General features: G+C 41.9%; 1 protein-coding gene across 13 annotated transcripts; it reads right to left on the bottom strand.

Moving 5' to 3' along the window:
* Positions 1–41,488: 41,488 nt before the first annotated feature.
* LOC140512560 (kinetochore protein Nuf2-like) lies at positions 41,489–67,352 on the bottom strand. 13 transcript variants are annotated; one of them, XR_011969822.1, is made up of 5 exons: positions 67,262–67,352; positions 65,818–66,404; positions 65,174–65,401; positions 61,984–64,994; positions 55,881–59,733 (listed from the first exon to the last, which is right to left on the bottom strand). XR_011969822.1 is itself a non-coding variant. In XM_072621722.1 (4 exons), the coding sequence occupies exons 2-4, from the start codon at positions 52,243–52,245 to the stop codon at positions 43,842–43,844; spliced, it is 225 nt and encodes a 74-aa protein (XP_072477823.1). In that variant the 5' UTR covers positions 52,246–52,254; positions 65,174–66,551; the 3' UTR covers positions 41,489–43,841. The 13 variants fall into 13 exon arrangements, 2 of the variants coding, with proteins under 2 accessions (XP_072477823.1, XP_072477824.1); XR_011969827.1 differs by lacking the exons at positions 55,881–59,733; positions 61,984–64,994; positions 67,262–67,352 and adding exons at positions 41,489–43,907; positions 44,963–45,414; positions 52,181–52,254 and having other exon boundaries at positions 65,174–66,551; XM_072621722.1 differs by lacking the exons at positions 55,881–59,733; positions 61,984–64,994; positions 67,262–67,352 and adding exons at positions 41,489–43,907; positions 45,321–45,414; positions 52,181–52,254 and having other exon boundaries at positions 65,174–66,551.
* Positions 67,353–72,089: the final 4,737 nt, after the last annotated feature.

The following is a 72,089-nucleotide window of genomic DNA, read 5'->3' as shown; positions in this document are numbered from 1 at the left end:
AGTCCAGTAACCCTGGATGCCTCACAATCTCTCAGTCCCCATAGTGAATATGCTACCACAACTTGAATATTTCACCTTTGCAATATCTCTTCCACAAGTCCCGATCTCTCCTATGATAGCTGGTCAAGGGCCAATCACCTCACATGGATTATTGCAATCCTTTGCAGGAAGATCTGCAGTCTCTGAAGTCTGCTCATGTCTCTCTCCACTCCAATCTAACCTCCATTCAACCATTACAGTGTTTTCCTAAAAGAAATGGTCTTGTATTTTCACATAAACCTCCCCCTAGTTACCCACTTAATAATCTCCACTGGCTCCTTTTCACCTCCAGGATACAGTACAAAATGGTGTATGACCTTCAAAGCCCTTCATAACCTAGGACCCTCCAACTTTGCTGGTGTTCTCACCTTACTTCTCAATTCATACTCTTCTATCTAGTGACACTGGTCTCCTGGCTGTTTCACCACCCAGACCTTCCACCTCCAAATTCCAGGCATTTTCTCTTGTTGCCCCACCATCGCTGGAAGACTGTCCTCCCTCTACTCTACCTTACCCACCTCCCTGGCTTCCTTTGAAGTCCCAGCCAAAATCTCATCTGTTACTGGAAGCCTTTCCCAGTCTCTTCACTCTAGAGCCTTCCCTCTTTTGATGATGTCTTACTTACCTGTATAGAGATTGTTAGTACATATTTCTTTGCTTCTTGTCTCCATTACTTTGGAAGCAGGGTCTGTCATTTGCCTCTACATCCCCAGAGTTTAGCACAGGACTAGAACATGGGATTATTTTAGTAAATGTCTATTGACTGACAGACTCAGGGCAGGCACTGGGATGAATGGTGGGGATACAAAGAAGGGAAAGAAAGAGCCTGCACTCAAAAACCTTCCAGTCCATTGGGGAAAACAACATAGTGTGTAAGGTACAGAGACCCTTATCAATGAATCAGAGACTCAGTGATATGAGCAAAAAGAATAGTTCCTTTACTGACTTTCTCAAGAAAGGGTTCCTTCAGGGTGTTGGAATCTAAGAGAGCTGGATGTGTTCAGCTCAGCAGATTATAGGTCTTAACAACAATATTCTCCTCACTAACCGCCTTCCTCAGGGCTCATTGGTGCAAGTTCTGAGGGTAAAATTCACAGCCATCTACACTAGCAACAGAGAACAAAGACAGTTTCACCAGCTTGCCTGGAGACAAGGACAGGAAGGAAGTTGGGGGGTAGAGGTGTTATTCCTCCTTGTTATGTGCCTATAAACAAGGTGGGAGGGGGAAGCCTGGGAAAGCACAGAATATATTGAAAGATTTCTTTACAAGTCAAGAGGACAAGAAACAATAAACCCTTTCAGGAACCTTGCTTCACTCCTGAGAGATCCTCAGAAATTATGTCTCACAGTACTAATCACTCTTTACAGATGAGCTCTCAGGTAATGGAGAGCCACTTCATGCAGTGGGGAAGGTGAGGGCAATGGTGCCCGTGAAGTCTTGGAAAGTAAATGTTTGAAGGGTTTGAGGAGGCTGCTGCCTTTACAGGCATTTGTCTCTTGCAGTTGTTTATTACAGCTGATATCCGAACTGGTGGAAGTGACAGGCCAGATGCGGCATTCATTTTCATGCCTTTAAGTAAAGGATTATTTTTTCAGTTCTGATGAAGCTTCACTACTTCCTCTTCTCCTGGGACAGAGGGATATTTCACCTGCATGCCAAAAAGGGGAAGCTGCCACAGCCTCCTCTTTGGCTCTTTTTGGCATGTAACAGCCACGGTAACAGGGCATATTGGGAAGTGACTGTTGGTGTATTTAAGGACTGGAGGCATGCCCTGTCCCCTCCCAGCTCAGGCTATCATAAAGCCCTCTATGAGGCAGCTCCAGATGTGAGGCATAGGAGGTTGGGGATGCTGAAGGAAGGGGCAGGAGAAAGACCAAAGCCAGGCTGAAGGGGCGGAGATAAAGCGAAAGGGGTGGGGTTGATTTCCAGAGACACTTGGTGAGTATGGGGCTGAGTTGGAAGGTCAATTTTTTCAGCACTCCAACTTTAAGTGCTGCCTATGTGCCAGTCACCCTGGTAAGCACTGGGTATAGAAAAAGTCAAAAGACAATCCTTCGTATCCCTGCGTTGACTGCACAATCACCTGCCTGTAGACACACTTAAGAAATCTTTAGTAAATGAATGACTATAATGAGGCAGAAAACATAAAATAATTTCTGCAAAGCAAGGTATATACAAGAGATTAGACAGGGGAGGTGCTGCAAACAAAACTGGTTCTGGAAAGCTTCCTGTAGATGGTGGGATTGTATCCAGGGAGGTCAGACATCAGGGTGGAGGAGCGAGAGCTTTTTGCAGGCATTGGGGAAAGCCAGAGTGAATGTCCACAGATTAGAGATGGAGGATCTTCTTTGTGGAAGTGGCAGAAAGTCAGTGTCACCTGTTGGAAGAAAACTTGCTGAGGAGTTAGGTAGGAGAAAACTGGAAAAGGTGAAGGGGACCAGGTTACGAAGGACTTTGCCCAAAAAGGCATTTTGTATTGAATTCTGGCAGCAATAGGAGACCCCTGGACCTTATTAAGTAGAGACAGGGGTGATACAATCAGACTTAAGCTTTAGAAAAATCACTTTAGTGGCTGAATGGAGGATGGATTGAGGCAGACATGAATTTCCTTCTGTCCCCCCAATCCACAGAAGGTTATTGTTGTAGCCCTGGGTGTGAGAGTCTGCAACAGGGGATGACAGAGTCAGAGGAGAGACGGGCACATGTGGGAGAGATTTTGTGAAGGTGTAATTGACAGGCCTTGGCAATAGCTTGTTGCCAAGGGGATGAGACATAGTGAGGAGTCCAGGCTGACTCCTAGGTCATGATCCTGAGGAATTGAGAGGGTGGAACTGCCCTGTGCAGTCTTGGGGGAGGTATGTGGTGGTAAGGGTCTAGGGGGAAAGATAATGAGGTCATAGTTGGATATTTTGAGTTCTATAAGTCTGGTTTGAGATTTCTGAAAAGTCCATAGAGATAAAAGACTGGAGATTGGCAGAAAGATTGGGACAGCCATAGGACCATTTGGGAATCACCATAGAGATAATCTATGGGAGTTGATGAGATCACCAAACAAAGTGGTGTAGAGGGAGAAGAGGAGGGCCCAGGAGATAACTGTGAGGGAAACCTATGTTTAGAGGAGGATTCAGGAAAGGAAGGGGAGTAGGAGAAGTCAGAGAGGTGGGAGGAGATCCTCAAAACTCTAGAGAGGAGAAGGTATCAAGGAAGAGAGAATGATCCTGGGTGGCAGAAGCTGCAAAGAGTTCAAGGAGACTGAGGATTATTAAAAAGCCATTGGGAGTCTGGCAGAGTTGGGTGAGAGAGAAGCACAGGATCTGAGTCAGCAGCATCAGTAGCTACTTCTGGGCCTGTCAGCCCACAGACTGAATATTTGAAAGTTCCCTATTTGACCTTTCAGAGCCCAACATGGCAGAATACATTTTAAGTGCTGTCACCATGCCTTGTTGATCTTGAAAAATCCAGAGAATATTGGTCTAAGATATATCCATGAGAAGTGGAACCAGCAGAATGGATACGCCAGTCTTTTCGCTGGGGAGGCTGGGGACATTGATGGGAAGGGTCCTTCTTACTGTGGCTGAAAGGGACCAGTGTAGAACATGAGACATCCCAGAAAGCCTCACTTCATAATATCTCATAGCACAATAGAATTCCATTACATTCATAAACCACAACTTGTTCAGCCATTCCCCATTTGATGGTTATCCCCTCCATTTCTGGACCTGGGCCAACACAAAGAGAGCTACTATAAATAATGTTTTACATGTGGGACCTTTTCCTATTTTTATGGTTTCTTTAAGATAGAGTCCTAGAAAAGATATTGCTGGGCCACAGAGTAAGATAATTTTTGTAGCCCTTTAGTCATAGTTCCAAATTGCTCTCCAGTATGATTGGATCAGCTCACAGCTCCACCAACAATGAATAGGTGTTCCAGCTCTCCACATCTTCTTCAACATTTATCATCTTCCTGTTTTGTCATGGCAGCCAAGCTGATACATATGATGTGGTACTTCAGAGTTGTTTTCATTTGCATATCTCTAAGCAATAGTGATTTAGAGGACTTTTTCTTATGAATACAGATAGTGTTAATTTCTTCCTCTGAAAACTGCCTGTTAACATTCTTTGACCATTTGTCAAATGGGGAATGACTTGTATTCTTGGACATTTGACTCAGTTCTCCATATATTTTAGAAATGATGCCTTGATCACAGACACTAGTTAGAAAAATTCTTTCCCATTTCTCTACTTCCCTTCTACTTTTGGTTGCTTTTGGTTGGTTTGGGCAAAAGCTTTTCAATTTATTGTAATCAGAATTATACATTTTGCACTTTAAAGCCCAATAGCAAGAAATGGAGAGAGAAATTCCATTTAAAGTTGCTGTAGATATTATAAAATATTTGGGAGGTGACCTGCCAAAATAAACCTAGGAGCTATGGCAACATAATCAGAGATCACGTTTCCCACAAATACAATCAGATCTAACCCACTGGAAAAACATCAGTTTCTCAAGGGTAGCCTAAGCTAATGCAATCAAAATGACAATTCAACCTCAATTAATTTATTATTTAGTGCCATCCCAATGAAAAACCAAATGTTATTTTGAAGAACTAGAAAAAATAGCAAAATTCATCTGGTAATATAAAAGGTCCATAATATCAAGCTATGTAATGAAAAGAAATATTAGCCAGGCTGGCCTACCATTGCAGATCTTAAATTGTGTTATCAAGCAGCAATCATCAAAATGACTTGGTTCTATCTATGAAATGGAATGGTAGATCAGTGAAATAGGTTAGGATCACAAGACACAGTAGTCAGTGAATAGAGCAATCAACTGTTTGGTAAACCCAAAGGCCCCATCTTCTGCGATAAGAACTCACTTTTTGACAAAAGCTGCTAGAAAAATGGGAAAATAACAATGAAAACTTGGAGAACAACATGTGACACTATATACCAAAATAAAGTGCAAATGGTTATCTGATTTAGGTATAAAGGCTGATTGATGGTATAAACAAATTAGGGGAGGAAGAAATAGTTTATCTGTCAGATTTATGGAGAATGCATGACTTTATGACCAAACAAGAGATAGAGAACACTATGAAGTGCAAGATGGATCATTTTGTTTCCTTTTAAATGGCAAGGTTTTTATACAAAGCTAAATCATCCAAGGTTAGGAGGGAAGTAGAAAACAGGAAATAAATTTGACAGCTAGTGTCTGTGATCAGGGACTGATTTCTAAAATAAATAGAGAACTGAGTCAAATAAGCAAGAATACAATTCATTCTCCAACTGAATACTGATCAAAGATATGAATAGATAATTGTCAGAGAAAGAAATGAAAGCTATCTATATTCATAAGGATAATGCTCTAAATCACTTTTGTGTAAAATGAGGCAAATAAAAACAACTCTGAGGTACCACATCATGCCTATGAGATTGACTAACATGAGAAAACAGAAAAATGATCGTTGGAATAGATGCGAGGAATTTGGAAAACTAATTCGTTGTTGGTGGAACTGTGAGTTGATCTAACCATTCTGGAAAGCACTTTGGACCTATGACCAAAGATCTACAAAAATGTTCCAGCCTTTAACCCAGCAATAACACTCCAAACCTGTATGTTAAAGAGATTATAAAATGGGAATAGGACCCATACACATAAAAATATTTTTCACAACTCTTTTTGTGGTCTCCAAACTGGAAATTCAGGGGATGACCATCAAGTAGGGTTATTGCTGAACAAGTTGTGATATATGAATGTAATCCAATACTATTTTGATATGACAAATGACAATCAGACAGAATTTTAAAAATCCTTGAAAGCCTTCTATGAGCTGAAGCTGGTTGAAGTGAGCAGAAACAGGAGGACATTGTTCACAGAAACAGCCTCAGTGTATGATGACTGATTTTGATAGACATAGCCCTTCTCAGCAACTCCAGGATGTTAGACATGTCCAAAGGACTTATGATGGTGAATCCCATCCACATACAGAGAAAACAACTACAGAGTCATAATGAAGATCAAAGAAGACTGTTTTCGTTTTTTATTTCATTTTATTTTCTTTCTCATGGTTTCTCCCATTCGCTATAATTCTGTCATGCAACATGACTGAAGTGAAAATGTTTTGCAAAGGAAAGATGGTAGATCCCATATCAAATTGTATGCAGTGTTGGTAAGGGAGAAGGAGAAAATTTTAAATTTATGGAAGTGAACTTTGAAAATTAAAAATAAAAAGCAGAACACCAGGAATTGCTTAAGAATACTATACTGTTTTCTCCATGAGAGTAATTATGCTTCCATCACATACCGAGTAAAGATGAGCATGTCTGGACTGATCAGGGCCACTTCATAACATAATTTTCAGGCCACTTATTCTGCAGAATGGTCATCTGAGGGCCCCATTCAGGGATTATTCCCTTCCACCCCTAAAGATTACAAGCACAGAAATCTCCCGCTATTTATTGCAATTGTTTTTCTAGGTATTTTTTTTAAAATAAAACTCAAGCAAACCAACATTTCACAAAATGTTAGCCTTCTGAGCCATCCTTCTGAGGAAATTTAGTTTTGGTAGAGTAATATGGGGAGCGGAAGTGTGGCATATCTAGGGTTGATGATTTGTAAATGAATGTATTCTATGTTTCCAGAACCCTGAGCAAAGAGAAGGCAAGCAGAAGTCTACAATGTGGTGGTGTCTTAATGTTTTCCATTCATCTGCATCAACAACAATGACTCCTGAGCAGGAAAGTGATGGAAAGGCAAGATTTCATTTTTTTTTAAAATTACCTAACATGTTCATAAAGTCAAACCTGCTGTGATTATATTTTTCTTCAAGGCCACACTGGTTTCATTTGACTGGGGTGACTCTCACCTGATGTCAGCTTTAGGTTTAAACCTCAGGTTTTCATAACCAACAGAGAAGGGAGATCCTTGTTATCCCATCTCTGACCATTCTGCCAGGTTAGATGGATTCAGAAATACAAACTAGGAGCTAGCCAAATTATAGTGCCCTACACTACCCATTGCCAATCTCTGTCCATATGCCCCTTTCCTTTCCCTCTCTTCTTCTTATGTGCTCCCTTATCCTCCTAATTACCATCTTTTTCCTCTACTTGGGTGGGACCCAAGGTCCTTCAGGACCTCCTGGTGACAGGTGCCCGCACTGCCATTTAGGAATTTTGGCACTTCACCAGAGAGAGAAGGGCTGGTCCCACTGAAAGAGAAGCAATGTGCCTTTGCAAACAGCTGAAAAAGAAAGGTGAAGGAAACAAAATAAAACCCTATCATATAGGCACTTTTGTTTTGTAAAGGTAAATTAATTAAAATAATCATTTTTCTAAAAGCCTTACCAGTACAAGTCAGCTTCCCTAAATACTCTGTATACCAGATTTACTAGCAGCAAGCTTAAACATGGCAATGAGCCAGTAGAACAAGAAAGACAATCCAACTAATTATGAAATTGTAAAATGGTATTTTGCAACAATTAAATCCTTATAATTTTACTATTTATAGACAATCAACTCTATATGATGTATGCTTTTGAACAAAAAATAAAAGGTTCAAAAGATATATTTTCTTCTCCGGAGGAAAACAAAGCTTATTCCGATGTAGGATCATTGTTTCACTACTGGCTGGGTGTTGACAGGGTGCTTCTGATCTTTTCAGTCAAAGCTGGAATTTTTGAGTTCCCTAGAAGCAGCAGATGGACAGGTAATGGAGAGGTCCATTAAGTGGCATTCCATGCATGAGTCCATGAAGCATTCTTTCATGTATTTTGATAGTGTGCTCTTGCATTTGGTGTTGAAGGCTATCCATTTGTTGCCTTTTAAGAAAAGGAAACAGGTCAAAGGAATAAATACTGTGTAAAATGAACTCCAGGAACAGCAGAAAGAGCTGTAATAAGTTTCTACCACAACATATAAAATATTAGTTTCCAAAGCAAACAGAAAGTCCTCGTTAACAACTGGATGTCCCTGAATATAAACTTGATTTCTCAACCTTATACTGTATATTAACATCAATTTGAGCAAGATCATAGAGTTAAACACTTAAGAAAACCTAAAGTTAGATGAAAATGAAATTATAGTTCAAGATTTTTTATCTGTTGAAAAGAGGAACATATGAGAGAAATAGACATAACCCCACAACACCCTTATCCCTTCATCAACAACCAAGAGAAACAAAATCAGCAGAGACTAAATATCTCCACTAAGCATAATCTATCAACATATTATGTTTTAAAATCATAGAAATCTTCAAAGAAAACACTCATTCCCTAAGGGATCAAAGGTGATCTATCAACAGACGATTGACAACACATACATCAAAAATCATCTCCTCAAAACCCCCCAGAAACTACAAGATGTGAGGACCTAGGCATCCACACATACCAACCCCACCTTGGACACAAACACACCTAAAGCAAATAACCTTAGGGCTTGTCAGCTAGCTTCTCCCTACAGACCTGCTGGGATAGAAAACTGACCACCTCTTGAGAATGCCCTTTGTGTCAGCTGAAATTGTTGTTACTTTGCTAATTCCGCTCTTTGGGATTCTGTCACATGGGACTCAGCTCTATTCCATGCAGCTGGCTTTCAAATACTTTCCACTTTACCAATGAGAGTCATACTGCCTTATGAATATGCACTTAATGGGAAAAGGTACAGAGAGATGATTGCCTTCCTAGGTCTGGGTGTGTTCATTTCATCTTACTAGATTTGACCTAATAACTTTACCATGTGAGATCTTTTGGCATCTGACTGTTAGAAGTGTTAACTGTCTTGGAAAAACATGCCATCTATGCCTAAGTCACTGATGTATGACTACAACTTCAGTCTGGTCTTTCATCTTGTAAATCCATATGAACGTATTACTTTCTAGCCACTTTCTTCACTCATTTTGGAAAGGACAGCATGGGAAGCTTGGTCAAATGATTGGCTGCAATCTAGATAAAGGATAACTCCAGCATTCCCCTTCCTGAGCAGCCAAATGACCCTGAGAAGAAGGGAGAAGTAACACACTGGGTGTGACTTTGGGAAAGCTAACACCAGCCGCTGACACTTCCTGCTTTTCTAGCAGTTTTCTAGCCACCCCATAAATAACATACTCTGTAATTTCTCAGCCACAGAGGTCACCCTCCTTATTCTCCATGTGCAGACTTCATTCTCTTCCCTTTTTAGAAGATCAGGACACTAACCCTCCTTTGGTCCTCTCCTGTGCTCCATGATTTTCCCAAACTCCTAGTTTGTGGCCTCACCAGAGACATCTGTCTTATTTTTCCCATCTTGAGAGCTCAACTGTGCCTGGTGCCCTGAAGTCACCAAAGGCAGTCAGGTACCTTTCTTAACTCAGGCATCAACTTGTTGAACAGCTCTTTCAGTGTAAAATGGATTCTCCTTCGTAAAGAAAACAAAAGTGCAGTAGGAGGGGCTGCCTCTTTGCTCTCAGGTAGATCATCCAGCTGGAGCCCTAGTCCCGAACCCTGTTTAATCTTCCTCTATTTCCACAAGGAGATAAAATCTTATAAGAAGTTTAAATTGAAGTGAAAATTTAAATTTAAGAATTTAAGTTGAAATTTAAAAGTGAGAGCCTTTTCTTCTGTTCATCCTCCCTCACAATCAAAGATATGCCAATTAAAAGAATTTAAAGGCATCTCCCAAACGGGTCAAAACAAGGACTATTGACCAAATGATGTAGGGTTGTGATGTTCTGTGTTGTCCAGTTCTTCTTGACTCCATCCTGCATTTCATATGGCTTAAAATGGTCCTGGGCTACAGAGGAAGAAAGCAGTCTCAGTGTGAAGGCAAGCAGGTGAGGGAGAGGCTGACCCAGTTGTCTCTGTGTCTGGCTACTGATTAACAAAGCCTCTCCCCTGGTGGCAGAGCCCAGCTGGTCTTCTATAGTGTCTTAGCTCTGCTCAGTCTTTCCTTCCTTCATGCTATTCCCCTTCCCTTGAAAGCCCTTGTTTGCAGTCTCTGCAGAGCAGAATCCAAAGCTCCTCTGAGATTGGTCCAATTCAGTCTCCCTTTCTTTGAATCCCTCTAAAACCTAAATATGCCTGTCTTTCTCTATTATATGTGTCATATTCTAGAGTAGATTGTAAGACTCTCCTAAATTGTATCTCGTGTTCTCAATACTGCTTGAACACACAGTATGTATCAATAAAGGATGGATGACTGGAAAACCCAAAAGCATTTGGAGGTATCCCACTCTGGCCAGGGCTGCCCCACAAGGGGAGGCCTCCTGAAAAACGTCGGAGCAGGCCTGTGCAACCTGCGACCCTCGGGCCCTGGGGCTGGAGGCAGTGGGCCCAAGGACTTCCTGTCCATACAAAGGATGCTTTCCTCTACATTTGCCAGTGGCCAAGCCTGAAATCCTCTGGTGGGTACCACAGGCCCATGGGCCACAGGTTGGGAAGGCCTGGGTTAGAGGCTCACTCTGTGTTGGGGATCTGTTCAGGAGGAAATTTGTTGAGGTGTGAGTTGGCAGACAGTGTCCATAGGTGATCCTGTGCAAGTCAGAACCTTTTGTCATCTTGTGAGATGAAGCAACATGGCACAGAGTCACAGGGAAGGAAGAAAGTTTTAGGTTGGCAGATCCACTTGTTGGGTATATGGCATAAGTGACATGAAAGCATGTTTCAAACATATTTTCTTTACTCTAATAATTGATAAACAAAAAGGTCGTGCCTCAACTGGTGGAAAGAGATGTGCAAAGTGTGGAGCCTCTCCTTGCTCACAATGAGCTGTGAATTGAGCAGCTCTTCTAGAAGGGAGGTAGAGACAGGGCAGTCTGGAAGTTGAATGGGAGTCACAGGGGAGGATTTGGTCTCTCCCTGCAGTTCCTTCCTCTGAAAAAAAAAAAGGTGCTATTCGTGTTATTGGTGCCTACCTTTTCGAGGCAGACAGAGAGAGACTGCAGAGGAGAGGGAATGAGACAGGGAAAATAATGTTACAACTGTGCAAACCCAAGCTTTCTAAATGTGTATAATGTTACCCAGTTATTGACAGGAGGGCCCCCAAACTCAGCAAGTACAATACCGGTGTTTTGATGCCCCCCAAGTTGTAGCTAATATTTTCTATTGCATTTTCATGTTTGTAAAGCACTATACATGTGGGAACTGATGGGGATTAATTTGTCAAACTCATGATCATCTATATTCCCTCCCTTAGATATGAAGCAGTAGATGAGAATTTTCCATGAAGCACTTTTGGCACCATAAGCAACTGTAACTTATCCAATGAGTCATCAGGTTTCACCTTTATTTTACTGGTACATTTATTTCAGATGGATCAATTACAGCATTTCTCCTCAAATTTATGAGAGTATTCTAAAGACATAGCAGGAAGAGCCCATACAGAGTGAGTGTTGGGCATGCCATGGCCCAATATGATGACTGGGGCCTCTGGCCTCTCACCAGAGATATTCAGGAGCAGCTTTCTGGGTTGGGTTACACTCACAATAGTTCTCCTGAGCAGAATCAATTCCAGAACCTGCCACTTGTTGGGGCCCTAAAGATCTTTCCATCAAAAAGCTTCTTCTTCTTGGGACATTAACTAACTACAAACTGGCAGCTACAGAGGGAACATGATTCTGCTGTCCAAGGCTCTGCAGCCTGGCCACGTGAGCTGTCTTGGGGAGAGCGTTCTGCTCCACGAGGGAGCTCAGGTGAGGGGGCATTACCTTGCTTGTCTCACCTTGCTGCAGCTCAGCCTGAGCTCCAGCATCAACTGGGACACTTACCAGTGGTGTTTTTCCTCCTGTGTCCTAAGGATAGACACAAGAATATCAAGCAAAAATAACACATCTATGCTGATCTGCAACTGTTTTTGGCCATAAAACAATCTATGTCCAGTCTAGAAGTGATGGCACCTGTCGTTGTATACTGCATCTTTGTTAATATCATGTATACAAGACGCACAGTGATGTTCCAGAGCACTAGGGATTTATGAGCACACAGAGTCCAATAAACACTTAAGAACAGATGTCCGATACCTACATGTTTTTGATGAGCCTACCTGATGATCCTCATGTGGTGCTGTCTGCAGTAGTCACAGACACCAGATCTGTTTTAAGTGTGATTTACTACACCCTTTCTAGTTACCCTCAAGTGTGCCACCAAGGCATTTTTATGCTGGCATAAATGGTGCATATCCCTCACATCAGGTAAAAGCTCCTTTTGGAAGTTGCCCTAGAAAGGGAGTCAAACTGAACCTGAGCTGTTCCTCCTGATCCTACCCAACCCCCAGTGCTGCATAGAGATCAAGTCCAAGGGCAAACATGGTCATACCAGGAATGTCGGCATTGATAATGGCCCAGACATGAAAAGACATTATGCCTATGTCTCTGGCTTCTGGACCTTAGGAGATACTGAGAAGTATTGATAATAATACCATGAATGACTACATTTATTCAGCACCTACTATGTGCCAGGAACTGTGCAGAGTACTTTATAACGATCATCTCATATGATTGTCACAACAACTTTGTTGGAATAGATGCTTTCAATATCCCATGTTAAGAGTTGAGAAAGCTGAGGCAGATAGAGGGTGAAGGCTTAACCGACTAAGTGCCTGAAGCCAGATTTGAACTCTGGTATTGGACCTCAGACAAGTTTCAGTGGGGCAAGACTCAGTCAAGCAGCCTGTGTGTGTCTGCCTGGAGCTTCTTAGTCAGCTGCTCCTTGGCCTGTAGGTCATTCTTAAGTTCATCCAATTCCAAGGTGGCAGCTTTGAAATGAAGGTTGACGTGAACAGTTTTGACCTTGGTTGCTGCCACCTGTGGAAAGGGGAGGCAAGAGTCAGGCCAAGAACCATATTAAGTTGCATTTTCTGTGAAATAAACAGGCAAATAAGCAGACCTTTATACTTCTGGTGTAGACAAAAGGGCTTTCAATAGTACTCCTTGAAAGATGTTGAGAAAGGCTTTGGCACTACCATCTCTGTGATATGCATTTCCAGATCTGGCAATGGCCAAGTCCACATAGCCCGTGGTGAGGGCTGTTCTGAGATTCAGAGGCAGCAGGAGCAGCCAAATGCACCCACCTTCACCTGAACACACACCTACTTGTTCCTTGAGGATTTGAACATTGGCCTTCTCAGTCTTCAGTGCTCTCAGAAACACCTGAATCAGCTGGTTGATTTTACGGTCTTCCTGTATTTTTTCCTTCAGAACCATCTTGACCTAGACAACAGAAAGGCAGTGGGGTGGCACATTGTCCTGTCAAGTGCCTAGGAAACCAGAGTCGGTGTAAAAACTAGAAACGGTTTTGGGTGACAGCACTGCCACAGCAGGAGACCTTAGAGTGCGGGCTGTATGCTCTTGTAGGCACTAGCTCCAAGCAGGACCCTGGGCACTGCAATGTGCCACTTAAAAGCAAGCCACAGTATTTTGAGTTTCTGTGAAGAGACTAAGATGCTTTCCCAGAGAAACTACATAAAAATGGACTACACAGCTTGCAAAATGTGCAGATTTTAGTGGTGTTTCTTCACCTTCTCAAGCAGGCATGGTCTCTAGTGGGCCCCCTGATAAGTGCAGTATGGGAGATGGGGGGCAGAGTCAAAATGGCAGAATAGAAAGAAGAAGCTGTGGATGCTCCCCACATAGCCCATAAAATACCTTTAAAAATGACTAAACAAATTCTAGAGCATCAGAAACCAAAAAGCAACAGAGAATTGCAGCCCAAGACACCCTGGAAGGCCATCAAGAAAGGTTTATCACACTAGGTGCAGAGTGGCACACAGCCCAGTGTGGACGGCATGGTGTGGCAGAGACAAGATCTGGAATAGCCTTCAGGGAGCCACCAACTGTACCATTTTCCAGATTTCTTAATCCACAAATGCCAAAGATAGTTTCAAAGGTCAGTGAGAAAGCTCCTTCACCAAGGCGAAGGGAATGTGGAATGCTTTACAAAGTAGAATAAACCTAATAGAAAAGGAGGTTCAAAAGCCCACTGAAGAAAATAGTTGTATAATTATTAGAATGGAGCAGATGGAAATGAATGACTTTATGGGAAACCAAGAAATTACAAAACAAATCCAAAAAATTTAAAAAAAAATAGTAGATTATTTGAAATATCTCTTTGGAAAAACAATTGACCTGGAAAATAGACCCCGGAGAAACAATTTAAACTTTATGGGACTAACTGAACCTAGACCTCATCTTTCATGAAATTTTCGAGGAAAACTGCCCTGATATTCTAGAACCAGAGGGGAAAAGAGAAATTGAGAGAAATCACCTATCAACTCCGGAAAAAGGTCAAAAAAGAGAAATTCCTAGGAATGTTGTAGCCAAATTTCAGAGTTCCTAGGTCAAGGAAAAAGTATTGCAAGCAGCTAGAAAGAAACAATTTGAGTATTGTGGAAATATAGTCAGGATAAAAAACTTTCAGACCAACAGTGTTTAAAACACAAACCAAAAACAGAGAAATACTTGAGTGATGACTATCATGTCATATGAGTACACATCTCATGCCTAATTTTCTGGTTTTCTCACACTAGATCTGTGGTCTTGTCAGTGTAGAGAATTGCCAGCATATGAGCTAGGTCCACCTCACCGGGAATGTCTATTACAAAAGTTTCTGGGGAATACAGCAGTGAAGTCACTTCCTGAAGGGCACACAACCAGGAAGTATCTGAGGTAGGATTTCAACTTAAGAAAAAAATGTTTGGTGGAAGAACAAGAAAAAGTATCCTTCAGAAACGTTCATTTTTCTGTGTTTGTGTCACCAAATAGGAGAAATAGCATACACTTGTATAAGAAAAATGAAGGTATAAAGGTTGAATGGTAATTTTAAATTGTGTCCACATCAAGTGTGTAGCAGAATTGACAAAAGATAGAGGATTTCTACATAAAGATAGCAAGAAGTTCCTCTGTTAAAGATGACTTGGATGAGCATGCAGATCAGAAATCTGCCTCAGATGGTGTCTCCCCCAACCCCCAGACTGCTCTATGAGATAAGACTTCTAAATGTGCAATTAATTTTTTTTTCTTTTGAGTCTCTATATCTGTCCTTACCAAAGGGACTGCCTCCTTTTATTTATGAACGCATTGATCAACTTCTTCTCTTTCCCTCTTTCTATAATTTTTCAGAATAATCTATGCTTGCTTAAAGGGGAGATGGAAGAGAAGAATATGTATGGGAAAGAGTGAGGAAACATTCATCAGAATGGAGGTAGATGTGGAAACAAGATTTGAATAAATAAAAGAGGATGGATTTGGAGGAATGAGTAGAATTTTTCTTTCCACAAAAATTATGTAATACATGAAATGAAACCAAAGGGATCCATACAGGCAAGAGTGTTTTGACTTGCAAGAAAGGCAGGAAAATAAACTAATCATGGAAGACACTATCAACAGTACTAGATTATTTTCTAGCAGAGGAAGAGGGAAATGTGAGTGATATTATAGAAAAATTTGTTTCCCTAAGTTCAGAATAGCAATTAGTAGAATGGGAGACATAAGGAAGGAGTTATGGTAACAGGCAAAGCAAAGGTCCAACTGGTTTGGAACTTGTTTTGACATTAGAAGGCAGCTAAGTAGAATAAATGTGAAATGAAGCTTGGAATTTTCATGAGTAAGAAGCTTACAAATATTGACTTCTCCTCCTCTAGGAAAGCTAAAGGTTCATTTCCATGGTCATACCATACTTGTAGTAGAAGGGGGAATATGGTATTGGAAATTGTACAGCCTGTATTACTCAGTCAATAGAGTCATAGGGGAGGGTCTTTGTAGTCAGGTAAAGGCTTTTAAGGCTTACTTTTGTTTCTGGAGGGTGTTATCTTCACCCCTCCAAAGGGTGAGTGAGTTATTTCTCACGTTCATGCCTCAGAAGCAGGTGTTTGGCTGAGGTCAGAAGTCTTTCATTATCCCTGGGCCCAAATCTCAGCTACCCTTATTAGCCTAGCTCTCCATTGTCTTACCTCCAGGGAACCTTCAGCTACTTCCCTTCCTTCATGCTAGCAAAATGCTATTCTATTAGTTTCTGCTGTCTTGACCCCAACTCACCCAAATTACTCCCTTCAAGACCCTCCATAAATCCATCCTCCACTCACCTCAGACTACTTACCCATGCCTAGATCCCTACCACAGTCTTTATGAATATAAGATCCAACTTGCCTCATGAGAGTGCTCAGATTCCATCTGGGCCTTATCAGCAGGGCTCACGCTCTAACTAGTCCACGTGTAAGTCACAAATGCAGAGATTCCTAAGGAGAGAATGGCTGGCAAAGAAGGCTTGGTTCAATTTATCTGGGAAGGACAGGGGGTTGCTATTTCAGGTTCTGAGCTCCCCTAAACCTCAACATAATGACTTGCCCAAGGTCACATAACAAGGACAAGTTCAGTGCAGGATTTGAACCTGGCTATTGTTGCTTCTACAGTGAAAAGTTTCTACCAGCATTTACATGCTGCTTTAAGGTTTACACAGCATTTTCTGGAGCTCATCTCCTGCTTTCCTCCCCATCTTCCTGGCACTTAGATGCTGTCACTGTTTTTGAACACATTTTTCTTTAATATACTAGGAAATGATGGGTGAGACAGCTCACGGGCCCCTGCCATGCTGGAAGCAGGAGATGGGCCCTCCCACCTGGGAGCATGCCTTGCTGCTTCTCGGCTAGCTGAAGAGAACCAGGTGGGCCTGGACTGAAGAGGGCCCAGGGACTTGGGTGAGGGCCTTTGCTGTGACCCCCAAGGCAAGGAGACAAGAAAGGCTGGAGCGTCCTTGTGATTCTGAGGGCTGAGCCATGGGCAAGCTGCTAGACTAAGGTCACTAGGCTGGGGAAAAGGGAAGGTAGGTCGCTAGGGCCTCCATGGTCTCACCTGGTCAGATCTCATCCGTTTTTCCCATGTCCTATCCCTTCTAAGGCATGATGATGATCTCTATACCCCCCACTTGAATCAAACTTGTTGACACCATCAGAGGAACCCAGGCAGGGTTCTGCAGTCACAATATCCTCATCAGGAACACCACCATCACTAGACAAAGGTGTTGGAGGAGGTGGGAAGAAGGTCATCTTTGGAAATGGGGACTCGGGGATGATTCCCTCGCCAGACCTCTCTTAATCAGGATGCTTTTCTTTTCATTCCTTATTTATCCTGTACATAGCTGGCTTTGTATATGGTTACTTGCATATAGTCTCCTCCATTAGAATGTGAGCTCCTTTCAGGACAGTCAATGTCTTTGGCCTCTTTTTGTTTTCCCAGTGCATCACCTATTGCAAGCTGGGTCATCTCCAGTCATCCTGATGAACATTTAGTCACTGGACTCAAAAGGCTCAGCAGGAGAAAGTGAAGTTGATGAGGTTGTACAGCCTTCCTTCACTCAAAACAAAGTCAACTGCAAGTCATGTCATCATTTCTCTGATGACAAGGTCCTCATCAAAAACTAAGGACAAACACAGACCTGTGAGTAAACCTAGATGCCTGAATGGGAATGCAGCTAGCTGAATCTCTCAGCTCATCTTCTTGCTTTTGTCGACTCCTACCTTCTCCTCTCCAAAGGAAGGTAAATTTCGATGGCCAGAGGGCCACCAGTTAATGTGGGGTTAATAGGCCATATTTCTTACTTTGTTTTTTCTTTCTTTCCTTCTTTCTTCATTTCTCTCCCTCTCTCTCCCTCTCTCTCTCTTTCTTCCCTCCTTTCTTTCTGTCTCTCTGTCTGCTTTAATTCTCTTTCCTTCCTTCCTTCCTTCCTTCCTTCCTTCCTTCCTTCCTTCCTTCCTTCCTTCCTTCCTTCCTTCCTTCCTTCCTTCCTACCTTTTCTGTCTCTGTCTTTGCCTCTGCCTCTCTCTCTGTCTCTCTCTCTCCATCTCTCTCTCTCCATCTCTGTCCATCTCTCTCTCTCTCTCTCTCTCTCTCTCTCTCTCTCTCTCTCTCTCTCTCTCTCTCTCTCTCTCTCTCTCTCTTTTCCCAAACCTTAAACCAAGTACACTCATACATGGCACACCAATATGTCCCCGCCGAAACTCCACTTAATATTTTTCTGAACCTTCCTGGTTTAAGAGTAATTATCGGTAGTCACTGTTGCTGTTTCCTTCCAGTGGAATTTGTTCACAATTTTTTTTTCTTTTGCTCATTACAGTGGTCATTCCTTGATTATTTCTTAAAGAAAGCTATTCATTCAATGTTTCATAACCTCTCTCTAAGAGAGTGCCTGAATAGAACTTAGTAGAAAAAGACCAACATCTCCCATTGCATCATGGCCCATCCTCAGTCATCATGATTAATATCTGGTCACTAGATTCAGAAGGCTTAGGAGGAAAAAGTGAGGCTTGTGACCTTCCATAGCCCTCCCTCATTCAAAACAATGTCTAGTGCAAGTCATGTCATCATTTCTCTGATGTCCTTCAGAGGTCTCAGAGTCCAAGTCCTTCCCAAACAAAGGATGAACACAACAGGTAGAGTTACGTTAGGAGCCCTGGTTGTGTGGAAGAAGGTGCAGTAAGACTGCCAAAGCTAGTTAAGGGGATTCTTTTTTAAGGGGGCTTGATCTATGGCTGGGCAAGGTGGGAGAGTACCAACTCTTGGGAGCATCTTTAGAGCTAAGTAGATTAATGTTTGGTAGAATTCATTTGTCAATCCAAGTGATCCTGAGAGTTTCTCTTCGGGACCTCATGTAAAGCTCTTTCAATTTCTTTAGTAAGATGGGACTAAGTGTTTGATTTTCTCTCCTGTTGATCTGGACAAATTACACTTTTTGTAAATATTCATGTCTTTCTCTAAAACTCTTCCATATATTGGCATATTAAGCATGATATCTCCTTTAAATTGCTTCAATTTTGCATTAATTAGTGATAAAGATATCTTCACATTTTGTTATTTACATATTTGTCTTCAAATATATCCATCTCCCACTTAGAGACTTCCTTTAGAATAAAAGATTTTATAATGTGTAGCACAACTAGCCAATACATCAAAAAGTTTTTACATTAAATGCAATATTACATACTGATAGTCCCTCAGCATTCCAATGGTGTGAGGGAAATAAATTTTGATCTCTTCTAAATGGATAAGGTCATTAAAATTTCATAGCATTCAGTTAAATTTGTATAGTTGTTCTTGACATTCCTATTGTTAAATGATTGTGCACTTTGTTGAAATGGTTCTTCATATGCCAATAACTATAGGATCCTGTGTCTTCCCATGTAAAGGAGGATGATCAAAGAGCTTATGAACGATGAGCTGGGGCATTTAGCCACATCCTAGCCTAATTCCTCAGGCTTCTCAAAGAGGTTGAAGGCAAAGTCCTGGGTAGCTTGGTCCTTCAGTTAGGCTGAATAGAGAAGAAATGCAGCTTCCATCAGGCCAGTGGCTTATTCATGTGCTTGGAAAGTGCATGTGTTCTCTCTGAGTGCTTGCAGAAGTGTCTGTGTTCTCTGGGAGGGTGCTGGACACTGTTTGACCTTCTGGTGGCCCTTCTGTAAACACCAAGAAAGGGCTTGTGTCCCCTCCACCATCTGTTGAGATGGTGCTGGGAGCAGGGAAGAACAAGGCAGCTGAACCTGCCTCTGGTCCTGCCTGAGTATCCCATGCCACTAGTGTGGCCTTTCAAGGCTCACTAGATCCTTGGCTGACTGTGGGCTCCACTGGAGTCAAAGAGCATGGGAGGTTTATAGGAGAAACCAGGATCACTCCAGAGAATCTCTTAGGTGAAACTGATGTTTTTATGGGAACATCTACTGGTCTTCTGGATGTCTCAGACCTGAGCCCACTTATGATCATGGCCACAATGAGAAGTGTACCCCAAATGGGAGAGGAGCCTGCAGGGATGTCCATCATAACTGTCTTTCTTGCAGTCTCTGAAACAGAATCTCTTACTGTGGAGGTCATCATGGGGACGCTGGTAGACTATTGATTTGCTGGTAACATCAGACTCACTAACCCATGAACTGTGCTCCTGGAGGAGAATGCTACAAGCAGAGGAGTTGGTTAGTTATGTGGGCAGGTTTGGTGCTATTGTCACAGGGGTATCCATTTTCTCTCAGTGGGATAATACCCAGTCTCCTGAGCTGCACTTTCCTGTCCCATGCACATCATGGGGACTTCTTCCCATAGAGCACTCTCATCAGCCCTGCTCAGGCCTTGAACCTATGCTGTGGCCATTTCTTCTCGAGCCTCCTTACTGCCCTGAGGCTCACACCAAAGACTAGTCTGGCAGGATTCAAGCTTAGTCTCTAGAAACTCAGCCCTGGCCTACCAAGGTCTCCATAGGTGTGTCACTCTCCTCATATATTTTTTCATCGAATTGAAGTTCATGCTTCATTTCACTCTCTCCTTTCCTGTACACAGGTACACTTTCATCCCCCAGATCCTCTCCAGATCTGGAAATGTGACCAAATCCTCTCTCTCATTCTTCTCTAATGTCATGTGTCCATGTACTCCACTTGCTCCCCAGGTACCATTCCTTCATGATGCATAACTCAGTTGCCTCTCACTGGCTACCACTCCTTTCTTTGCCTTGTCTCTCCCATTAGATGCAAATTCCTTGAAGGCTGGCTGCCTGAGGAGCTCAATTTCACACTGTTTCCCTATCTTTGCTGATATAAGCTGTGACCTTTGACAATGCAGAGATAAGGTTCCCAATAAGGCCAGTGTCCACTGCTAGGGCAGTTTGACCATCCAGGGTAGAAATGCTTTTGACTTTCAAGACCTTGGGTAGTTTTCTGTGGTGCTGCAACAGTGACTTCAGTAAGCATTTTGAAAAGAAAAGTAGCAGCACTGGTGCCTGTTTCAAGCAATTGCTCACTTGGCCCAGTGGATAGTGCTTGGTCAGAGTGTGTCCACAGGACTAGTGCCATGTGTTATGGGGTTTTCTGAAGGGCAAAACAAGGTGGGATGGGTCCTTCTGGGTTCTGTCCATGAGATGGCACCTTTGGAATCCTGGCCCTCCTCCAGCCCTGAGATCAGAGTGGAATCTGATAGAGTAACTGTGTTAGTGACCTCGATTGCAGTACAAGACGATGGATATTTTGTGTCAATCTCCCATGGGGCTTTGGTGATGATAAATGAACTTTAAATTCCAGAGATGATGGTCTGGGACACAGCAGACACACTTGAACCTCATCTCATATGGACAGGAGTCCCTGCAGTCCCCACTCCTACCCATTGCCAAGTAGAGGAAGGGCTTATATCTCTGGCAGTCAGAATGACCTCAGCACTTTTTGGAGTCTCTTCGGCAATTGTAGGAGGAGGTATGGCTGAGCTCAATTCAGCTGCTGTGTGGAGCCCTGGAGGAGTTGAGGTGATATTTATTACCGTCCTGCATGTAATCATGCTATCTGTGGTCAGAGGAAGCTCTGAGCTCCCTTCTGTCTGCTTGTGAAACAATATGAACATCAGTTGTCACAGAAATTGAGCCAGCTTTGGTGACCGATGAACTTCCACGATTAGTGTTTGAGAACAGTTGATCATCAGTAGAAGTGGTAGTCTATGGTTCAATTGTGCTTTTCTCTGACACTCTACTTGGTATTTCAGGGCTGAGAGTGACCACAGGACAGAAAGGGCCAATATCTGGCATTTTGGGGATAAAGGTGAGACTTGTGGTATCAGGCCTTGGGGCAGTTGAGCTAATGTTCACTATGGAGGGAAGAACTTCAGTTGAGTTTAGAAGAGTTGAAGAATCATGTGTCCTTGGCCAGGCAGGGGTGGTATCTGTCTCAGTGATGGTGAGATCACTGGCTTCAGCTTTAGCAGATGAGGGGGAAATTGTGCTTTGCCCAGGGAAAACCATGCAACTGCTGCTGGTGGTAAGAAGCAGGGTTGAGTTCACTTAAGCTTCTGTGCTGTGCCCTGTAGGAGCCATAGAGATATCCCCAGTCATCTTCTCCAGTCAGGCCTGGAGATTTTCAACTGCAGTCACGAGTGGAAGTGAGCAAGCAGTGGTACCTAATCTCCTTGGTACTTCTCCCATAAGAGCAAGTGAGGACGTAGGAGATTCAGGTAAAGGAGTGATCAGAGAAGCACCTGTCCTACTTTCTCCCACTGTACCCAGAAGCTCTTGGTTGGGAGTGGTCTCCAGATAAAGAGAGACCATGTCTATGACACTGCTGCTGCTGATGACACTTGGGTTTTCAGTTCTAGGAATATTCAAGCTCATGCCCTTGGACTTGTAAGTATCCTCAGAGAAGGTGACTGGAGACAAAGGAGAGAAGGTCTGGGACAAAGTAGACATAATATCTACCAATACTGGTGAGATCAGGGGCTTCAGCAGACGTCAAGGTCCGGGGAAACTCTGTTTTTATTCCAGGCAGAGCCGCAGTAAAGTGGGTGATGGAGACAGCAGGTGCTGGTGAAGTGAAAACCAAGGATGAGTCTGTATCTCCTTCAAGACTGACCCTGGAAGTACTTGGAATGTGGGAAGGTGTCCTGTAGCCAGCTGGCTCTGGACTAGGCCCTCAAATAGGACTTGAGATGGAGTAAGCTGTGTTCTCAAACAGAAGAAACATTCCTGGGATGAGTGTGCCAGACTGTGACGCTGCTGAGGTTCATGATCTGATGGTCTCCCTCACTGATGTGCTGATAGAGGCCAAACTACCATGTCAGTTTTCACTGTCACCTAGTTCTGAAGTCAGTCATTGGTGCAGCAGAGGGAGTGCCTCCCTCAGGGGGTGTGGACTCTCTGAGCTGTTCTGGAGACCATTCATCTGGGCTTCTCTGACCTTCAGTCATCACCAAGCTTCCTCATGTTTCCCACAGAATGTTAGGAGACAGCCCTGTAGTGGCTGAGTCCTGCACTTAGATAGCTCAAAGAAGAGGTGAAGGTCTTGTCAAGTCCTCCTTGGCTTGTAGAGTACATGTGCCCTCTGGTAGTGATTCCAGGCATATTGGGGAAAGTGCTGGACAAAATTTGTACCTCAGTTTGCCCTTCTGTAGACTGCAAGGAAATACTTGTTTCCACTCCAGCAGATGTGGAAATTATTTTGGGAAGAGTAGAGGACAGGGGAGCTGAGCCTGGATCTGTTACTGGCTAGGCATATTGCTTCTCCAGGGTGCTTTGTCTCAGAGGAAGGTCTAGGCTTGGCCTCATTTCTGTAGCCCTCATGGTTGTAGGAGTTGAGAAGGGAGACAAAGTGGGGCTGAGACTGTAGTATGAAAAGAATCAACTGGAGTGGACCATGGAGTCAGGTTGGTGCTGGGACTCTCTCTGGAGACATGTCTGATACACGTAGGTCTGCAGGGAATGTAGAAGAAATAGTTCCCTTTGAGATGATTTTAAGGGACCACAGAAAACTGCCCTCAATAGCACATAGACATGAAAGGGAATACAAGAAATATGCAAAATGCCCCAGCAGTACCTCATTCAAAGGCTGTTATTACAACATGCTTCAGGACACAAAGGAATGTGGCAGATGTAGCTGCCAAGACTTGTAGTCTAGTTACAACCCCCCACTCCCCATCAATATCCTGTTCTTAGACTACAAAGATGAATTCCTACCTTTTTTCAAAACTGGAAGACAAGTATCTAGGAAGCACAAGACAAAGACAAGAAGCACTTTCTTACCCACAGGCCTTACAGTAGACTCGGGTGTCAGTGGGCCACTAGGCAGTACCTCCAAGCCTCCGGATGCTGTATGATACGGAATATGTGTGGCAGGTAGTACACTAACTTCACTAACTGTAGCAACAAATAAGTGCACATATCACAGTCATCGAGTACAAAGTACAATATATCATCTCCACAGGTTCTGATTGTAAACTCCAAAATATGTGCTTTCTTCATCCTTCCCATAGCAGTGTTCCTCTATTGTTCCAATCTCTCATGTATATTCAATCTCTGCTTTTCTACTGGCTGTTTCCCTACTAACCCATCTGCAAAATATGAAGGCCCACAAAAAAGAAAAAGAAAAAACACCTTCAGTTTGTCATTCTTTCCCAGATAGTATTCTTCCTTCATTCTTAGTTCTTCCTTTTTCTCTTCCAGGTCCTTGAGATAGCTATTTACAAAAGGTGTTTCCATGTCCCTTCCTCTCACTTCCTTTTTATCTCTACAGTCTGGTTGTCAGTTTCATCAGTAAAATGAAATTGTCCTCTCTAATGTTCCTATAAAACTCTTCACTGCAAAAAGAAATGACCTTTTCTCAATTCTCGTTCTTCTCTATCTCTCGGCAGCTTTTCATTCCATTCTCTTATTTTCATTGATACTGTCTTCCCTTTAGATTTTTATGACAATACTCTCCTGCTTCTCTGCCTGAATCCTATCTCAGTCTCTTTTGATAGATTCTCACCCAAGTTATCAATACTAATTTTGGGTGTAGCCCATTAGGGCTGTGACTTGGGCCCTCTTTTTTCCTTTTCTAGGAGATTTTGTGATTTTTGTAAGCACCTGGGAATTTATCCTGAGAATGGATGATTTTCACACATACTCATCTACCCTTAGCCTCTCTAGTGACCTCGAATTTTATTACCCCTGTTGGACAACATCCTGTCAGAAATCTTGAATTGGGTGTCTTGTACACATCTGAAATGCAACATGTCCAAAACTCTACTCATTGTCTTTCCCCCAAAACCTTCATTTCATCTCAACTTTCCAATTTCAGGCTATCACCATCTTCCCTATCACCCAGACTCAAAGTCCAGGAGGTCAACCTTGACTACTCACTTTTACTGCCAATCCCATAACCAATCTGCTGATAAGGAATATAGATTTTGCTCTCCTAACACCTCTCCTATATGCTCCTTTGCTCATATGACCCTATCATCATACTAGTGGAAGCCCACTTCACCTCATACCTGTACTGCTTCAGTAGCCTTCTGGTTGGTTTTCTTGTCAGAAGACACTCTTGTCCATCCTCCACTTAGCCAACAAAATGATTTTTCTAAAGCCCAGGTCTGACCATGTCATTTTACCATTCAGTGAAATACAATGGCTTTCTGTTACCTCAAGAATCAAATAGAAAATGCCAGCTGGCATTCAGAGTCATTCAGAACCTGCCCTTCCTTTTATTTGCTAATCTTCTTACACTTTACTCCTCTTATCCCCCAGTGACACTGGTCTTCTTGCTCTTCCTTGCATTGCCTCGCTATCTGCCAATTCAACGCATTTTCACTGGTTGTCTCCCATCCCTGGAGTCCTTTCCCTCCTCATTTTCCTGACTTCCTTCAAGCCCCTGTTAATCTTCCCCCCTTCCTGTAGAAAGGTACCCCCTTCCTGCCTATAGGAAGGCGTGATCTTAACAGACATGACACCCTTGATTCTTAAGTGATCGCGATTAATTCTAGTGTCCTTCCTTTATTGCTTATCTCCAATTTATTAGATATTTAGCTCATGCCCCCACTGGGCTTATCAAGAGGCCAGCTGTCAGCTCATCAGGAGAGACATCCCTGATGTATTTTCACTGGGCTCTGAGAGAACTGTGTGTCCTCTTCTAGCACTTTTAAGATGCTAGTGGAGAAGGCAGAACCATCACTCCATTTAGTCACTGGTGTAACAGAAGAAGTACAGTTCTCAGAAGTTGTGGGCTATATCACTTCAGTCAGAAGCAGTACAGGTAGGATTTTCTGAGATCCTTATACTCCTTTCAGAGAGCAAAAGGAAAGTCCTGGAGGCTGGGCAGAGAAGAGGTGGAGGTTCTGTCAGGCCAAAAATGTTACACCTGGACCTCGTGGGCTGCGTGTCTTAGAGCATTTTGTGGTCTCAAGGAAACTGTTGCCCACTATTTTACCCACCATTGACTTTTCTGTAGACAGCAAGAAATTTCTCATATCTCCTCTAGCAGATGTTGGGATGATTCTGGGAGCAATGGAGGACAGGGCACTGACCCTCACTATTACTGTCTAGGGCTGGCATCCGAATTCTCTGGGCTACTTCACGTCATGGACATATCTGGGTTTGGCCCAATGTCCATGGCACTGATGGCTGTAGGAGTTGCAGGTAGAGAAAAAAATGGGCCTGATTTTGGTTCCTATCACTCAGACAGAAACATGGGAAGAATGAACTGCCATGGAGCCTGGGTGGTAGTTGAACTCTTTCAAGGGGATATTTCTGATAGAAGTATGTCCAAAGGGAATGTAGAAGAAATTGTCCTCGCTGTACTGATCTTGAAAGGGACCGCTGGAGCTTGAGCTGGCTGTGGCGTCCATTGGAGGCAAGAAAAGTAGGGGACTTTCAGCACTCAAGGTATCTCCAAGAAATGATCCAGGTGGTGTTGAAGTTTCTGTGGGAGAACACATGATTCTTCTGTGTTTCTTAGGCCTGAGACCAACTCTTATGGTGGCCACAGTAAGAAGGTGGATTTTCAGTGGCTCTTCTACCTGGAGTTGTCTCCATGATGATTATCTCTGTTGCAGTGTCAGAAATGGAATCTCTCACAATAGAGACAGTCTTGAGGATGCTGGTAGACTCTCCTGAGTCTCTTTCCAGGTCAGATCCACTGACATTATCCAATGTCACGGTGCTTCAGGTGGAGAATCCTGTGCACACGGAAGTTAGTTGGAGTTGGCAGTTGGTTAAAATGGTCCTAAGTGTTGGTGGGCAAAAATTGGCGTCATTTAGACAGATTTCCATTGCCTCTTAGTATGGCCCCTACTATATTCAAGACATCTCCCAACCCACTACACCTCACTTTCCCCTGCATTCATTAGTTGAGCTTCAGTTCCTGGATAAGTCTTACCTACAGTCTAAGGATTCCATCAGAGACTGCTACACACTGCTATGCTAGCCTTAGTGTGGCCACATTTGTCTGTGAGGCACCCACCTATACTGTGACAAGATTCATTTTTGACTCATGCAGATCCCAGGGAGACTTGCAGAACAGAGATAATAGGAGAAGGTACTGATCCTTACTTGCAATTCTATTGATATCTGTGGCAGAGGAATGAATTAGGATAGACACTGAGACTCGGGGGCAGCTAGATGGTTCAATGGATAGAGAACTGGTTCTGAAATCAGGAGGACCTGAGTGAAATCCAGCCTCAGACATTTGACACTAGACACGTGACCCTGGCAAAGACACTAAACCTCAAAGGCCTTACAGAAAGATAACAAATGAAAATTGGTCTAAGCTCAACTGACTGATTGATACTTGCCCAAGCCCTTACCCATAATTCTCCAAAGTTATTGTTACCCCACAGGCTTCACTGGAGAAAGCAATGAGACAGGAAAATCTGGGTACCACATTTCAGGAAGAATTTCAAAGGAACATAATTCAATCTGCACCTTTAATGTTTGTCCTTGTGAGTTTTGGGGCAAAGGTTCACATCTACTTTAGAGTTTTCTCTACTTTTAGACATTTGTACTAGACAATTAAATTCCCTTCAGGTTCTAGTAATCTCATCCCATGAGGGCAAGCATAATGGTGAATTGTTGGCCAAGTAGAGGTGTTAGCCATTCCAGTCATGGTATGAGATATGGCTTCAGATGTGGTAGAGCATGAGGTGCTGTCAGTTCTGTCTCCTGTAGGAGTCACAGAGCTACTGATGTTAAAAGTATCATGACTTGCTATTGTTGATACAGGACACAAGACTGTTTCAGCTCCAAGCCTGAACCCCATGAAAAGGAGGGTGTGGTGTAGAGTAGAATAGCCATCCGGACTGGTGCTGGACACACCAAGGGGACTTGCCTGGAGGTCAGCTGAGGTCTCAGCAGGAAAAGTTGCCCTGGCACCATTGTTCCTCACCCTTGACTCATCTCAAGCAAAGGACTGGTTATGGAAGCCATATTATTAGCCAGTTGCCTGTTTGCAAGAGAGATGAAGTCTAGGATGCCGTCCAACACTAGGAGGAAAAAAGATATCTTCAGTTACTGGTTCAACTTATCTGGCTGCTCCCTCAGGATGCAAGGTCTCCCTGTGTTCAGATGTAGAGTTTGTCTTGTCGGGGATCTTGTCGTGTGGGGTGAGGGGATAGTTGTAGAATGGTTGGCTCCCTGTCTTACATCATTAGGGGCAAAAGTGGATGTTGTCTCTGGCTTTGGAAAAGTTGGTCTCACAGAATGTGTTTGATATTTGAGAGTCATGTAGGCCTTGAGTGTACTCTCCACAAAGGAAATAGACAATGTTATGGGTCCAGATATCCCTTGTGTGGGTGCCAAGGATGCATGTGTTGGGATGATCCTTATAGTAGGATGGTGCTGGGCAGCTGAGCCAGATTCTCTTCACTTTTGTGAGTCTGACTTCTGTGGGGTAGTGACCTCAGCTTGTACTGGAGTTGTTGCAGGGCTTTCTCCTGGTTCTTTGGCATGGAAAGGTGAAGGAGAGAAGGACACGGAGGCCGGAGGACTGTCACCCATCCCTAAAGCTGAGGCAGTTGTGCAAAGAACATCTGGTGGAATTGCCATAGTTACTGATCCCATACTGGAGTTCTCCATGGTAGTTGTGGGTGCTCTAGATGTGATGATTGGGAGAAGAGAAGAAAGGTTCCCAGGCAGGCTGGTCTGTAATGGAGTACCTGAGTCAGAGGTAGCTGTTGTTTCATCTGAGGCAAGCAACAGGTGGGCACAGCAGTGACTTTTGTTGAAGAAGTGGTTGATTGTATGCATGAGGGCATCTTGATTTGCTGGCCAGTTGTCTGAGTGGGAATATGGTGGCTGGTTGGGTGAATTGAAGGAAGTATCTCCATGGCAACTGACTCTGTTGGAGCTTTTGAAGAAAGGCTCTGACACAGCTGATCTTAGATATGGTGTTCAGGCCCAGGAAGTCACAAGTTTGGGGAGATGAACCTCCTATCTGCATCGTTTTGCTGTGGAATTCTGTGACTGAGCAGTTGGTTGGCATATGTGAAGACTGTAGAAAAGGCAAGAGAACAGGCTATTCATCTCCATTTCTCCTCAACAATGCAATTCCTACTTAGGGAGACCACTTCTCCCACTGGGGGGCAGCTAAGTGGTGTAGTGGATAGAGCATCAGTGCAGGAGTCAGGAGGACCTGAGTTCAGATCTCACCGTAGACACTTGACACTCACTAACTGTGTGACCTTGGGCAAGTCACTTAACCCCAACTGCCTCATCCTGGGTCATCTCCAGTCATCCTGATGAATATCTGGTCATTGGATTCAGTTGATTCTGGAAGACTAGTGAGGCTGGTGACATGCACAGCCCTCCCTCACTCAAAACAAAGTCAAGTGCAAGTCATGTCATTATTTCTCTGATGGCATGGTCTTCTTCAACAATGAAGGATGAAAACACATATATATTGATATAATTAGTTATGCTTATAATTTTTCTAATATTGAATGAGTCTTATGTACCTGATATAATCCAGTCTTGTCAAAGTATGTCATCTTTGTTATATATGTTGTTGAACTGTCCTTGCTAATATTTTTAATTTTTGTTTTAATATTCATTAGGGAATTTGGTCTATAGCTTTTATTCTTTGTTTTCCTTCTCCGTGGTTTAGGATCAAAACCATATTTATGTCATAGAGGGGATTTGGTAGGATTTCTTCTTTATCATTTTTTCAAACATATCTATTGAACGTAAATGTTCTTTATTTTTTTTATTTTTAACACAGTTTATAACAGATAAAGCAATTCAAACTTTTGGTCAGGTGATACTTCCTTTTTAAAGCATTTACAATATGGACCACAAAAGAATTTTCTTTAAAACGTTAACCAACTGAGACACAAATAATATTTTAGTTGCTAATTTCACAAGCTCTTGACCTAATTGTCTCCACAGTATTACTAAGAAATAAAGGACCCTAACTTATTGTTGTTGGTCTAAGGTCCTATACCTGACAACTTAATTTTAGACAACCTGAGATGTTCCCCTACCCATAATCTCTAATTGAATTGATCTGGTATTAAACTTACAAACCTTTTGACTATAGGAAATTGCCTCCAACTGTATGGACATTGCAGGGAAACAGTATCTCCCCAACTTCATGTCGATTCCGGGAAGGATTAGGTTATCCATTTGTATTCAGTCAGGCTTAATGTCTGTCAGGTGTGAGTGGGGAAACTGAGTCAGGAAAATCCCAACTTAGCCCATGCTGAACAGCTGCTCTCCCACCCTTCCCTTGAGATCACCTATGCAGTTCATACCAGCATCTCATCAGCTTACTGGCATCATGGATTGGAGGCTCAGATCACCTTTCTTGCTACTCATACCTGGAGTTAGACTCAGAAGAACAGTCACTTAATAGTCCCATAGCATCTAAAAATGGCAAGTTCCAATCACCAGGTTTCAAATATGATTATAGTTTCACTTTGGCTAAGGAAAATGAGGCAAGTCTTAAGTGGCTTACATGCCTTTCTATATATGTTCTGTTTCCTGAGTAAATGGCAATCATAAAATCAAATTTACCACTAAAACCTTGATTTTTTCATCAATGACAAATGTTAACCGAGGTTACCTTACTCTAGGAAATTTAGACTGCAATTCCTTTCTCCAAACTAAAGATGTCATTGATTTATTCTCAATGTTAATTCAGTCTATTGTTTTAATACTAATGCTTTTACCTCACTTATGTAACATGTTCAATTTTTCTCCCCATCATTCCCCTCCCTCAGCTTCCTAATACCTTGCATTCTGATTACTCCTTCCTTCAATGTACCCTCCCCTTCATCACACCCCATCCCTCTCCTATTCCCATCTTCTCTCTTTTCTTGCAGGGCAAGATAAATATCCATATCCCTATCCCTGTAGTTCTTATTTCCCAATTATATGCAATAACAATTCTCAACATTCATTTCTAATACTTTGAATTACAATTTCTCTCCCTCCCCCACCCCTACTGAGAAGGCAAGCAATACAATGCACATTAAATATGTGTTGTTTTGCAAAAGACTTCCATAATAGTCATGTTGTGTAATACTAATTATATTGCCTTCTGACCTACCCTAACCTCCCTTATTTTTACCCCCTACAACTGACCTAGTCCCTTCTAGAAAGTGTTTATTTCTAGTGACTCTCTTCTCCCATTTGCCCTCCCTTCTCACATTTCCTTTGCTCTACTTGTCATCTCTTCTCCTATTTTACTGTGGTGTTATATAAATTTTCATGTCAAATTTAGTGAGCATGTTATTCCCTCCTTCAGCCACCTGTGGGGAGTGTAGCTTCATTTTCCCCCTCTCCCCATCTCCCTTATCTCCTCCATTGAATAAGATTTTTCTTTTCTCTTCTATGACTTATAGCCTGCCCCATTCCATTATTCCCTTACTCTTCCCGGAATTTTCTTCCTTCACCCCTTAATTTTTATTTATTTTATTTTTTGTGAGTGGATATAATTTCTTCTGATATAACACACCTTGTACTCTCTATCTATCTGTGTTTGTGTATGTACAATCTCCTCAACTACCCAAACAGTGAGAAAATATTCAAGAGTTAAAAATATTTTCTTTCCATGTAGTAAACAGTTCAGCTTCAGAGAGTCTTTTATGATTTTTCTTCTCTGTTTACCTTTTCATGCTTCTCTTGATTCTTGTCTTGGGAAGTCAAATTTTTAAATACTTGCCTTTTCCTCAACATGAATTCTTGAAAAGTCATCTGTATCATTGAATGACCATTTTTTCCCCTTGAAGTATTATATTCAGATTTGCTGGGTAGGTGATTCTTGGTTTCAATCTCAGTTCCTTTGACTTCTGAAATATCCCACTCCAATCCCTTCGATCCCTTAATGTTGAAGCTGCCAGATCCTGCATTATCCTGATTGTATTTCCACAGTACTCAAATTGTTTCCTTCTAGCTGCTTGCACTATTTTCTCTTTCATGTTGGAACTCTGAAATTTGACCACAATATTCCTAGGAGTTTGTCTGTTTGAGTTTCTTTCAGAAGGTGATCAATGAATTCTTTCAATATCCATTTTGCCCTCTGATTCTATAACATCAGGGCAGTTTTCCTTGATAATTTCATGGAAGTTAATGCCCAGGCTTTTTTTTTTTTTTTTTGATCATGGCTTTCAGGTAGTCCAATAATTTTTAAATTCTTTCTACTGGATCTGCTTTCCAGGTCAGTTGTTTTTTCCTATGAGTTGTTTCACATCATCTTCTATTTTTTCAATTTTTTGGTTTTGTTTACTATCTTCTTGGTTTAACTCATAGTCATTCGTTTCCCTGAACTCAATTCCCTCTTTCAACCAATTATTTTGTTCAGTGAGCTTTTGCACCTTCTCCTCCATTTGACTAATTCTGCTTTTTAAAACCCCCCTTTCCTCGTTGGCTTTTTGGACCTCTTTTTCCAGTTCAGTTAGCCTCTTTTTCCAATTGAGTTAGCCTCTTTTTAAAGCTGTTATTTTCCTCAGCATTTTTTTGGTTCTCCTTTAATAAGGTGCTAACTTGTTTTTCAAGGTCTTCTATTGTCTGAGCCCAGTTTAAGTTCCCTTTGGAGGCAAGGGACTTGACTTCCTCTGACAATATGCCTTGTTATTCCTCATCCAAAAGGATGGGGGGAGACACCTATTCCCCCACAAAGTAACCTTCTATGGTCTTATTTTTTTCCATTTTTGGGGCATTTTCCCAACCAGTTACTTGACTTCTAAGTTACCTCTCCACAACCACCTAACCTCCATTTCTGCCAAGCCAGCACTTGGGGGTTGAGATGCAAATGAGCTGCTCCCAAGTCTCAGGGGATTTCAGAGGGGGCAGGGATGCTATTCAGCATGAGATTAAGTTCAGCTGCTCAGGTGGGGGCAGGGCCACCACACGGAACTCAGTTCCCTCAGGGGGTTTAAGAGGAGACCTTCAACAATGGATGCAGGCTACTGCCTGCTTTGGGAGCCCCTGTCCGCTGTTGCCTCTACTTCTGCCTCCTGAGGGGCCTGAGTTATGGGGACACCCTGCTCCCCTCTCAGCCAGCCAAAAAGACCCTCTCTCTGACCTTTGGTGTCTTTGGTTTGAGGGATCTACACTGCCACTGAAGATTCCATCACTGAAGCCTACTTGGATCTGCTCCTCTTGGTGCTGCGTGGCCAAGGCAGGGCTGGGTTCTGCTCTGTGTCTAGTGTGCACCAGACCTTTCCCGTCAGTTTTTCAGGTCTCTCTGGAACAGAAATCTCCTGCACTCCATTGTTCTGTGGCTTCTGCTGCTCTAGAATTTGTTGAGAGTTCTTCTTTACAGGTATTTTATGGGCTGTGGGGTAAGAGCTGAGCATATGTGCTTCTTTCTACTCTGCCATCCTGGCTCCTCCACCCTGTAAATGTTCTTTAAATGTATAGCAGAATTAACTTGTAAATCCATCTTGTACTATTTATGGCTTCTTCGATTTATTTAATTGTTCTATTTCTTTTGTTAATCTGGGCAATTTGTGTTTTTGTACATAGTCATCCATTTCTTTGAGGTTGTCAATTTTATTAGCACACATTTGAACAAAATAGCTCCTAATAATTGCTTTTATTTCATCTTAACTGGTTGTGAATTCATTCTTTTTCATTTTGGATACTGGTAATTTGGTTTTCTTCTTTAAATCATTCATTTTATGTCTTTTTACCTCGATTTCCTCATCTATAAAATGGAAATTCTAATAGCACCTTTCTCTCGGGATTGCTTGGGGACCAAATGAGATAACTGCAAAGTGTAAATAAGTTCTTTAACCAACTTATTCTTCACGATTAGGTTACATGGCTTCAAATTAATGTTAAATCTATGCTTCCAAAATCTTTTATTGAATGTAGCTTTTATTGCACTATAGTCACAAAAAAAATGCATTTAGTGGAACTGCATTTCTACATTTCTTTTGAGATCCTAATATACCCTTTTTCATGATCAGTTTTTGTGAAGTTCCCAGGCATAGCATAAAAGTAGGTATACTCCCTCCTATCACATTCAGTATTATTTATAAGTCTATCACATCTAACTTTTCTGTAATTCTATTAACTTATTTGACTTCCTTCTTATTTATTTTATTGATAGATTTATCTAGGTCTCAGGGAAAAACTGAGTAATGCCCCGTCTACCACAACCATCATTACAGTTTTAATGTCTATTTCCTCCTGTAACTTTTTCATCTTTTCCTTCAAGAATTTGGATGTTATATGAATGGGGTACATGTATGTTCAGTACTGACATTAATTGTCTATGGTATCTTCTCTCAAAATATAGTTTCCCTGATAATCTCCTTAATTGCCAATTTTTTTGCTTTCCTTTTTTCTGAGGTCATGATTGCTACCCTTGCCTTATTTATTTCAACTGATGTGTAATAGATTTTGCTCCAGACTCTTATCTTAAGTCTGTGTTTGTTTGTTTCAAGTATGTTTCTTGTAAACAATTGTAATAAGAGTTAAAAAAAATCTTCCGGTCCATTAATAGACTTCTGGTGTGGCTACTGAGGGAGACTTGATTAGGGGAGACTTGTTTTGTATGAAAGCAGGTGCTGGATCAGGAGGGGTCCTACCCTCTGGCTCTGAAAGGTGTAGATATACCCTGAGGTGAGGTTTTGCTTTGGGGCTTACACTTTGGAAGAGGGTTTTTCTGCCAGATGAGACTCTAGGTAGCTGTTAAGAAGCCACCCAGCTTTGAAAGCCCAGATGTTGGTGCTTGTCTTTCTGATCATGAAGTATCTATTACCTATGGTCAGACAGTTAGAAGCTCTGTTTGCTTTTAATTTATACTTGTAATTTTTGTTTGTATTTTCTCTGAAGTTCAGGGTGCTGACTTTTCACCTCGAATGAAGCGAATGAAATATGAGCTCGATTAAAGTAAGATTGTATACCCCTCTTAAAGTTGCATTCCTTCTAGAAAAGCAGATCTGAGAACCTGTACTAGCAGGTCACCCTGGGTGCTAGGGTGCTTGCTGTTACAACAATATATTTTTAGATTCTAATTTCTAATCCATTCTATTATCTTCTTTCATTTTAAGGATGAGTTCATCCTATTTCCATTCAGTTATAATTGCTAACTGTATATTTCTCCCCACCTTCTTCTCTTATTTTAATCCCTCTCTTTTTCACCCTGTCCCCTCCTCAAAAGTCTGTTTTGCCTCTAACCATCACCTCTCTTAAACTACCCTCCCTCTTATTCTTTCTCTTAACAACTTAATCTTGTAGCACCAACACGATATTCACAGCGCTTATGGTTGCCATGAATATCTTAGTACAATTCTGAATAGTGAAATACAACAGACTCTCTACATGGAAGACAGAACCAAAACATATATTCAGACATCAGAAAGCCAAGTCCATCATAATCTATAAACAATAAAAATGCAGAGGACAATACCACCCCCAGGCCTTCCTCCTGCTAGGCTTCCTACAAACCACGTCCATTACACTCATCACAAGCAGGCTCCCTTACCCAAAATTACAAACAAGTTCTCTCACTCAAACTAGCCAGCTGCCTGTTTGCCTGCATCCTTCCTAGCTCTGACTAGACTCTGCCCAATTTCCTCTTAGCTCTGCTCTAGCTCTGCCTCTTCTTTTTCCACCCTTCCTGTTCCACTGGTTCACCACAGGCTCCATGTGCCTTAGACTCATGTGACTCAGGCTTCCATGGGACCAGGTCACATAGGCCTATTAATGAATAGAAAAGATCTTCCCATTTAAATTACCAATACATCCCTCCTATTTTCCCTCATATTTCTCTTCAATATGCCGCTTTGCAGTTTCTTTCAGCTGTTTTTAGTTCTATCTTCTTGGGCCAAGCAAAACAAGAACAACCCTTCAACATCACAATCCTTCACGTATTTGATGACAGCTCTCAGGTTCCACTGAAGCCTCCTCTGCCCCACTTTAGACATTCTTACTCCCTTCAACTGTCTTCATCTAATATCATCTCCTTCCACTGAATACTTGTTAATAGGCCTCAGAGTGCCTAAAATACATAATAGATATTCAAAGAACATTCTTTCCTTGATGCATTGAGAAAAAGTGCTTTCAGTAGGAGTTAATGCCATTTAAAATAAAAATGTCATGGAATTAGGGAAGTTTAGAGTCATCCAGTCTTGTTCCTAAGTGAAGCATAAATCCCTTCACCATAAGAAGATTGTGACCATCCAGCCTCCATGGAAGATCAAAATGCAGAACAAAATAAGTAGAATGTGGAGGATAACATATACAATGATCACAATAACCTGCCTAAGGTAGTCAGGCTCAGATCAGTCCCAATAATCAGTCTTTTGAGAGTATATAATGAACCATATCTGACAGATAGCTAAGGGTCTATGGGAGTAGAATATACATATACTATTGGACTACTGTTTTGTCAATGGATATGAATAAATTTTGTTATTTGAATAGAGATTTGGGGTGGGTGGGGAAAAACAATTGTGTAAAAACCAAAGGCACTGCTAGATATTTTTAAAATTCAATATAGGTAACATTTGAATTATTTGTGGTTTTGATAGGGTTTTTATATTTTCTTTTACCTTGTTAATTTTTCTTGTGTTTTCCTTATTGCATAATGACTTTATAAGATACTTAATATTTATTTTGTGTATTTATACATACATCTATATGTACACATACATACAAGCACAAATATATGCATGTGTATATATGTATATATATGTATATATATACATGTATATATATATATACATATATATATGTATTTTTCTTTCTTTTGCTTATTTCCTATCTCTAACCAGATTATTCAGCTGTTTGGAGGGAAGGGCCATATGAACATGTAGGAGGTACTCAGTGATTCCCTGCTACCTTGACCTAAGCAACAACCTCCATGGCATCACTTACATTTTATTTTGTGATTCTCACATGTTACTTTGGATCTTGAACTCCTCTCTAACTCACAGCCAAATTTCTTTCCTTTCTCCAAGCAGAAATGATGTGAAAAGCAACACCTACAACAAAGCAAAATGTTTTTTGTTCAAAGGAACAAAGTGTGCAGGCACAACTTTGTTTTCTCTTTAAAAACAAACTCCTATGTCTCTTCCTGTAAGGAAAAAAAAGCAATGTATTAACAATGGTCTTTTGCAAATCAGGCAGATCACAGCAACATCCCTAAAACTGTATTCTATAAATTCCTGGCTTTAGGTGAAATCAGCCAAGGAATTCTTTGTGGAAACAAAGTTGGAATAGTTGTAAAAAAAAAAAATACCCTTATCAAATTCTTATGTTCTGCTCTCTGTGCCAGAAGTGCACAGTTTGTGTAATAAGCTGATACAGATATTGATTGAAAATTTATTGGACTCCCCACAATTGTTGAATACTTTTAAACAGAATGTGATGCAACCAACAACATGACTGTTGGTTTATCTCAGCAGAGTTCAAGTAGGGTAATCAGTGGCCATTTATACTCAAGCGTTCAACATTTCTGAGATCTAAACACTATGCTAAGTGATAGGGGTGCAAAGTAAGGTAAACAATAGTCCCTCCTATCAAGAATCTTACACTCCAATGAGAGCAATGTCAGAAAACAGGTGCACACAAGTTACATATGGAATAAATAAGAGGTAATCTTAATGGAGCAAGCACTAACTGCTGCAGTGCCTAGAAAAGGTCTCTTGCAGGAGTATGCATTGGACATGAGACATGAAGGAAGTCATGGAAACTCAAAGTTGGAGGTGAGAAGGGAGGACATTCTAAGCAAGGGAAGTAGTATGTGCAAATGTAGGTGGAGTGCCAAGTGTGGGAAGCAGCAATTAGGTCAGTGTGGCTGGATTTAGGGCATGTCAAAGGGAGTAAAGTGTGTAAATGCTGGGAAGATAGGTTGGGGCCAGGTAGTGAAGACTTTGAGTTTGAGATGCCCATGTAATGACACCTTTGAAATGTCCCCACTAGGCAGCTGGTGATGTGGGACTCAAAGCAAGAGAGAGATCTCTGCATAGAGGTGATGATTAAACCAATGCAGGCTGATCACATCCCCAGTGTGGCACCACAGAATTAAAGGGCAGAAAACCCAGGAGAGAACCTTGAACTATACTAGTCATGTAGGCATAAGATCTGTGAATATCATTACACCAATATCCATCACAGTTGAACAAAATGACCATGATAAAAGATAATAACCCTAGCTCTGATGTAGCTGCAGATATTTGTGCACCTAATTCAAGAATCAAATGTGAAACTGAACTCCTAGGTGAGTTGGTGGCCCTTGCTAGATTCTTAAAATCTCACTATATATACAATCACGTTCATGTCTCTGAACCTTGGTTTCTTCATCTGTAAAAGGAGGAGATTCGATTAGACAACTTCTAGACCAGACAAGTTCTAAAGCCCATGCTAGCCCAGGGCCTGGCACTTAGTAGATAATAAATGTGAAATGAACTCCATTTAATTAAAGACTCTTCCAGCTCTAAGAGTTTGTGATTCTATGGAAAGAATAAGAGCTCTGCAGTCAGAAGGACCTGAATTCAAATATGGCCTTAGACTTTTATTAGCTGTGTGATTCTGAACTAATTTGTTCAGTTAACTCTCAAGACACTTAACCCTGTTTGCTTCAGTTTCTTCATCCTAACGTGATCAAGAAAAGGAAATGACAAACTTCTTCAGTATCTTTGCCAAGAAAACCCTCCATGTGATCAAGAAGAGTCAGACATGACTGAAAATGACTGAACAACAACTTTGTCTTCCCAAGAAGTTCAAAATAAGTTTGTTTTGTTCTCTTTGTTCTGCCTTGTTTTTCCAGCAAGGAACAGGAGTAGTCTGATTCAACTTGAGAAGTTTTCCTAGAAGGAAAAATGAGAGCCTATGGAGTTTTATTTTGAAAAAATTACAGCTTACCTCAGTACTCCATAGAATCAGTGGTCTCAGTATGTATAGGCTCTATTGACCCAGATCTCAACCTAGTCACTTGGTCCGTTGTTCCAGTCCTTGGGGAGCCTGGCTCTGTTCTACCTCTATGTGGGCTTCAGAAAGCAAAGACCAAATCAGCAATCTTCCATCACTCCAGCACAAAGAGCTCAAATTCCAGAAGCATGGCCCACACGGCACTTATAGCCTGTATAACCTGGAGAAGACACTTCCCATTCTAGGCCTCAGTTTCCTCATCTGTCAAACAAGGGGCTTCGGCTATGCAGCTGATAAGCCTGTTTTGATTCCACTCCTATAATTTTATAATCTCTAATAAATCCTTGGACTTCAGGGTGGCAAACTCCCTTTTCTGGTGACCTTATTTATAACAATCCAGGTCACCCAGTGCCTTCTCTTCCCATCATACTGTTCTTAAGCTCTTCCCCATTCGCATTCCCTTCTTTTCACAGTCCATGTTGTTGCTTCATGGAAGCTGGAATCTTACTGGAAGTCTGTTCATCACTGGCTGCTCCTCCTCTGATTACAGGAGGAAGAGGTCCATGTACATGCTGTGACATCACTCCTACAAACAACAGGACAAACTGCTGGCTGAACCCAAGTCCCTGTACTGGTCTATGCTTCCTTTCCCTGACCACCATGTGGTCATCTCAATCATCTCTACTCTCACCTCCATTTTTACGTTTAACTAGAGAAGTTAAAAAGTAGAACAACTCACTGACTTGGTTTCCTTTGCTTCTTTCGGTAGAGGCAAACTGGAGAGAAACAGAGAAATGATGACATGAGGGTGCCTGGGTCATTCCCCCTGAATGAGGAAGGGGTTGAGTGTCTTAGCTTCCATGATTCTTTCCAGGACTAAATCTATGATTCAGTGAAAGAGGCCCATAAACTCTTTTTGGGACCAACACAGGGAAACATATTAAGAAGTAAATCAGAGGGAGACTTCTGGGAGCCAAGATGGTGAAGTAAGCAGTAAATCACCCTAACTCTGTCATTTGCAGCCTCTAGACAACCATAAAATAGTGGATCCCAAAGAAATCCTATAAAAGTGGAACCAGAAAAAAGACAGGGTGAAACAATCTTTGAGCCCAAGAAACTTGGAAGATTGGAAGAAAGGTCTGTCTTGTTCAGGTAAAAAGGGAGAATAGTCCAAGACAGGAAGCATCCCATCAAGTCAGCAGCAAGTCCCACCCCTGCAAACCAGCAGCATGTCCTGAGCCCCAGTGTGATGCAGCAGGCAAACGCTATCATGAGGACCTCCATGTGCATGCTTTAGGGTAGCCCTGGGAAAACAGGTAGATACCAACCCTACCAATGCCTAAGCAAACAGGCAGCTGCCAGTTTGGGGCCCCCATCATATGTGACAGCACAGCTCTGAGCAAACAGTGGTGAGACCACCACGTGTTTCACTGTAACCCTGGGAAATGTAGAAACACCCCACTGGCCTTGGCACATGCTGGACAACAGCACTAGGACCCTGCATGTATTTATGGGCTTAATTGTTGCCTTCTTGGGGGAGGAGGGAGATTAGGGAGGAAGAACAAAGTAAAAAGTGTACAGCAGAGAAGAAAAGAAAACTCAAGAAAAAAAGAGATGGACAGCCCTGAAAACAATGTATAGTATTAATTATATAGACTTTCCTAAAAAGGAAATTTATTGCTATATATTTTGAATCGTCTCTTATGTTCTGTTGTAAAAATGGCAATGCTTGTTTCTTTTCTTACTTTGTATTGAAGTTTGAGCATTTAAATCTATGTTTATTTTCCTTTTCTTATTGTGTATTGAAGTATTTAAATTTAAATAAATTAATTTTTGGAAAAGAAAATAAATCATTTGGTAAAAAGTATAGAAAAAAACCAAGTTGACTCACTCTAAGGAGTATAAAAAGTAATGCTAAAAATTGTCTTGACATGTAATTAGGGAAAAATACTATTAAGAAATAATAAAACTGCTTTTGCTAAATTACTCAACTTTGCACTTATGAGTTTCTGCAGTATTTCTTTCATTTTCTCAATATCATTCTTTAATTTCTCTGGAGAGTCCACAATTTTTATTTTCAAAATCTCCTGTTTTTCTTTCAAAGTAACTAGTGACAATTTTCATTCATTCTGTTGAGAAAAGAATATTAAAACTTTGGATTAGACAATCTACTTGGGAGAGCAGGGTTCTTTCCCCACAATAATGAAGCTCAAGATGGATAAACCAAATCAATGGATGGTCAATGTGGTAACACAAATCCCAAACTGCCTTTAGCCATGAAGCAAAGAAACCACTGGCCTGGGTCTGAGGCTGCAAATCTGAGTTCTAGCCACAATCTGCCACTCACTCAATGTATGACCTTGGGCACTTCCCTTAAAATGAATCACATTGTAGAAAGGGATAATTGTCAAAACAATCTAGTATTGGCCAAGAAAGAGAATGGTGGATCAATGAGTAGATTAGGTAGACATAACATTAAAAGACCATAGTAATCTAGCATATGATAAATCCAAAGATTCAAGCTTTTGGAACAGAAACTCATTATTTGACAAAAACCACTAGAAAAACTGGACAACAGTATGGCAGAAACTTAGCATAGATCAACATCTCATATCCTATACTAAAATAAGGTCAAAATGGATACATTATTTACACATAAAAGGTGATATTATAAGCAAATTAGGAGTCTATGGAATAGCTTACCTATGAGATCTATGGATAAGGGTAGAGTTTAGGACCAAAGAAAACATAGAGAGCATTATAAAAGCCAAGTAAGATCATTCTTGTTATATATAATATATATATATATGTATACACATATTTAAAATTATTATATAAAATAAAATTACATTACAAAATATAAAGATAATTTTTCTTATATAAAATTTTATTACATAAAAGCAACCAGAATTACAGGAAAGAAGAAAACTGGGAGAAAAAATTTACAGTATCTCTGAAAAAAGCCTAATTTCTCAACTACACAAATAAAAATCATTTCCCAATTGATAAACAGTAAAAGAATATGAACGGGCAGATTTTAAACAAACAAACAAAAAATCAATGCTATCAATGCCATATAAAAAATGTTCTAAATCATTATTGATTACAGATTTGCCAATTAAAACCACTCTGAGGTGCCAACTCACATCTATCAGATTGACTGATATGCCTAAAAAGGAAAATGATAATGTTGGAGGGGTTGTGGTAAAACTGAGACATTAATGCACTGTTGGTGTTGTGAACTGACCAACCGTTCTGGAGAGCAATTTGGAACTATGCCATAGAGCTGTGCATACCCTTTGATGCACCAATCCCACTGCAAGGTCTGCATGCCAAAGAAATTTTGGAAAGGGGGGGGGAGGGAAAAGAAAGGGCTTATTTGTACAAAAATATTTATAGTACCTCTTTTTGTGGAAGCCAAGAACTGGAAACCAAGGAGATTCCCATCTATTACAGGATGGCTGCACAAGTTGCGGTATATCATTGTGATGGAATACTATTACTGTTGAGCTATAAGAAATAATGGGCTGGTTGATTTTAGAAAAACATGGAAAGACTTTGAAGAAATACTGAAGTTTGAGCAGAACCAAGAGAATGTTGTATGGGGGAACAGCGACACTCAATAATGAAGAAATGTGAATGACTTAGCTATTCTCAGCAATATAAATGATCCAAGACAATCCCAAAGGACTAACTACTGATGAAGTATACTGCATCCAGAGAAAGAACTGATACTGTCTGAATACAAACTGAAGCAGGCTATTTTTTACTTTTTCTTTTTTTTTTTAAATTCGAGTCTTCTTGTACAAATGACCAATATGGAAGTGTTTTACACGATTCGATCGCACGTGTATAGTCTCTATCAGATTGCTTACCATCTGAGAGAGAGAGAGAAAGAGAAAGAGAGAGAGAGAGAGAGCGAGAGAGCGAGAGAGAGAGAGAGAGAGAGAGAGAGAGAGAGAGCGAGAGAGAGAGAGAGAGAGAGAGAGAGAGAGAAGAGAAGAGGAGAGGAGAGGAGAGGAGAGGAGAGGAGAGGAGAGGAGAGGAGAGGAGAGGAGAGGAGAGGAGAGGAGAGGAGGAGAGGAGAGGAGAGGAGAGGAGAGGTAGGGAGTGAATTTGGAACTCAAAACTTTAAAAAGAAGTGTTTAAAATTTAACATGCACTGGAGGAGTGTTGGGAGGAAAAGAGTTTGGAACTCAAATTTTTTTAAAATGAATGTTAAAAATAGATTTTAAGCAACGCACATAATGACTACAACAAGGTAAATGGAGAGAGCAAACCACAGAACAAAAGGAGAATGTTGCAGAATTACAATAAAAAAAATGTGACTCCAAAGAGGAAATATGACAAGATATCTTCCCCAATACCTCTGGAGAGGTGGAAGGTCCACAGATGTGGACCCCTGTATATATTTAAATTCTTTTTTTGATGTAGTGATTGGTTTTTCTGATTTTGTTTTCTTCCTCTTCCTTTTTTCCTTCAAAAATTATGTTATGTGGAATGGCAATCTGGGAAACATAAGGGAGTGGGATACTCAGAGAACTTTAGGTGATATAAAAACAGAAAGTTATCAATAAAAATTGAGTTTAAAATTTTTTCCCTCAGTATCATAGGCGTAGCAATTTAATTTGTGGAAAAGCTTTTTGATTTCATGTAACCCAACTTTTGGCTTTCATGTTACCGAACTTTTGACTTTCATGTTCTTCTCTATGCTTTGTTTGCCAGTCCTCTCCGTTTCCCACCAGGCTACACCTGTGTGATTTCACCATCATGCTCCAGAGACCTTTTCATCTTGGACCCCTGCCCTGGAGCCTCCTTCTCTGATCACAGAACTCAGCCCAGAACTTCTCCTTAAGGAAAACATCCAAGTCAGGTGACTCTTCTCCATCATGTCCCTGACTCTCCCCCTTTCAGAAGAGGGTGGGGACTGCTGTCTTTCTGCATTTCTGTTCCCAGGGCTGAGGACAGTGCCTGGCACACAGTAGGAGCTTAATAAATGCTTGCAGAGTGACTTTCATCTTAGAGATGAATAGGTTGAAGCCCAGACACAAATGACTTCCCCGAGGTCACACAGTGGCACCAGAAAGAGTAGAACTCAGAACTCCTAAGCTCCACTCCAATACTTTTCACAATACCAAGCCTGTTGTCATTTCATGGACAAGAGATTTTGTTTTAACGTTTTAAGTCAAACAAGAAATCCTTGTGAACATTACTGTATTCCTCAGATAAGGAGATGTTTGTTGTCCAACGAAAGTTCCATTTCACCCTGAACACCCACACAGCTCCAGAGTTCCTCCATCTGACTTCCCAGGCTCATGGCTGCAAGCCTAGTTAAACGAAAATTAATGAAAATATTTACCAGATGTTTAGTGGTTTAACTTCTTCTGGGAAATTCTGTCTTATACTTAGGTCAGGAAACAGTAATCAAGAATTATTTAATAAACCAGAAACTAAATCTATCACTGAATATCCAATCTTATATAAATCAAGACATAGCTTTAATAGCACTCAAATAGTACCAGCACATGAATGGTAGAATCATTATAAACAAAGTGACTATGCATTTACCATGTGATGCAAGGATGATCAGGCTGGGGGATACGGGCTCCTCTTAACTAAATTCCCATGTTGTAACAATATACCTATTATTGAATTGTGAAATTGTGAAATCTATATTGTGAAATCTAATTCACAAATTTAGGGTGGGGGGTAGACCCAGCCCTAGAACCCTTACTGGTCATGTGAACAGGGCATTCACTATCTCCTAGCAGGTAAGTCATTTCAGGAAATTGGATGACAGAAGAAATAAACAGTTGCTTGCTGAGCATAGTATCAGAAGAAAGAAAGGTACATATTCTTGAAAATTTCCATAAAATCAAAATCGAATATTATAATAAAATATATGTTTTTATATGTAAAAATAAACATATAACTAAACACTCTTCTACTTCAGGGCTATTTTTGTCTAAAGAATCACTAGCAGCTTCTAGAACCAGAGCACCCTCATCCTTGAGAGGGCTGAGGAAACACTAGTAAATCCTCCCTTGGTTCCTGGTCTAAACTCCATCTGTGAAGGTTACCATTGTTTTGTTAGGACAGCAGAGCACAGCCATAAAACACTGAACCTGAAAGAGATCTTATAGACCATCCATCTTGATCTCGAGTCTATGAACTTGTTTTTTTAAAAAATATTTCCCTAACTATTAATTCACCTTAATTGATTCCCTCTGTAGTTCTACAGATTTTATTTTACACAGTAAAAAAAACTCTTCTGACAAGTTTTTAGGCTTTCACAGAATACCAAAGGAGTCCACAACACAAAAAAAGGTTAGGAACTTTAACCTATTCACTTGACAGAAATTACATTTTCCACTCATTTTACCTTATGAGGAAACTGAGGTCCTGAATGTGGAAGTCATGTGCCCCAAATCACTAACTCCAGGCCAAGATGTCATTTTTAATGTCATACTTGATAATGTCATCTGCCTAAGTTTGTCTGATGATTTGGGAGGTGCCCTGACTTTCTGGACTGGATTTTGGAGATACCTTCCTTCTTCCAAATCCCCGAGGTAGATTGCTTCTATATCTGGCTAATCTCCTCTTTCACAAAGATCAGGGGACCTAGAGGAGGAGCCCCCAGTTGCACTTTCCAGGGCCATCATAGCTAAACTTGATTTGAGCCAGTGAAAACAAACAAAGCTCCATCAGCCCAAAGGGTTTGAAGAACAACAGGGTCCTACTGTTATTTCATGAAACTCGTTCAGTGTTTGCTGCAGCCCGTCGATGTCCTGTAAGAGTTGCTTGAATTCAGCTTGTTCTTCAACTAGGACAGAGCTAGGAAGAAGGAAAGGGAAATCAGATCATGAGAGCATCGACTTTTGCCTTTCAGAGTCTGACCAATGGCCATCCCTCCAGATAATGATCATTTTAACTGTATAAAAAAATAGAAGAAAAGTTATTTTGCTTGAACCAGATCTGTGACTTCACTGGGAAGGAGGCAGCTAGATGAGGAGCTTCCTCTATCAAGGCAGATAAGGCCTTTGCAAACAATGGTTTGGAGAGGCACCCTGCCTGGGCACTGGACCAGGGTCCTCAGAGCATCAGAGAGGAGACCCAGGAAGCTAGAGTTCATCAACAGATGAAGCCATGCTGCATCTCACTGTTTCTTATGGAACAGTCATATTCCCTGATATCCAGTCAACAATTTCTTTAGCCATTCCTTTATCAACAGGTATCTTATGTTGCTTCTTTGCCTTCACAAAAGATATTGCTTTAAATATTTTGGTGTGTATGGGACTCTGCTTTGTGTCTTTGACCTCCCTGGAGTATAAGTTTGCAGTGCAATTTCTGGGCCACAGTAAGGACTCTCTATGCCAACTGCTAGAATCAATTATAAAATCCTCTATTTGGCATTTGGAGGCCTTTACAAACTGATTCACTCCTACCTTTCTAGTCTTCTCATACCTTCTCGAGTCACTTTACATCCTCTGTGATCCAGGAACAAGGGTCTCCTGGTTGTTTCTTGCACAAGATCCTTCATCTCCTAACTGTGTATTTCCGGGGCTCTCCTCAGGACCTGGAACCCTATCCCACCTCATTTCTGAGGAGGCTTTCTTCATTCTCCTTAAGGCTCAGGCCTTCTCTTTGTTAACTACCTCTACCTCATCCTCTATCTGCCTTATTGGAACATAGTTCTTTCCACACTGTCTCTTCCATTAGACTGTGAGGTCCTTAAAAGCAGGAACCATTTTATTTTTTTACCTTTCTCTGTGTCCCCAATGCTGAGTAGTGTATAGCACACAGCAAGAATTTAATAAATGCTAGTTCACCCACAGTAGTCTTGTGACTTTTCAAATTTTATTTTTTAAATTTTGAATTTAAGTTAATAAATTTGGGGGCATTACTCCAAATGGCTTCCCTCTCTGCCTCAAGCCCAGTTCATAGCCCCCTCAACAATGATGGTCTCGTTGCCCTCTTTGGTGTTCTTGCCACCCTTGCCAATCTGAAGGTTGTGAGATAAAACCCTCAGAATTGATTTCATTTCTCTATCTAATTCTTAGAGAGTTGAAGAATTTCCCCCCTTTATGGTGGCTGATGGCTTGGAGTTCTTCTTTTGAAAACTAATTCTCTAGAGATCTTAGTCTTTTATCTGTGAAACTTGTGGCAAAGATTTTGTTTCTCAGGTAACTCTTCTTAATAGCACTTGTTTACACAGATCTTTTTACATTTTTGTATTAAAGTTGCTCATTTTAGCTTCTCTGAACCTTTTCTTGTCAAATACCACATTTGCTTTCATGTTCCAAACATCTGAAACACTGTTTTTTTCTTACTTGCAACATACTTTCCAAACATCAATTTATTTGGAGCTTTACCTTTCCCAGTTCTCTTACAATTTATTAAGTTTGTATCACTTTGGGGTTATTTAGAACAAGACAGTCAACAGCTTCATCAAAAAGGCACAAAAATTCACTGAAGAGAAGAATGCCTTAAGAATTAAAATTGGCCAAATGAGAAGGAGATACAAAAGCTTCAAGAAAATCATTCCTTAAAACTTAGAAATCGGCCAGTGGAAGTTATCAAACTTAGAAGAATACAAGTTATTCCACAACTGATAAATGGTCAAAGGATGTGAACAGGCAGTTTTCAGTTGAAGAAATCAAAGCCATCTTTAGTCATGTGAAAAAATGCTCATGGGCAGAGTCATGATGGCAGAGTAACAGCACAGATTTTTCTAGAGTGCTCTCACCAAGCCCAGTTAAATAAATACCTGTACAAAAATGACTCAAAACAAATTCTGGAGATGAAGAAACCACAGAATGATAGAGTGAAGCAAAATATCCAGGCCAAGACAGACTGGAATGTCACAAGAACATGTCTGTTGTGCCACACTGGGAGCACAGCACAGTCCAGTGTGGGCCATACCAGCAGAGAAAGGACCTGAACAGGGCCTTGAGGTGATTGAATCTCTCCCACCTGTGGCAGTTTCTAGTCTTCACAATCCAAAAATGCTGAGGACAAATTGGAAGGTCAGTTGAAAAAGAATCTGTGGGACCTGTGTGAGAGAGTAGACTGGTCCAGCCTCAAGAAAGTAGAGTGGGGAGAGGGCAGAGAAACTCACAGGAGCCATAGCAACAACAGGGGCAGCTGGAGCCACAGACTGTGGGGGGGATCAAGTGGCTGACACTACACCCTTCACCCCCACTGGAAGCGGAGAATTACCTTGATAAAGAGCTCAAAAGTCAAGTAAATGGCTGGGGAAATGAGCAGAAACCAGAAAAAGAATCAGACTATAGAACCTTACTTTGTTCACAAGGAAAACCAAAACATGCAAAGAGAAGACAACAAAGTCAAAGATCCTCCATCTAAAGCCTTCAAAGAAAGATATGAATTGGTCTTAGGCCACAGAAGAGCGCAGAAAGGATTTTGACAATCCAGTAAGAGAAGTAGAGCAAACAGTGGGAAGAGAAATGAGGGTGATGCAACAAAATGATGAAAAATGAGTCAACTGCTTGCTAAAGGAGACCCCCAAAAAATGCTGAAGAAAACAACACTTTAAAAAACAGACTAACCCAAATGACAAAAGAGAGCCAAAAAGCCAATGAGGAGAAGAATGCCCTAAAAAGCAGAATTGGCCAGATGGGAAAGGAGGTTCAAAAGCTCACTGAAGAAAATAATTCCTTAAAGATTATAATGGAGCAGATGGAAGCTAATGACTTTATTAAAAAGCAAGAAATTACAAAACAAAACCAAAGGAATGAAAAAATAGCAGACAATATGAAATATCTCATAGTCAAAAACTAACCTGGAAAAGAGCCAGGAGAGACAATTTAAAAATGATGGGACTACCTGAAAGTCATGATCAAAAAAGAGCCTAGACATCATCTTTCAAGAAATTATCAAGAAAAACTCCCCCTATATTCTAGAATCAGAGGGTAAAGTAAATGTTTAAAGATCCATTGATTGCCTTCTGAAAGAGATCCCAAAAAGAAAACTCCTAGGAATATTGTAGCCAAATTCCAGAGCTCCCAGGTCAAGGAGAAAATATTGCAAGCAGCCAGAAAGAAACAATTTGAGTATTGTGAAAATACACTCAGGATCACACAAGTTCTAGCAGCTTCTACATTAAGGGATCAAAGGGCTTATCATGATATTTCAACCAACCATTTCAAACATGATATTAAAACCAACAATCACCTACCCAGCAAAACTGAGTATAATACTTCAGGAGAAAAAATAGTCATTCAAAGAAAGAGAGGACTTTCAAGCATTCTTGATGAAAAGACCAAAGCTGAATAGAAAATTTGACTTTCAAACACAAAACTCAAGAGAAGCATGTAAAGGTAAATAGAAAAGAGAAATCATAAGGGACTTACTAAAGTTGAACCGTTTACATTCCTACATGGAAAGATCATAGCTCTTGAGACTTTTCTCAGTATTTGGGTAGTTGGAAGGATTACATACATTTAGACAGAAGGCAAAGGGTGAATTGAATAAGTGAGGATGATATCCAAAAAGATAAAATTAAGGGGTGAGAGGGGAATATATTGGGAGGAGAAAGGGAGAAATAGAATGGAGCAAATTATCTCACATAAAAGAGGCAAGAAAAAGCTTTTTCAATGAGGGGGTAAAGGAGAGGTGAGAGGGAAAGAGTGAAATTTACTCTGATCACATTTGGCTTAAGGAGGGGATAACATGCACACTCAATTGGGTATGAAAATCTATCTTACACTACAGGAAAGTAGGGGGTAAGGGGATAAGCTAGGGGTGAGGGGGATGAGAGAAGAGAGAGCAAATGGAAGGGGGGGTAATGAGAAGTATATACTTTTGAGGTGGGATAGGGTCAAAAGAGAGAACAGAACAAATGGGGGGGCAGGATAGGATGGGGGTAATTATAGGTAGTCTTTCACAACATGACTGTTATGGAAGTGTTTTGCATAACTACACATGTATAACATACATTGAACTGCTTGGCTTCTCAGTGGAGATGGGGGAGGGAGGGAGGGAAAGTAGTTGGAACTCAGTTTTAAAAACAAATGCTAAAAATTGTTCTTATATGCAACTGGGAAGATATACAGTCAATGTGGTATAAAAATCTATCTTGCCCTACAAGAAAATAGAGGGGATGGGGATAAGAGAAGGTAGAGGTGTGATAGAAGAAGGGCAGATTGGGGGAAGGGGTGATCAAAATGCACGATCATGGAGGATGGGCAGAGGCAAGAGACAGAGAAAATTTGGAACTCAAAATCTTGTGGAAGTGTCTCTTGAAAACTAAAACTAAATTTTAAAAAAGAAAGCAAACTGGGGTGGGGGGGGAAAGAGTATTAAGACAGAAAGATTCAACACCAGTGGAGAATGTAAGGGGGGGGACTGACACTAGGTTTAGGGTTGCAGGACTTTCAATGTCAAAGAAGATTTTGTACTTGGTGCTGGAGGTAATCGGGAGTTACCAGAGTTTACTGAGTCAGTGAGGTGGGAAGTAGGGAGAGTGGTGTGGTGGGACCTGCCCATTAGGAAAATGACTTTAGTGTTCAAATGGAGGGTAGATTAGGGGGAGAGACTGGAGGTAGATAGACCTACCCACAGGTTACAGCACCAGTCCAACTTCAAGGTTTACCTACACAGATGGGGTGGGCAGTCACAACGTCAGAGAAGAGACGAAACATATTTGAAAAATTTCACAGAGGTAAAATCTCTAGCCCTTTGCAACAATTTAAACATGGGAAAGTTGAAAATGCCATCTAGAGTGTGAAGACAGCATTCAACTCCCTCTCAACCCCATCAAATTGTTGAAAGTGTTGTGGAAAAACAGGCAAACTGTTAGTGGAGTTCGAAATTCATCCAGCCATTCCAGAAACACTTTGAAATTGTCTCAAAAGTCAATAAACTACTAGGCCTATGGTCCAAAGAGATCAAAGGACAGGGAAAAGCACCCATGTCTAAAAATATTGACAAGAGTGCCAACAAACGGGAAATAGGGGGATGCCCATTACCTGGGAAATGGCAAATAACAAGATTATTATGGTACATGACTATAGCAAGATATTAGTATTCAGTAATAAAAGATGAAAGGAACAGTTTTAGAAAAACCTGGAAAGGCCTTTTTATTTAACTGATGAAAAGGGATGAGAACAGACCCAGGAAAACAATTTACTCAATAACAACCACCTTGAAAGATTTCAGAACTCTATCTAATGAAACGACTAATGATTCCAAAGGACCCACCTACCTTCTAACAAGTAATGAACTCAGCCACAGAAAGTGATGTACTCTGAGACTTGGGAAATGTGTCGATTTGTTTTAATTGACTACTTTTATTTCTCATCAAGTTTGTGTTTTTGTTTTTATGTGTTTATGTGTATTGTGTGTATACATGTTATATATGTGTATTTACATAAATACATTATCTCTGTGTGTGTACATGTATGTATAAATCTATGTATTTACATAAATATATATTATCTGCATTTATGTACATGTATTTGGAGTTGGGTACAGGGACATCTGAGGGGGAAAGGCGAGTTGGTCATAGTATTGCCAAAGAAAGGATTATTGAAACACTTTTTAAAAATGCACAGAAGAAAACAGAATTTCAGAAGGACACATACAAGCAGGACAGTTGGACCTAAGTTCTATCTAAAAGGCCCCAGTCTAGGGGTGGGGAACCTGCAGTTTCAAGGCCACATGAGACCTTCTAGGTCCTTGAGTGCAGCCTTTTGACTCTGTCCAAGTTTTACAGGACAAATCCTTTTATGAAGACCATCTGTTCAGTGAAGTTCAGATTCATTCAAAAGGCTGCACTCGAAGACCTCGAGGCCACAGATTCCCCACCCCTGCCATGGTCTGTAGCTATGGCCACAATCTAAGAAGCTGGATGGAGATCAGAGAAAAAATAAGGAGGGATCCAGGCAGAAAAGACTTAGACTTTTATGCTTCACCACCTCACCGAAATAAAGAGCTGATCAGAGCTCCTCTCCAGACTACGACAGCCCAATCTGACTCTATTCCAGTTACCTCAGGGGTGGTGGGGGTGGGGTGAAGAGACAGTTCTGGGGCAGGTTTTTTCTAGCCTTCTTACTGTCCCATTGACCCCCTACAAATCCCTGTGGGTGATTATGACCAGAAGCAAGACACATAAGGTCTTTCCTAAAATAAACAACAACTAAAACACCAAGAAACAAAGAAAAACACTAATCTGGTTTAGAACCTCACACAGAAGGTCTACAAGTCACAACTCCAGAGTGGTTTTCTTTCTCCTATATGACTTATGAACTAGCATTACAGAGATACATAAAAAATAAATGAAAATAAAAAAATATATAATTGGCATCAATTGGTCAGAAGAAAAAGTCTAGAGTTAAGAAAGATGCATGCAGAGCTAATGTAGGAGGGCAAGGTGATAGCTCTTGGGCTGAGTAATGTGACACAAATCACACCTCGAAAAGTGGCCAAAGAAGAGATTATATAGTAAAAGTCAAACTTTTTCTTTAAAAAAAAAAAAAGAGGTGAATTGCTCTACTCAATATTAAGAAGCAGTTTCAGAATGCACACATTTACAATTCAAAATGTTAAAAACTGCTTACAATGTAAGTCTTCTACTTACTCAAGCTGCTCCAGTTTCATTGATGCCTCCTCTTGTGCTACTTGCAACTGTTGCATCTTGTCCATGGAGGATTTCTGCAAAAGCAATTTCATGAGTTTCTATTAACCCATTTCAATATAAACTGTCACATAAAAATTCCAGTGTGTCATTTGATTACTGGTCCATTCTATAGCACACATCAGAAATTCGATCTAAACCCAACTGGGAGCTCATAACAAGAGATTCTTGGTCACATAAAGGGAGGATACCACCAATGAGACCAAAAAACTACTAGGGAATGTAAAGGACTTGTCCTTGCCTTTTCAGATTGTTTGGAGCATTATACTGTAGAGAAGCAGAACAAAATCAAATTCATCATTCACTTTGGCATTAATTTATTCAACAGATATTCAACAAGTATTAAGAACTGCGAAGTCCAATGCACTACATTATGCATAGGGAAAACAAAAAGACAGAGTTCCTGACTTCTCTGCTTATAAAACAGTAAGGGTACATAGAGCTATCTGTTTAAAGAGACAGAAATATGGCTTCCAGAGTTCATTCCTGGCCTCCTCTGCAACAAAAGACCACCTCTGGTGAAGCTTCTGGCCTTCCCTTGTATGTCCTGGGAAAGAGAATGATATTGGTGCCATTTTTGTAGACCTGACAGAGGAGAAGTGGCTGCCTTGGACTGATTTGTATATGCAACACCAAATATGAAGCAATGTAAACAAATCACGACTAAAATCAGCTATTCTAATTAGAAGGCTAATCTATCAAACTAAATCTAAAACAACCTGCTCTTCTTAGAAGCATAAGTGTCTATTACGCATCAGTTAGATACTTTAATTTACAGAACTGTGGACTAGAATCAGTTCAGAAGTCTTTAAGGTTACCATGCACTCAGGAAATTTTTAAAGACCTAAGACCTATAGTTAATGCCCTTATTAAAAGAATTTTAATTAAAAGAATCTTACCAGCTTATCTCTTATTAAGAGAATCTTAAGAGCTCAGTGGGGCCTTAGGTTTTCTAGGCTAACTACCACCTTTAGTGTCCACTCCCTTTAAGGACATTTTGAAGAGTGAGTGAGCAAGTCATAAAAAGCATCGATAAAACTTTTTTCAATCTTCAAAAAGACTGAAACTAAAGACTCATCTAGATTTCTCTCTGAACCTCCTCACTCTGCCCCTAAAACTATACCTTACAAGAATGTTTAAAAAAAAGGTGAAAGAAAAAATTCAGGAAAACCAGTCAATGTACTGAAGAAATTTAACATCCTATGCAATGGTCTCTACCTATGGAACCTGACTTCTGCCAAGAGAACTTGAAACTCAAGAGGCACCAACTCTTGGAGCTGAGCAAGAATCCTCACAATTTCACAATTTTCATCTCTAATGTATTTTAAGTTGCTGTTCCTTCCTTTTACATTGTTCTCCAAAGTGTGTGTGATTTTTCTAGATCTGCTCACTTCATTTTGCATCTGTTAATCGAGGTCTTTCCAAGCATCTCTTCATCAGACTGGTGGCTTCTTCCAGCACTGACATTCCACAAGTGCAATCATCCTCTTTTTCTATCTCATTAAAAGCATCAACATACACACTCTCAGGACAGTTTGGATGGTATGCCAGAAATTTTGATAGATATTATATACTGATTATATGCTTTAATGTACAAAAATTCAGTGAAAACAAGATTATTTGCTGTTTTTAAAGGAACAATAGACATCTCTTAGGGCCTTGGGAGCGGGTGTAGCGCTCAGCCCGCAATGCTCCACTTTTTCAATCAGTTGATTGGTTTCCTGAATTTTTCTAAGTAGGATTTCTTTACATCGTTCAATTTTTTATCTTCTTTTGCCTATTATGAAATTTATTCTTTGAGATATAAAGAATATGAGACTTATTTTTTTTTTCCAATCTCATGGAATTAAAGTTTCTGACATATCAAGTTTGCTCTCTGCCTTCAAACCAATGTGCATTATTACTTCCGCTCACTCTTTAGAAGTATCACTTCAGAAGGGAAGTAATGAGGACAGAAGCTTTGCCTCATGGTAGGAATCCCCTGTGTCCCAAATACTTGGACTCAGTTCTACTTTCTGAGCTCCCCATTCCCATCTTCTTGCTGATCTAGGCTCTTTGCTGAGATACCACAGGGCTGTTTGTCATCAAGCATTGATCCAATTTCCTTGACTGTGTAATAATTATTTGCATGTGACTATCAAGTTTTCTAATTCTAGTATTACAGGTTTAATTTTTTTTGCCTCTTGAAACTTCTGGGTGGTTTTAAAAAATACATGCATATATATATGAGCTGAAGTCTTAGATTTGGGGATATAACTGCCTATCTCCCCCTCCAACTTCTGCCCTTTATCCTATACTAGGGGGCTAAGCATCAGCCTTTCCCCCACATCAGTCCTTCAAATTCTTCTCCAGTCATTAACACATTCCGGTTCACAGAATGCTTCCTAGACATTACCTTGTGATCCTCAGCCCTCCTAGACAAGACCTTCCTGCTAATGTTACCTTACCTTAAATGTTAGTGCTCTCTGGACATTTCCAAACCATGTCACGCCTCCATTTTCTTAAATTGATATCTGCCTTTCTTATTTTTTAAAACAGAACCCTAAATGGGGAGGTGGATTATTTTTAACATTCTGCCACATGGCTACTTACAGTGCCTATGGAATAAAGCTTCTTCTTGGCCAACCACTTAAGACCTTCCATACCCTGACTCCCACCAACCTTCCCAACCCTATTTACAAACCACTGACCAAGGAGATTCTTCTCTTCACTGTTCCTCTAACTTATCCTACAACAGGTACATGCAACTTTCCTGCTATGTGGAATATGGATGGCTTCCTTGGAGAGATATTTACAAAGTGTTCTGTAGGGCTCAGAGAGGTGAAAGCATTAGCCTAAAGTGACATACTCAGTAAAGGATTCGTCAAGAAGAGAGCCAAGACTTAAGCCATGGGGTTCTGGAGCTGCCCAATGATCCAACAGGACCTTCACTAGAATGGACTTCTCTCCACCCAGGGATTTCCACTCAATCTTTAAGAGGCTCAGAGAGCACCTCCTCCAGCTTCCAGCTTTTCCCCTTGTATTTCTCACAGTCCTTTGGTTCCTGCCTCTTCTGGGTTCTATGCTCCATTCTGTATTCCTTTGTAATTGTCTTTTCTGCTCAAATTGATTCTAAGTTATTTTGGGGAACAAATTATCTCAGACAACTGGCTATTTTTAGTGCCTTAGAAATATTGCTTCCCACCCAAACCCTCCATTGTCTGATATCTCCTGATTGCCTCCAGCTGTTTGCAGACCTTGAGCACTCAAGCCCTGCTTGGGCTTCTCCTCAAGACCCTCTCTAAACCCCTCCTCCCATCGCCCTAGACTACCAGACCACCCCCAGATCCCTCTTATAGTCTTCTCTGTATTTGGTTCCATTTTGCTTCTATGAAGGTGCTCAGATTCAATGTAGCTCAGACTCTGTCTAGCTGGGATTCTATCTGGCCTGTTTGTGAATGCAAGCCTTACAAATGCTTAAGCTCCTTATGAGCCAACCAAAGTTGCGAATCTTCAATAAATGTTGTTTTCTTTGGCTTTAAGAAGGCTTGAATCGAATTCATTTGAGCACCACCTGGACTGTCGGCATTTTGGGATCCCCATGTGTGTGTGGGAAAGCACAAACCTCCCTTACTCAGATTGACTGGTCAAAGGCGTCTCAATATAAAAAACAAAAAAATCTCCTTTATTCAGTTCTCGTGAGAAACCAGGCAGCCCCTTCACCAGTAAAGCTGGAGTAGGGAAGTGCCTTACAGAAGCAGAATGGCAATTTATATAGACCCTGACTTGGAAATTCCCCCTCCCACAGCTGACCATTATTCTCATTGCCTGAGAAGCAGGGTCTTACATTCTAGGTGCGAAATCTAACCAATCCCTTTTGAAACCTGGTTCAAATTTCCCACTCCTGGACATTACAAAACCCGTGAAAAAACACGTCATTATATGCAAGTTAGGCATTGAAAATATATGCAAATGAAGCATTGCTGACTCATGCAAATTGGGCATTGAGAACTTATGCAAATCAGGTGGACCTGTTTGAAGACTGCAAATTAGGTATTGAGGAGTTCATGAGTCATATCCAATCACTGATTGTAACACAATACATAGCATTATATGGAAATCACCTGACTCTGGAGGAATGGAAACCAGGGCCTAAGATCTCTTCTACCCCAGGGAGAAGACTCCATATTCCTGACAAGTCTTCACTAAATCTGTTCCCATTCACCCAGATTCCCTAAACCTTGAAAGCTCGAGTTACAAGCATCTTATAGTCGTTTCTAAGAATGGGGTTCTCAGAAAGCTTGACAAAGGCCCTTACATAAGGTATTTCTATCCATTTTTACTGTTGGCGACAATATAATTCTTTTTTTTTTTTTAATTTAACTTTTAACATTCATTTTCACAAAATGTTGGGTTACAGATTTTTTCCCCTTTTATCCCCTCCCCCCCCAAACACCAAGCATTCTAATTGCCCCTGTGACCAATCTACTCTCTCTTCTATCATCCCTCTCTGCCCTTGTCTCCATCTTCTCTTTTGTCCTGTAGGGCCAGAGAGCTTTCTATACCCCTTTACCTGTATTTCTTATTTCCTAGTGGTAAGAACATTACAGTTGATCCTAACACTTTGAGTTCCAACTTCTTTACCTCCCTCCCTCTCCACCCCTTCCCTTTGGAAGGTAAGCAATTCAATATAGGCCAAATCTGTGTAGTTTTGCAAATGACTTCCATAATAGTTGTGTTGTATAGGACTAACTATATTTCCCTCCATCCTATCCTGTCCCCCATTACTTCTATTCTCTTTTGATCCTATCCCTCCCCATGAGTGTCGACCTCGAATTGCATTCTCCTCCCCATGCCCTCCCTTCTGTCATCCCCCCGACCCTGCTTGTCCCCTTGTCCCCCACTTTCCTGTATTGTGAGATAGGTTTTCCTACCAAAATGAGTGTGCATTTTATTCTTTCCTTTAGTGGAATGTGATGAGAGTAGACTTCATGTTTTTATCTCACCTCCCCTCTTTATCTCTCCACTAATGAGTCTTTTGCTTGCCTCTTTTATGAGAGCTAATTTGCCCCATTCAATTTCTCCCTTTCTCTTCCCAATATATTTCTCTCTCACTGCTTGATTTCATTTTTTTTTAAGATATGATCGCATCCTCTTCAATTCACTCTGGGCACTCTGCCTCTATGTATGTGTGCGTGTGTGCATGTGTGTGTGTGTGTGTGTACTCCCACCCAGTACCCAGATACTGAAATGTTTCAAGAGTTACAAATATTGTCTTTCCATGTAAGAATGTAAACAGTTCAACTTTAGTAAGTCCCTTATGACTTCTCTTTGCTGTTCACCTTTTCATGGTTCTCTTCATTCTTGTGTTTGAAAGTCAAATTTTCTTTTCAGCTCTGGTCTTTTCATTAAGAATGCTTGAAAATCCTCTATTTCATTGAAAGACCATTTTTTCCCCTGAAGTATTATACTCTGTTTTCCTGGGTAGGTGATTCTTGGTTTTAGTCCTAGTTCCTTTGACTTTTGAAATATCCTATTCCATGCCCTTCGATCCCTTAATGTAGAGGCTGCTAGATCTTGTGTTATCCTGATTGTATTTCCACAATACTTGAATTGTTTCTTTCTAGCTGCTTGCAATATTTTCTCCTTGACCTGGGAACTCTGGAATTGGGCCACAATGTTCCTAGGAGTTTCTCTTTTTGGATCTCTTTCAGGCGGTGTTCTGTGGATTCCTTGAATATTTATTTTGCCCTCTGGTTCTAGAATCTCAGGGCAGTTTTCCTTGATAATTTCATGGAAGATGATGTCTAGGCTCTTCTTTTAATCACGGCTTTCAGGTAGTCCCAAAATTTTTAAATTGTCTCTCCTGAATCTATTTCCAGGTCAGTTGTTTTTCCAATGAGATATTTCACATTATCTTCCATTTTTTCATTCTTTTGGTTTTGTTTTGTGATTTCTTGGTTTCTCATAAAGTCATTAGCCTCCATCTGTTCCATTCTAATTTTGAAAGAACTATTTTCTTCAGTGAGCTTTTGAATCTCCTTTTCCATTTGGCTAATTCTGCTTTTGAAAGCATTCTTCTCCTCATTGGCTTTTTGAACCTCTTTTGCCAATTGAGTTAGGCTAGTTTTCAAGGTGTTATTTTCTTCAGCATTTTTTTGGGTCTCCTTTAGCAGGGTGCTGATCTGCTGTTCATGCTTTGACTTCATCTCTCTCATTTCTCTTCCCAGCTCTTCCTCCACCTCTCTAACTTGATTTTCAAAATTCTTTTTGAGCTCTTCCATGGCCTGAGCCCATTGGGTGGGCTGGGACACAGAATCCTTGACTTCTGTGTCTTTGCCTGATGGTAAGCATTGTTCTTCCGCATCAAAAAGGAAGGGAGGAAATGCCTGTTCACCAAGAAAGTAACCTTCTGTAGTCTTATTTCTTTTCCCTTTTCTGGGCATTTTCCCAGCCAATGACTTGACCTCTGAATATTCTCCTCACACCCACCTCACCTCCTGATCCTCCCAGCCAGCGCTTGTGGTCTGAGATTCAACTGCTGCTCCCCAGCCTCGGGGCTTCGGCAGGGGCAGGGCTGCTATTCAGTGTGAGATTAAGTTCAGGTGGTCAGGTAGGGGCAGGGCCGCCTCTCAGGCTCAGTTCCCTCAGGGGGTTTATGCACAGACCTTCAACAATGGATCCAGGCTCCTGCCTGCTTGGGGAGCCCTGGTCTGCCACTGCCTCAGCTTCTGCCTCCCGAGGGGGCATGAGTTATGGGGGCACCCCACTCCCTTCTCGACCCTCTCACCGACCCCCGTCACCTGTGGGCGGAGGGACTTGTGTGGCCGCTGGAGATCCCATCCCTGAAGCCTTCTTGGGTCTGTTTCTCTTCGTGCCATGGCCGCAGCAGGTCTGGGCTGGGCTGGGCTTGGCGTCTGCAGCGCGACGGACCTTTTGCAAGAGGTTTGCAGGTCCCTCTGTGGATGGAGGGACCTGCGTGGCAGCTGGAGATCCCGTCCCCAAAGCCCGCTGGGATCTTTTCCTCTCGGTGCCGCAGCCACGGCAGGGCTGCACTCAGCTCCCAGTCCCGCCGCTCAGTCCACAGCGCGAAGGACCCCCCGCGAGAGGTTTGCAGGTCTCTCCGGAACAGAAATCTCCCTCACTCCAATATTCCGTGGCCTCTGGGTGCAGAATTCGCCATGAGTTACTCCCCTGTAGCCATTCTGTGGGTTGTGGGTTCGGAGCTATGTGTATGTGCATCTTTCTACTCTGCCATCTTGGCTCCGCCCCCAACAATATAATTCTAACTGTAAAAGAGTATTGCATTGGAAGGTCCCCAAAATGGGTCATACTTCATCATCCTCTAGGTGATACTGAGGCCAAACTGTGTTGCAAAAGAACACCAACGAGAAGGGGATAGGGGGTCCCTTACATACCTTCCAATCTCGGCAGAAGAACTCTTTAAACACAAGACCTCTTTAAACCAAAGATTCGGCACCTTGGATAGATTTACTTAAGAAGCCTGTTTGTAACTCCTGTTGACAAAAAGGACAGAATCGCAGCCAGGCAGAGTCTGTGTTGGATTAAAACTGAGCACCTTTATGGAGGTGAGATGGAACTTATATACAGAAAGTCTGTGAAGTAAAGATCTACAGGTGATCTAGTGGTCTTGGAGGAAGGTCTTAATGAGGATCTTAATGAGACTGGGTTAACTAGTGATGTAGTCCAGGGTTAGAAACAGCTGGAGGCAATCAGGAGAGATCAGAAAATGCAGAGCTTGGGTAGGATGTAGGTGGGGCAATCAAGAGGTAACAGATAATGGAAAGCCCGGCTAGGCCAAGGACAACAGATTTGAATATGAAAGGCCAGATTAAGTGGGAAAATTCAAGGGGAATTCAAGGAAGTTCCCAGAGTCTGAACTTTCTGTTGAAAAGAGAGATGGGAGAGTTGGTTCAAAATATGAATGAATTCACTTAGACCTTCTCTGTAGCCATTGGGAGCTTTATTGACGCAAAAACAGAGGGCCTGAGTGTTAGCAAGGAGCTAAACAAAGGCAGTGATATAAGAAAAGGACCAGGCTTGTATAGGATGATTTTAGGCTTTCCTTATGGGAGTTGGAGATCTAGGGTAAAGAAATTTTGCAAAATAAAGGCACAGGGTGAGGACTATGAATGATCCAAGGTAAGGAAATCCCATTCCCCAGGATGAAGGGTGGTGACAGAGAATCTTATGGTCCAGGATAAGGGGAAGCTGTGGTAAGGGGTGACTTTAGGGCACCAAGAGCTTTACCAGGTCAATCAGTATTATTTGAACTCTTAGGGCACTGTTTCTATCCACATCACCGCCCACTATTTATTTGTCTCAAACTTCTATTCACTTGAATTGGTTCAGGTTTCACTCTAGTTGAACAACATTCTAAGGCCAAGGAAGAGTTCTCCCTTTTGTGCTATTCTCAAATCTGTCTCTAAGCAACTAAAAGAATAAGTTCATTTAATATTTGTAACTACATAGCAAACATTGACACAGGTTGTGATACTCAGCACCCACTCAACTCACCCACAGGACTGAAGGGCAGAGCACTAAACTTCTCCCAAAGTCCTCCTTTATAGAAGGCCTACAACCTCCCTGGGAAGTCCATTTTCTCTCAGGAGCTCTGACTCCTCAGAAATATACTTCTTCTGGTTTCCTTCTCCCTCCATCACCCCCCACCCCATGTTCCTTTTGTATATTATCTTCCCCCATTAGATTCTAAGTTCCTTGAGAACAAGGACTGTTTTTTTTTATAAATGATATCTCCAGTTCCTAGTATAGTACCTAGCACAGAGTAAGTGCTTAATAACTGTATATTGTATTGAATTGCACTAGATATTCACCTTGTAATATGGCAGAGCCACTCAACTGACATTATTTTAGGGAATATTAGTATCAAATTGATAATGTCATATTGCACCCACATAATTTCCTTGAGAGGACTAGGAACAGTCTTAATTTTGTTATTTGAGAAAGACTGAAAAGAAGTATTTTTGATCAAAAAATGGCTTGAAATTATCTGTATTTCATTTTAACTGTGAGAAAATAGCTTATGTAAGAAGGTTGATCATTCAGGCCCAAAATACCTATGAATTATCCTGATTTACTTTATATTGTCTCCTTCTTAGCTCCTGTTAACATATGATTCAGAATAGATATCCTTCATCTATGGTGATTTGTGTTGCTTAATATTTTGTACTAAAAACCTGTCCATTTCTTACTTGAGCAACTGAATTTTCAATGTCTCATACAATAGTGATATTCTGACTTAACTTTATAATGTCAATAGAAAACTGTACTTAACTCGATAAAAATAGCAATTCTTATGACAAAAATATTTTGTGTCAATAAAGTATTAAGGACTTGAATTCAAGGTGAGGATTGGTGTCTGATTCTATCAGGTTCAGAAGGAAAATGTATTGTTTCTGCACATTACCACCTGGCAGAGGTAAGAGGGGAAGAACAAGGTCTCTTTCCCCCAGCAAATGACAGGTTATATATGAAAGGACTGACTTTTGGAAATTTGGGCTTTAATGTGAAATATTTTTCAGATCACAAAGAAATACCAGTGAGAAAAATGCAGGCTAAAATTTAAACTACCCAACCTGTCTTTTCAACGTAGAAGTCATTACCTATTTATTCTATACCTGGGTTTTTCAAAGCATGGCTATCACACTGGAATCTTTGAAAGCTGAAATGAATTTCAGATGCTATTTAGTTCAGTATGGACCTTAACATGAATCCCTATGACATACCTGCCTAGTGTTTATCAGGCTGTTACTTGAAGACCTCCAGTGAAGGGATATCCATGTAGCAGAGAGTTGGGCAGCTAGGTGGTGCAGTGGATAGGAGTCAAGAGGACCTGAGTTCAAATATCACCTCAGACATTTGACACTCACTAGTTATGTGACCTTGGGCAAGTCACTTAACCCCAATTGCCTCATCCTGGTTCATCTCCAGTCATCCTGATGAATATCTGGTCACTGGATTCAGATGGCTCTGAAGGAGAAGTGAGGCTGATGACCTGCACAGCCCTCTCTCACTCAAAACAAAGTCAAGTGCAAGTCATGTCATCGTTTCTCTGAGGGCATGGTCTTCTTTGGCAACGAAGGATGAACACATACAATATAGCAGAGAGAACAGGATGAGGATAACTCATTCTTCTTTTGGGTAGCTCTTTGTTTGTTTTCCTCAGTTATCAAAACCAAATTTCCCTCTTCATCTTCCAGTTCTGCCTTTTCAGGCCAAACAGAAGTCTAATTTTCCTTCCTTGTGCATCAGTAGATTCCTAAAGGATATTTTCTTATTTGGCCTTCATAGTTCATTGATGAAGTCTTCTCTACACTTAAGGACTTCAGTTTTTTAAGGGGAAATGTTTAAAATGTTAAACTATTCTGCCTCTATCGTGGAGTATATTCTCTTCAGTTTTGTAAAATCACTTATTGCCTCTCAGTAAAGATTAATGTGGATAGTGATTCTTTTAACCCCATAAAAACCATTATAAAATTATGGAGTTTTAATTATAGTCACTTAAGGGTACAAATGCATGTGTTCTTAGAAGCAGAGTAAGGTTATATGCTATAGTATAATGAGAACTCTTTACAAGTTCCATGAGTTATGGATTCTATTTTAATTATCAGAATAGTAAGGTAAAGCTCTGGCTCATTTCCTCTGTGATTGATAGTCATCTGGTTTCTTAATCAGTGTAGCTATATATCTCTGTCTTAAGTGGAGGAAAATACCAATTACCACACAAGTAGTGATTTATCTAAGGTTTTTCGACAGGGAGTTTGTGGGATCGATTCCTATTTGAATAAGGAGGACTGCTCAATTGAGAATTTTTTTTTTTTAACACACTAACTATATGAGAATTAAATGATCCCAGAACCACCTTAATTTGCCTAATCCACTGTGTCTTTACTGTAGATGGATTGCTAAACTTCAGTGAACCTGAAAGAACTCAGTGTATCTTTATACTTCATTGCTTCTGTATTGTTACCTTTCCCTTGATTTTCTTCTCTTTCCCAAACCCACCCCATCAAAAAGCCTTATCCAGGTAACCCACAGTTTTTAGGAGGTGTTGGCTCTAATTTATGTTATTCAGAAGGTGGAAAATAACTTCTCATTTCTTCCATGCTGGACAAACAAAAAGTTTTTACAGTAACAAATGCCAGCAAATGTTAATCTAGAAATTCTTAACTAAAAAATCTACACTGATTAATTCCTACAAATGGCAATTAAAAGCGAGCTAGATTCAGCTGATGACTAAAATATGATGACGTCTGTTCAGAAACATAGCAAAAGTAATACCTTGTTAAGAAAACTTTAGGAATAATGACCATCAAAATCCCATGACAGGAATAAAATTGTCAGGCTTAATCACTGGTTATCAAACTGTTAACTTGCAGTACGCTTAATATATCATATAAGATACCCTACAAAATTTGCTGTTTTCATAATTTTCAGACAAGGTAACAGTGAAAATGAGAATTTTGCCCTAACCTGTTTCAAGACCATAAAATAAGTAAGGAAGCATTGTTACACTGTCTTAAAGTGCATGTTCATGTAAGAATGCTCTCTACAAAAATATCATTAAACAAACAAACAAAAAAATCATTAAACAAACTAAATGGGCAGCACCAAAAATGGCTTTATATAAGATGAAAAGTTGAGAAATTCATTAAAAAAGACTTTTTTAAAGATGCACAAACATCTGTCCAGTGTTTGCATCTCATGTGTCAGAACAGAGATGAAAGCTCAGTTGGATTTAGCAGTCTAGGAATAGGAATTATTACTTAGAAACCCTTGCTGAGAGTTTCTGCAGCCTGAGTTCATAAAAATGACAATAATTGTTCATTGTACTACAAACAAAACAAAATACCCTTATTTTTTGGAAATGCTTATTCTCTGTATGGTATTTTTCTATAACTTTTATGTTTTAGGACTAGAAAGACCTCTTGGGAGGAATGAAATTAGAAGTATTCTATCCAGTAGAAATTATTTACAGATGGGAAATTAATAACTGATTTTTGTGAAGCTTATGAATAATTAAATTTTACTTAAACTTGGTAAATTCAACAGTAGTTAATGGTTAAGTTAACAACAGTAATTAACAGTTAATAGCTAAGCTCTTTTGCCAGGACTTGTATTGGGGTGCTGATGTAAGAGTTAATAGGAAGTGGTCTCCACCTTCAAGGAGCTTACGGCATCTTAATAGGGAAGGTAAGATATATGCACAATCATATGCTATATTTAATACACATAGGACAGTAGGCATATCATTCAGTAATTATTGATGTTTTCTCAATCACCGTTTTTTTCAGCACTAATAATATCCATGGTTCTTTCCCCCCAGATGTTTATTTTACCCTCTTTCAGATCTCTTAAAAAGCAATCCCTCACTGTACTAAAAATTGTGTCATATCCAGTATGAATCTTCTGTGTGCATATTTAGTCTAATTCAATCATTTCTCCCTTCTGTTTTCTTTAAAGATATGGTTAGATTGTTAGAGTTTTGTTCATCTACACTCTTAGGGCCTGTCTGACTGTCCCTTAGACTGGAAAGAGGGGACTTGGGGAGAGAGAGGCAAGCTGCCAGGTCAGGGGAAGCCTGGATCTCCATGGTGCTGGATCCCTAATGACCCCTCCCAGTCCAGTCTACCTGAATTCTTCTTTCTCCAGATCCCAACTCCAGCAATGACTGCAGGGAGGAGGAGGGTGGCAATAATGCCTCCCACAACATATCAGGTGGATAAGGACTGTGGCACTGAAGTGGAAAAGGGAAGTGAGAGGCCCTGATTCCTGTCAGGCCTGAGAGTCACTAGCCCCTCCCCACCTCCCCCTAGTAACTCCCCCTCCCTACCTCCCCCTAGTAACTCCCCCTCCCTCTGGTGGGGGGAGGGAGGGAGAGGTGGCCTTTTCCCAGCCCCTCCTCACTGTTCTTACCCCACTGCAGGGTGAGGGGCTCGGACAGCCCCTCCTGCTGAACTGGGCAGGTGTATTTGCCTTCCTGGCCCAGGTCACATCCACTGATGCCCACTTCTGGAAGGTACCCTCTCCTGCAGGCCTGGCCTCAATGAACTCCTGGGGCTGTTCCTCCCCATCCCTCAGCCAAATCCTTAGGGTAAAAGTCCTGGGGGGCAGTGTGGCGGGTCACTCTGGCAGAGGGTGGGTCTGGAGGCAAATGGCAGAGGCATTACCAGGCTCCCCTTCCCCTCCAAGGGCACATGGAAAGGTGGGGGTAGGAGGAACACCCCACAATCTGAGGCATGAGGCACAAAGGGTTCCAGGGGGTTGGTAGCCCGGGGCTGGGGCTGAAGCTGAAGAGTGGCTGAGAAGGATGGGTTGGGGACCTTGAACACCGAGCACACTTGGGTGGATCTGCAGCCAAAGGTCAGGGGCATTTACAAGCTCCCCTTCCCCCCTCCTCTCCAAGGACACAAGGACAGGTAGGAGGAGGGGAAACACCCTACAATACATCTTGGGGTACAAGAGGGTCCTGGGTGTCGGGGGCCCGGGGCTGAGAGGTGGTGGGGAAGGGTTGCCCAGGAGGCCTTGAGTGCCGTGCACACTGGGGCAGCAGGTAGTACCTGTCCTCATCAGCTTCTCCTTCCCAGTCTCCAGCTATTTCTTCAGCCACACCACACACATCTCCTCCAGGTAGGCTTTCCATCTGTCCCCTGCGCTCCTGTCTGCCTCCCACTTGAGCTTGGTGTTCACGGCGTGGGGCACGGCCGCCGTCCACCTGTAGGTCTCCCTGACCAGGGCGATGTAGGCCAGCCTGTCCTAGGCGAATGGGAAAACCCTCGCTGGAAGGTGAGCTCGGGGGACACCGCGCAGCCGTCCATGCGCTGGATGGTGTGGACTCCTGTCTCGGCCCGGCCTCTGACTGATCCAGCCGCCTACCCCCAGCCCCCCGTCACGCACAGCCCGCTCTCTGGTTGAAGTAGCCGAGCAGGGACTCAATCTGTGCCTCCTCTTAGCACATTCCTGTGCGCCGCTCCTAGTACGCCGGATACTCCTTCTCCATCCGCTGCATCCACGGCGCCTGCGGCTGCTCCTGCCTCGGACCCTGGCTGTCGGTGTCGCAGCCCGACAGCTGCTGATAGTCCACGTAGCCCACGGAGAAGAACCGGGGCTCCCCGAGCCTGGCGTTTAAATACCTCGGAGTGAGAGCCTATGACGTGGGGACGGGGCCGAGGTCAGGGCGGGGAGAGCCTAGACCCGACCTCCCAGCCAAGGCCGGGCTAAGGGTGACCCTGCTCCCCGCCAGGGCCGGGGAGTGGCCCTTGACCCCGAGTTCCAAGCCCTCTATCCTGAGATACCTCCCCTCAACCCCCTTACTCTCCCCCCACCCCCATGCTGGCACGCCCGGCCCCGCCCTTATAATTCTCTAGACCTCAGCGCTTGGAGATCAGCAAAATGTCTTCTCCGACAACAGCCCCAGCAGGTCCAAGCGCCGCCACTCCTGGGCGCTGCCCCCACCTCTGGTCCGGGTCAGGGGTCTCTCACACTGCTCACCCTCGGCCCCCCACCTTGTGTTCTCACCTGCCCCCAGCCCCCCATCCTCCGTGAAGCTCTTTAGCAAAGCTGCCCCGGGTTCGCCCTTGGGGGTGACCCGGGGGTGGTTGGGGGGACCCCGGACAGCTCTGCTCCTTCTCAACGCCCCCAGGACTGTGGTCCCCATTCTCCCTCCCCATGACCTCACCCCCTACCGAATCACTCATCCCCCACAAGCTAAGGGACCCACACAAAGACACCACCACCCCGCCGTTCCCGGATCACCCGCACAAGTTTATTCCCAGCTTCTCCCTAAATGCGCTAAGGGGCGGCGGGCTCCCGGTCCAGGCTTATTCCCGGCTTCTCCCTTTCAGCTCTGCCCGGACCGCATGGACAGGAAGGAGCGGGGTCCGAGGAAACGCTCCCTGGGCTGGGGTCTGAGGAGCTTCGTACAGGGAACCTCATCCCGACCCCACGGCTACCCCTGGGTGCTGTACCCAGTCTCCGGGCGGCCCTAAACTGTTGTCTCCTTACCCTCCCGGGTCTCTGGCAGGGCCAGGGTCCCCAACAGAAGGAAAGCGCCGAGAGAGCGCTCCACGGTCTGCAAGCACAGAAGCCCGAGGTCACCTAGACCTGATTGTGCTGGGTTTATAAAGGGATGAATCCCTCACTTCTGATTGGCTTCCCGGAGGCTCTGCCAGCCAATAGCGGGTGGGAGACAACAAACGTCACTGGTGACTGGCCACAAGGAGCCCGCACACGTTGGGAAACCACAGTTGAAAGGGACCTGGAGAATATCCCCTGCTTGAGAGACCTTGGCTCTGTCTCTGTTTTTCCCAGAATAGCCTCTGATTCTATGGAGCAGCCGAGGTTCCCTCTCTCCCATCATCACTCCAAGAGCGTGCTGCTCTTGTGCTCCCAGCTTGAACCAGAGAAAAAGAAGGGTTAGGGCTAGAGTCCACCCTCCCCTCCAGCGCTCCTCAGTGCCACCCTTTCCCCTCCTTAGAGTTGGGGAGAAAATGTCCCCAGCCCAGACTGAGGGGGTCTGAGGACTGAAGAAATCTGCAGGCTGACTTGAGACCAGCAGCCCCGTTAGATTTAAAGACGGCCATCCCATCTGTGACTCGGGCATGTCTTGTAACCTCCTCAGGCCCTGTAGATAAACAAGCCAAGACCCAAGAATGCAGAGGAAATCAGAGTCCAGGAAATGGAATTGGGAATCCGAGTAGCAGAGGGGCAGGGATGTGGCCCAGTGGATAGAGCCAAGGGCCTGTAGTCAGGAAGAACTGACTTCCAATGCAGGCCTCAGACATTTATTAGCTGTGTGACCCTGGGCAAGTCACTTAACCCTGTTAGCCTCAGTTTCCCCATCTGGAAAATGACCTGGAGAAGGAAAGGGCAAGCCACTCCAATTTCTTTGATTAGAAAACCCCAAAAGGGGTCACGAGTCAGACACAACTGAGTAACGAAAAGGAAAGATCTTAATTATGAAAATAGGGAGGAATGCCATTTTAGCCTAAGGCAGGGCTGAACTGCCTGAAATGTGAAGGTGTGAATGCCTGATAACTTCTTTTTTCAGAAACAATGAACCTGGGCACATTTGGTAGGATTTTTCCTCTTTCGCATCTCATTCCCCCAACTGGGAAACCATGAAACTAAAGATTTTACAGAGAGGATCAAGTTTCCCTGGAGAGGATCTTAGAGACAATCTCATTTGTTTTACAGATTAGGAAACTGAAGACCAACAGTGCACACTTACATAGCCTTGAACACCCAGCTCTGGTTTCTTCTCTTTACCAAACATAGTAGCCATAATACTGACTCTAGTTCCAAGCCTCATCCTGGTTTCTAGAAAGTCTAGACATCTCCTTTCCTACCTTCTATCAGCAACTCTATTGCCTTCTTTTTTGGTTTGGGGCCCAAAGAATTGTGTCCTCTTATTTCAGCACTCTGTTACTGTCATGCACAAATTTTACCCCTGCACAAGAGATGGTAAGATTATTTTCCCATGACTTTCTCTTGTTGTGGCTTGGAGACTTGTTTTCAGGTCGTTTATAGTTGCCAGGACTTTAGAAACTTTCATATCCTTTCAGCACTCATCTATTGGTAATGACTCTTGGTTCACACTGGTGTCAGGTCTCTCTGTGTTTGGATATAAAGGACTTGTTTTGGTCAGATTTGATGTATCATTTGACATTTGTGCTACTCAACAATTTTTCATATTTGACCATTTATTTTAGTGAAATAGATGTTATGTGGTTGGGATTATCTATTTTTTAAAATAGTATCTTGGATTAAGAATGCTCCTTGACACAGTTGTAGAAGTTAAATGAATGGATTTTCTTCTGATTTTTTCAAATAAATATTTTTTTCACTCAGCAAAAACTCCACTTACCCTGCTCAGCCTTCTCCAATTGAGAGATAAAGGAAAACAAAACCTCCATTATAAACTTGTATATTCAAGGGCAGTATTCCAGCAGTGTTCAATTGTTTATTCCCTCCCAAAAGCAAAAATACAGGTATATATGTACAAAATTCTGCACTCTGAATCTTTCATCTCCATCAGGAAATGGGGAGCATCTCTCATCCCTTGCCCTCTGGAGTTCCTCCTTTGGTCCACTCAAATGAGATTGCTCTTCTGTTGTCAGATACTACCCCCACCAGACCCTTCTCTGGTGCACAGACTTCTGCTTCATTTGGATTATGTGAGATCCTTGTCCCTCACCGTCCCCTCCTCAGAAGCCTTTGTCTTCTGGAATGTGCTCAACTGTCTGATCCTTGATAAGTCTTTCTTTGTGGATGCTTGTAGTATTTTTTTTTCTTTGACCTTAAGCTCTGAATTTGGTCTAGGAGGATCCTGGGAGTTTTTATTGGGGGTTCTTTCCAGAGATGGGTTCTTTTGGCTTTTTTTAATTTCCATTTTGACCTCTAGTTCTAAAGACATCCAGTAGTATTTTATAAAGATTTATGGCCGTGGTTTTAACAATTCCCAAATTCTCTCTCCTCAATATGATTTTCAGGACAATAAGTTTTCTTTACGGTGTCTTCTGTTTGTCAATCTTTTGGTTTCATTTGGATCTTGCTCATTGTGTCATGGAGTCATTGGATAATATTTGGTCCATTCTAGTTTCCCATACATTTGTTGCTTGGACAGGTTCTGCTGCTCTTGGGGCAAGCCTGAGAAGATTAAGATGAATTCTGTATCATTTCCTATTGATCCTATTTACAATTTATTGATTTTGTTCTGAAACTACTTTCATCCTGTAATTGCCTGAGTTACAGTTCTTTGTCTCTAAACTTGGTTCAGAGTTCAGCTGGTCTGGAATACGTTAAGCTGAAAAGTCCAGCTCTCCTGCTCAAGGAATTTTGCTAACCTTGGGAAATGGGTGAGAAAAAAAGGGGCTTTGGGCCTGACATCTTTATGCCACCAAGTTGTCCGTCCAAGATGTCTGGTTTGCTGTCCCAAAGTCTGGGCCGCTATCCTACACCTGAACTCAGGCCATGGGTGTCTTTCAGTCTCACAGGTGGAGAAGGAGGGTTGTTGCTTGCCTCTATTACCAAACTTTCAACCAATCAGGTTGTTCCCTGGACTCAGCACTGTAACTAGGCCTTAATCCTACAATGTCACCTACCCTGTTCTGCTCTTTCTTCTGTGCTTCCCAAAACCCACAGAAGGGGAAGTGTCCTTTTGCTCTGGGCCTCTGGCATAAATGGAGGCAAGCCATTGACCTATTTATTGATAGCATCCCCTACTAATAAATGCTATCTTGCTCAGAGATCTGCCTCAGCTTACCCTTCTGTTAAAATTCATCTGTGACAAGCCCTTTATTCCACTTCTGATTCTTTCTTCCACAGCTGTCCTTTAAATCCCAATTTTTTCCTCAGTAAAAAATAATATCGCTAACTTTTTACTCTTTAACCTATTTGCTCTCTTCCAGAAATCCTAATTGAATTATGCCCACTCTGTGCTTTTTTTTGAGGCTTTGTGTGTTGATGTTTTGAAGTCATTTTCTTCCTCTGGGTTTGTGTCTTGAGCATCCCTGTCCCCAAGGTAAAATTGGTGGTGGGATCCTTTATTATTTGCTTATTCTTTCAGTCTCCTTCCTGACCATGGACCTGATGTCAGGACCAGGCTCTCTCCACAAGCTGAAGGGCATGTCCAGAATAACCTTGTTGCTGCTTTCCTGAGGTTTTAAGTTGTATGCCATTCGAGAATCTCAGGGAAAGCCCACCCCAGGGACCTGTAAGTTTTCATTGCTCCCAGGATGGTCTGATTGCCTATCCTCTCCCCCCTGCCCATCATACATCTGCAAATTCCTAAACTATGTTTGAGTCTGAGCAATACATCTGTGGGCTGGGCCCATGGGGAGATTACTGATGGCTTCAGTCACTACAAGTCAGCTGGGAAGCTATGCTGCTAGAAAGTGATAGAACTTCAGAGTCCCCTTTCGTCTAAGACACCTTCCCTGATTATCCTTCTGTATGCTTCAGACTGGGCTGGAAGGGACCTGAGAGCCCACTCTTCTCCTGGGATTGGAACTACAAGCTTCTGCTTGCCTTGAATGTGTTTTCTGCTTATGAGCCAATCTAGGTCCTGGTACCTGCCCCTCACCCTAGATCAGCCACTTCTGGGGGGAGACCCCCTCAGTCTGACCCAGATGTCTAACTCCAAGTGGAGCACTAAGAGACAGGGCTTTCCAGGCACTCCTGTTCCTACCCCTTTATCCTGGATCTGGCCTCCTTGCCCTGATGAAAAAACTTTCCCTGAGCTGATATGTTCAGTCATGCCTTTCCAGGCTAGACCCCTTCCACAGCACGCATTTAGGATATGGTTTGGGTTAAGACCCAGGGTCCACAGAACCCTCTGTGTCTGGAACAATGCCTCTCTGTGTGGTCTCTTGGATTTCCCACACAGGATTCAGGCTGGGCCATGTTCTACATCTGCTTTTAGAAGGCGTGAAGGTGCCAAGCTGGATGTTCTCTTTCCTTCTGCTCAATCTTCCTTCCTAAGGCTTTTAATCAGTGATTTTTATGACCAGGTACAGTCTCCATTTTGAGTGCAATGTAGTAGGAGGTAGAAGCTGGGAGTCTTAACCCAACTGATCCCAAAGGACTTTCCAGTTTTTTCTGCAGTGCTTGTCAAAAAGGGGAATCCTTCACATGCCCATTTGTGCCAGTGAGTTTATCCAATGCTGGTCCACTGCCTTCAATCACTTTGGCTTTTCTTATCTAGTTTGTGCCCCTTCTTCTTGTATGAACTGAGGCAGAGAGAAATGAGTAGAACTTCAAGAACATAAACAGTGTATATTATGGCTGTTGTCCTTTGTTCTAGAAGAGGACCAGAATGACATCACTACATTAG

This window comes from Notamacropus eugenii, chromosome 6, assembly GCF_028372415.1.
Source record: "Notamacropus eugenii isolate mMacEug1 chromosome 6, mMacEug1.pri_v2, whole genome shotgun sequence".
Classification (NCBI taxonomy): Eukaryota; Metazoa; Chordata; class Mammalia; order Diprotodontia; family Macropodidae; genus Notamacropus; species Notamacropus eugenii.
The sequence above is the reverse complement of the archived record's forward strand: the minus strand, read 5'-3'. Positions and strand labels throughout refer to the sequence as shown.

Coding starts and splice junctions, on each gene's coding strand:
- LOC140512560 (XM_072621722.1), bottom strand. CDS start 52,245: ATGGACAAGATGCAACAGTTGCAAGTAGCACAAGAGGAGGCATCAATG. Junction 45,415..52,180: donor ATGAAACTGGAGCAGCTTGA/GTAAGTAGAAGA, acceptor CCTTCTTCCTAG/CTCTGTCCTAGTTGAAGAAC. Junction 43,908..45,320: donor ACGAGTTTCATGAAATAACA/GTAGGACCCTGT, acceptor TCGTTTAACTAG/GCTTGCAGCCATGAGCCTGG.